The sequence below is a fragment of the Nilaparvata lugens genome, chromosome 13, assembly GCF_014356525.2.
Source record: "Nilaparvata lugens isolate BPH chromosome 13, ASM1435652v1, whole genome shotgun sequence".
Taxonomy (NCBI): Eukaryota; Metazoa; Arthropoda; class Insecta; order Hemiptera; family Delphacidae; genus Nilaparvata; species Nilaparvata lugens.
The window spans coordinates 17,107,624-17,179,712 of record NC_052516.1 but is presented as its reverse complement, the minus strand read 5'-3'; the positions used below and the strand labels follow the sequence as shown (position 1 = coordinate 17,179,712).

Here is a 72,089-nt window from a genome sequence, read left to right as displayed (position 1 = left end):
TTATTATATTATGTATTATTGATTCTTATAATTTATTTATTTATCATTTATAATCAACTTAAGAGCAAAGAAACCGACTACAGTCCAAAACTTCTTTTCATCCCAATTTTATAAAATAAATTGTCCAAATAAAGGTTAAGTGCGACTTTCCAATTCTTCACTAATTTCCACATTGGAACAAAACACAAACACTTGAAACAATTAATTTTGAATTTAGAAAGATTAAGATCCGATTTGATAACAAAATTCCTTCTACTTAGTGCTCAAAACTGTAAAATAAAATTCACTATTTGTTAAAATTCACTCATTGTTTTTATTCATTAGAATATAACATTATTTACATTTAACATCAAAATTTGTCTCAATCAAGTGGTTGAGAAAAACTACTCTTTTGATATAGATTTAGTACTTAGTACTCAAAACTGTGAAATAAAATTCACTATTTACTACTCATTGTTTTTATTCATTAGAATATAACATTATTTACATTTAACATCAAAATTTGTCTCAATCAAGTGGTTGAGAAAAACTACTCTTTTGATATAGATTTAGTACTTAGTACTCAAAACTGTGAAATAAAATTCACTATTTACTACTCATTGTTTTTATTCATTAGAATATAACATTATTTACATTTAAAATCAAAATTTGTCTCAAGTGGTTGAGAAAAACTACTCTTTTGATATAGATTTAGTACTTAGTGCTCAAAACTGTGAAATAAAATTCACTTTTTACTACTCATTGTTTTTATTTATTAGAATATAACATTATTTATATTTAACAGCAAAATTTGTCTCAAGTGGTTGGGAAAAACTACTCTTTTGATATAGATTTAGTACTTAGTACTCAAAAATGTAAAATAAAATTCACTTTTTACTACTCATGGTTTTTATTCATTAGAATATAACATTATTTACATTTAACATCAAACTTTGTCTCAATCAAGTGGTTGAGAAAAACTACTCTTTTGATATAGATTTTCTGATGTGACACATAGATATACACTTTGAATAACTCTTATTAATTCGACTCACAAGGGTTCAGAGCGCTATTCAATACTAGTAATTCCCTAGTAGTAAAATTCCCTTTTATAAACATTATTAGGAGAATGTGGAATTTTTTAATGACTATTTGAAGGGACAAGTTTCGATGAGTTATTCTCGGTTAAACAGACATAATATGTTGGTAGAATTCATATCATTCAGAAGACAAGATAATAATATTATTATTTTTGTCTAGTAGAATTCTACTACTTTGAACTGTGAGTATTCCCCATACCATCAGCTCTTTTGTTTTCAACCAATATTGTCTATTATGAGGATAATATAAAATCTTAAGTAGTTTTCCATTCAATGAAATACCAGGAGGACTCCAGATTAACACTATTTACTCACGTTATCAGTTTATCACAAGATAGCATTTATCTAGAATATACAGAAGTTGGTATTAAACAATACATGGGAAACTCCCCTTGATTGTTCTCATATAGATTTAAACTAACCTGGAATCTATTTTATTCCAAATTCAAACTATTATCAACTTTCAAAAAAACTTTATCGATAGAATGGATTTTATATCGTATCGAATTCAAATATCAAATTAAGCTGAATACAAATCAAGCAAATCAAATAGAAGATGTATTAATTCGCCGAAACTAGTAGTTACGTTAGAATTTATATTATTGTTTTATTAATTTTAAAGGGTACTATAATTCTATTTTACAAATAGAAGATATTTTGGAGTGGCAGACCATCTACAGACCCACATGAAACAAACTATCTGCAGCCAATTAAAGTTAATTGTGGTTTTTATTGTTTTATTGTATAAACTTTGACTTCGTCACTGTTTGGCGACTGCCGGTGATTGACGGAATATACTGAATTACTAACAAATTTAGAAAAAAAATGATACTAACCTTAAAGAAAACTGATGATGCAATCCATTGATAAGGCCGCTATCACTGTATCACTGGTGACTTACTGGAGTTTCAAATTTTCTAGTAGTATTCTTTCAAATTTCCGAAACAGTTTTCTAGTTTTATCTGATCAAGTTTTTAATAAACTTTCCATTTTCCAAGTCTTCACGAGCCACTTATATATGCCGGTCACTTCATAGTAAAGTTTCAGAACTGTTCAAACTCAAATAAAACTTGTCGGAGTAACCTATAAGTATTATCATAAGCGAATAATGTATCCTTACATCAGTTACTTTATAACTACATAGCTCATAGTATATTGTAGTCTTACTGCACTTGATAATGCTTATCTAATACACTTGGAGACTATCACTTTTTCGGAAAAAGTCCGAATTTGTTTTCAAAATTTCCACGTCTTACACTGCTGTTCACCGGCTTCTAGCAAGAATCTTTTCGAACACACAAACTTTTGAAACTTTTAAAAACTTTATAAAGTATCAACCAACTGATCTAAAGATTTTTGTCTTGTTCACAGTTTATTTTAACAATCACTTCTTCAAAAAACTACCTCAAAACTAAATACAAGAAATTTGCTAAGAATCCTAAGAAACTTTGTCTTGTTCACAGTTTATTTTAACAATCACTCCCTCAAACAACTAAATACACTTCTAAGAAATTATACTTACATCAACCACTCCTTCAAAAACTACCAAAGAACTAAATAAAAAATTTATCTGTTTTCAGTTCACAGTTTGTACTTCCATTTCACCGGTAAGATTGTCTATGAAAACTACAAACTTATCTGTGGGAGAAACTATTTTGTCTGCGATTTGACCAACTAACTTCGCACTTCGAAGATTTCCTGACCGACAGTAACATCTCAAACACAAAGCGTTGACACGGAAAAATTGTAGAACACTGGAAATAATAGTCTACCGTCAACTCCTCAGCTTTTTACGACCACGGTTCACGTGTATGCACGAGATCGCGCGTGTGTGAGTGTACGTTGGTTAGAAGCTCACGCAATGAGAAAGGAGAGAAGAAAAGAAGAAAATTCTCTTCTCACTGCAGTGGAGAGCAACGTAACTGAGAAGATATATTCAGTCAGTGGGGAACCCTTGACTTCCAAGTTCCAACTTGAGAGTTGTTCTCTCTATTGGGAGACACACCCCTCTCAGCCGATGGGGGGGTCATTGAACCCCTCCCCCTACACCACAACCCCCCCACCAGAAAGTCAAAACCAGCCAAGGGCGGGTCTGAATATAGGACTATATTAGATAGTACATACATGGCATATATATGTTGTATCATCCACCAGTGCATGCTATGTACACTAGTTGTTGAACACTTGTGTTATACACAGATATAATACACACCAACACTGTTGTATACAAAATGGATGAAGTATATACATACAGTGTTATATATAAATATAGTATATACCATCAGTACACGCAGTGTACTTGGTAAATCGGTACATCCTTTTTTCCCACATGGTATTTTTGTTGGACAACGGGGATGCTCATTTTTGTGCTGGCGTTAACTGTCAGTACACACATGGGAGTGGTTGTGTTGGAGAGAGAATGAGAATGAGTTAGTGGGAAAGAGGAGTGAAGATTTTTTTTGTAGTTTTTAATGTTTAGTGCAGTTGTAGTGGACGTGAGAAAATAATATGTTGGATAATAAAGATCCAGATTTACACGTTTTGTTTAGATTTGATTCATTAATTTAAATTCAATTTTGAATTACAGAGGAGTTTGTTCCTGATTTATTTGTAATCTAATTAGGGTATTTCCAGTATTTTATGGGACTGATATTTTAATCCAGGTATTTCATTTTGGGACTGATAATCATTATTTGCTTTAATGAATTAAGATGAGATCTCGTAATTTTTAAAATAACATTCTAAACAATACTGTTCCATAAAGATTTTGGAGAGGAAAAAATCTTTGATTGAGCCTGAAGTTCCTCTCCCTCTAAGATTTATTCATAATAATTATGCTTAATATACTAGATGAATGAATAAATTAAGATTTTTATTATAAAGTGAGGAACCAATGGAGAGAATTATAGGATAAGGACAGGGATTGAATTGACACAAAAAATGGATATATCCTATAATAGTCTAATAATATCGAGTGACCTGTCTGGCTGAGGTCTGGTGTCAGAGTTTTCAGGTCGCAACTGATCAATTTCAGGGCCTCTGACGTGATATATCCTATAGTCAGAGTATGACTTAGACTGTATAAGTTGGCAGCAAATAGCATGAAATGAGGAATAAATAAATTAAGTAGAAATATCAATAAAATGACAGAATAATCGAGAGAATGACAACAAAATAGCAGAAATTAAATTGACAGAATAAGAAATTATGATATCCTATAGAATAAACAGAGTATAACCTGTATAGCTCAGTAGCAATTGTTTTTGTAAATTTGTGAATTATTCAAGTGCTGAGAAATCGATAAAGACTCCTCTTGTTTAGAGGATAGCACCCCCCGCCCACAATTGAATTTCATGAAATAACTCCACTACAAAATTTCATTTAATTGAACTACAATAAGATTATAGAAAAATGCTGTTCTTCCAACTACAGTAGAACTCCAATTATCCGAATAAAATTGGACCGGACCCAATTCGGTTGATGAAATATTCGGCTTTGATGAAAATTAGGATTATTAATCCATAAGCATTCATAGAGTGATGGTCTGTTATAAAATTGAAAAAAACAAAACAGGTGGAGAAGTATGAATTGATTGATTGATTGAGTACTTTATTTATGTAGATTACAATATATACTGTCTTATACACTTATATACAATAGCTTACAATACAGCAAAATTGTAGATGAATTTACATGATATAGACTAAGAAAATAATTATTGAACTGTATATGATATGAAAAAGCAATTTGTAATATAATAACTATAGATAATAATTATATTGTCATGCATCTACATAAATTGGCGGAGCTTTGGACATATCAATGTCCATTCTTCGGAAAGAATATTAAAAATATCCTCCCCACTAACTCTCTACCAAAATTGAAGAGAGGTGGATAAGAGAAGGAAAAGGAGGAGGTAAAGGAGGACAAGGACGAAGATGACGAGAAAGAGAATGAGGAGAGAAAAGGGGAAGAAAGGGAAGAAAAGAAGAGAGAAGAAAGAAGAAAGAAGAAAGGAGAAAGAATAAAGGAGAAAGATGAAAGAAGAAAGAAGAAAGAAGAAAGAAGAAAGAAGAAAGAAGAAAGAAGAAGAAGAAAGAGGAAAGAAGAAAGAAGAAAGAAGAAAGAAGAAAGAATAAAGAAGAAAGAAGAAAGGAGAAAGAAGAAAGAAGAAAGAAGAAAGAAAAAAGGAGAATAGTAGCTTGAGGAAAAGGAGAGAAACAACAAATATATCAGATAAAATATGATGGGAAAAATGAGACCGGGAAGAAGGGGACTAAAGGAAGAAGGATAGTTACAACGAAGAAGGAAGGCGAAAAATATGATGATATTTCAAGTTTATAGTGCAATATGATATGTCTGAGTTGGCTCAGCATAATCTTGTCTCTGCCGAATGAAAACTGATTCCTAGCTGTTCAAACTCCGCTATCTCTCAGCAACGTGTGAAAGGCAAATAATACGACATCAGAACAGCGTGGGGTTGCTTTATAGATAAATGATGAATTAATCACAATTCACACACACACTCCTCCAGTAAACTTTGAATAATAAAGAATAAATTTTCAATAACAAGAAAGAACAACGTTGGCAAATTCGCCGATGAACACTGGGTTTCTCCAAGAAATCTGAGGAAAAGTCATCAATATTTTATCCACTTATTCGACGAGAATCACGCTCCAACAATGTAGGCTATTTTACTTGGAATCTGAGTTATTATAGAATTTATAAATTGAAAAAATTCTGTAGTAAGATTCACTTCATACTGTCAGAGTTCCTTGTATGTGACATCGATGTTTCCTATCCAACCAATGTTGACAGACGGATGTAGCAGAACAGACTCGGTACAAAATAAGTTGAATGTCTTTAAACTGATTTTATTTTATTTTTTTAATTTTGTTGGACTGTTTTGTTTAGATGGAGAAGAGTTAATTATAGGGAATAACTAGTACCCTTGTTATATCTATACTATAATAAATGAAAGAACTGGCTTATACACGTACGGGATAGAAAAAATATGTTTGCACCATCACGTCTGAACTACTGGACTGATCAACTTGAAATTTTGCATATGGTTTCCTAATTAGCCGAGGATGGTTATAGGCCTATTTTCAATTCTTCAAGATTTCATTACATCAAGTTTTCAGTTTATCAAGTTTCAAAATAGACCCTTGTGCAGCACAGGTTACACGCTAGTTTTTAATAGAAATACAATTAGTTTCGACATTATTTTGTCATTCTCAAGGGTCCTTTTCACGAAACTAGTCGTGTTTAAGTTGAAAATATTACAAGGGTAGGCTACTAGTTTAATAACTAGTGTAATAATTACACATTCGAAAGAGTGGGAAGCTTCAAATATATTGGTTCTATTATCACAGAAGATAACGATGTTGAAGTTGATATAAAAGCAAAAATAGCTACAGGAAATCGATGTTATTATGCACTTAGCCAATACTTGAGATCCAAAACACTGTCAAGGAAAATTAAACAACAAATCTATGAAACTATTATAAAGCCAGTTGTGTTATACGGGGCAGAAACCTGGGTTTTGAAAAAGAAGGATGAAGACCTACTGAGTATATGGGAACGGAAGATTCTGAGAAGAATATACGGTCCAGTATGTATTGATGGAGAATGGAGACTTCGTTCGAATCAAGAGCTGCGTGACCTGTACAGAAAACCATCTATTGTACATGAGATCAAATTGAGACGCTTGAGCTGGTTGGGTCATGTAGAAAGAATGAGCGATGAAAGAGCCGTTAAAAAAGTTTTCAGAGAAAACCCAGGCGGAAGAAGGTTGAAAGGACGTCCACGCAAGCGCTGGCTGGAGGATGTGGAAGATGATCTCCGGAAAATAGGCGTTAGGGGATGGAGACGCAAGACTGCCGACAGAGAGGAGTGGAGAGGCATTCTTGAGGAGGCCAAGGCCCTGGATGGGCTGTAGTGCCATGGAGTAAGTAAGTAAGTAGGTAAGGCTACTAGTTATTTTCTATATTTAAAAATTTAAGTAGCCCTTTTGGAATTCTCTATTTGAATCGAATATATTTTTAATTTTATGTCGTGGTGAAGTGTGGACAGTAATGTCCACTCTACCACTGTACAGTACCACACCATCACCACGAAGAATTTGAGTGGTGGTGATGAGAAGAGAGACTTTTTTAAAGGAAATGGAGGAATGTTCTTTTAATGAGTTTTTAGAGGTTTTCAGGGATAGAATAGAATAGAATAGAATTCATTGAATCACAATAAACACTCTATAATGGAGCATTGCTCAGTAGTATGTGACATGTCAAAAAATTATTTTATTTATTTTCTATTTATTTATTTATTTATTTATTTATTCATTTACCAATTCACTAGAAATTTACAAAATAACACTTATCAACTAATATACATTGGTGTGGCTGGAAAAAGAAGCCTTGAGCTTCAGCCACGAGTTCGAAAATAATATTTAGGCCATATGAGGAAAGAAAATTGATGAAGCAAGTATTTCTAGATAAATAGTGATTTTATGTGGAACGAGGCAGATACATTATTGAAGATTAAACTTTAAACGCGATTTTCATCACACGATTAGCAGTAGAACCAAGTTGCAGTAGACTAAGAGAAAATGTTTTTCAATTGTTTTTATTGGAGGATATTGTACTGCTTTGTTTGGATGGAATAGAATGACTTTTCCATTTTATGATGTGGCGGAGTTTGGACTGTAATGTCCACTCTACCACTCGAAATCCCTACCATCATGAATATCCGACTGGAGTTCATGTGAGTAATTGTTGAAGAGTAAATATTTTAAGAGTAATTGAGTGATGAGTAATTCGTTTTATCGGGGTTCGTTATATCGAAACTCCACACTTCATTGTAGATTGTTATACCATGTAAATGTCTGAATATAATATCATATTATAATGTATAATACCATGGAAATAGTATCCAAATTCATTCTTGTATCTACTTCGGATTTGTAACTTCTTTGAATTTGCATCCTGCTCTTTGAAACTGTATTTTCTCTTTGGTCATACTCAACTTTGCATAAATACGAGTATTATTTCTTTAGTCTGTATAGACGTGAATCTTTCCTTTTCCAACTTTAATTTTACTACTTTTTTATACAATAACTCTAAATCTAGCCACAATTCTACATACAGTTCAACATTAAACTAAAAACTGTCATCCGCCAAACTATAATCTATAATACGAAGGAAATAGAATCTAAATTCATTCTTGTATCCTCTACAAATTTTGTATCTTCTTTTTCATCTTTGAATTTGCATTCTCTTTGATTTTACTCAACTTAGAATAAATATACGTATTATTTCTATAGTCTGTATAGACGTGAATCTTCCCTTTTCCACCTTCAATTTGCTACTTTTTTATACGATAACTTCAAATCCAACCACAATTCTACACACAATTCAACATTAAACTAGAAACTGGCATCCATCAAACTATAATGTATAGTACGAAGGAAATAGAATCTAAATTCATTCTTGTATCCTCTACGAATTTGTATCTTCTTCTTCTTCTTCTTCTTCTCTTCTTCTTCTTCTTCTTCTTCTTCTTCTCTTCTTCTTCTTCTTCTTCTTCTTCTTCTTCTTCTTCTTCTCTCTTCTTCTTCTTCTTCTTCTTCTCTTCTTCTTCTTCTCTTCTTCTCTTCTTCTTCTTCTTCTTCTTCTTCGTCTTCTTCTTCTTCTTCTTCTTCTTCTTCTTCTTCTTCTTCTTCTTCTTCTTCTTCTTCGTCTTCTTCTTCTTCTTCTTCTTCTCTTCTTCTCTTCTTCTTCTTCTTCTTCTCTTCTTCTTCTTCTTCTTCTCTCTTCTTCTTCTTCTTCTTCTTCTTCTTCTTCTCTTCTTCTTCTTCTTCTTCTTCTACTACTACTACTTTGAATTTGCATCCTCTTTGATTATACTCAACTTAATAATAGTGTAATTTGACTTCTGTTACCAACCTTGAACTTACTGTTTTTCGTTGATTATGTATTTCAATGTAAGCCGTTTTGGGTGTAACCCGTGGCTTAATTTTGTATATAAATTGTATTGTAAATATTTTTGATGAATAAATATATAAATATAAACTTAGCATAAATACGCGTATTATTTCTAGTCTGTATAGGCATGAATCCACGGTATTTAGATGAAAACGGTAGGGGCCACGAAATGTGTGCGCAGTGGCCAGCCAGCTAGATTGCGTCATCGCCACCAACCGACGTTTTTACACCTAGTGGCAATTTATGAAACTTATTTATTAAAAACAGATCATTGGATATAAAATGACGTCAGCTACGCCGGAAATTTAGCACAACCATGCTCGAGACACCTACCGTCTTCTTCTATATACCGTGCATGAATCTTCCTTTTTCACCTTTATTTCCAATACAATAACTCTAAATCAATCCATATTCTACATACAGTTCAATACAGATCTAAAACCCGTCATCCAGCTCACCAACCTTCATGCAAATATCGAATACGTCAAACACCCAATTGTTACTTTCCACTAAACGGTACCTGTACCACGGTAACTCGAGAACCTTATCTTTCGCCATTATTTTCCATTATTTCAGACACCGATTCCCGCATCTGAACAAAAAATAGCAGCTACAACTCAAGCTTTAACAATGTTATATACCCGGTTTCCTTTTATCTGTTAGTTGTGTTGCAAGCCCGCATTTGAGGGAGGAAAGAGAGATGGAGAACAGATATGGAGAAAAGGGAGATGGGATGTGTGCAATATCTCATATTGATTTTTACCCGTACATGGTCTTCGAAAAGGGGCGTTTATATGCCCTGTTGTGTCTGGTGGGTGTTTCAGGATGACAGGAGGGTTGCGGGGAAGTTGTTTCTTCGATGTTTCGGAAATATTGATCCCCCAACTGGCATGTCAGGTTGCTAAGGAGGGGTGGTTGAATATATTTACCCCACTGTTCATGAAGAGAGATGTACAACTTCGAGCATTCGATCCAAGAAGTGGCTGCATGTAACTGATCTGTTTTGATCAGAACATTACCGTAATTTTAGAATTTGATTTACTTTATCTAATTTCAATAACGAGGGAAACGTTTCAACACTATTGATGATGATGATGATGATGTAGTTAACAGGCGATGAAATTGAAACAGGATATAAACACTTGGATAATGAGTAATTGTTTTTTTCTAGTGATAGCATCTCATTGACCGATCGAAGTGAGGTCTAAGATTCAAGTCGACGGTTTGGCATTTCTGTTTAAATGTTTATATGTTGCGCATTTACGGCGGAACGCGGTAATAGATTTTCATGAAATTTGACAGGTATGTTCCTTTTTTAATTGCGCGTCGACGTATATACAAGGTTTTTGCAAATTTTGCATTTCAAGGATAATATAAAAGGAAAAAGGAGCCTCCTTCATACGCCAATATTAGAGTAAAAATCAGACTATACAATTATTCATCATAAATCAGCTGTCTAGTGGACTATAATACTACCCATTCAAAAACATCGAACATCTTGAAGATGTATCATTCCATCAACGTTAGTATACAGTTGAATATAATACTACCCGTTCAAAAACATTGAACATTTTGAAAATGTATTTTTCCATCAACGTTGTAGACAGTTGCAGCCAGACCTGATAACAGCGTTCGCACTCACATTCCGGGACGACACGTCACGGTACGATAGAACAGAAAGCTCTATGTTTATTTAGGATTGTTTCTAGACATTTTAAATTGATTAATTATTTATTAATTTTTGAGAAAAAATAACAACAGGTCAATGTAACTTACTGAGCGCGAGGTCTACTGCTCACAGAACTACTAGTATTCTTCTGACTTGTATGCTTGCTTGCTGATACTTCTGTATTCCTAATCTTTCCCATTCGTAATCTAGAAGCTGAGCCTATGAATGCAATATCACGTCCTATCATACTCATACTTTCCTTCAGCCCTGCCTATAGTGAGGTCCACGTTATAATGACAGTATTTGATCAACTTTGGTTTTGCTATCCTTGTCTATCATTCGACAAAGACGGTGGTAATATCCTTTTCTAGGTCCACAACGATGACAATTATGTTTTTGACAGTGTAGAAATATAATTAGTTGATGCAGAGAATCGGCATCGCTATTCTTCTATCTTTATTCACTGTCATTATAACATGGCTTACCTGCCTATTACATGGGAAACCATAGTTGGCAAGGTATTTTCCCCTTTTTGTTCCCAGAATACCACATCATTTTAGCAACTTCGTGTTATTTTTTATTGAGTTATATCATAGAGAAACAATAGCGTGAGTATCCCATGGTATAGGGCGTTTATGTCGCAACTTTTACTGTTATCTCAAGACGATTACTGTAGATTATTGTCGATTTTTACTGTTTTGACCGGGTAAGAGTGTATGAACGGCACAATATGAGAGACTACCAGTGTCAGAAAGCTTCACAGGAAAGAACTACGTGGACTATCAGCTTGAGATGACAGTAAAAGTTGCGACATAAACGCCCTAAACCAAGGGATATCTACTTATGCTATTGTTTCTCTATGGTTATATTTAATGTAACTGTTGTTGTAATTGTCTTATTGTATTTCTTTACTTTGTATTCATTGTGTGATGTGAATAAATTGTATTGGATTGATCTACAGGCGTTTTTATTTGTCAAGAGATGATTGAGCTGTGAGCGAAGTATTTTTTATTCAAGTGTGAAAAAGTATGAATAATTTGTTTCTATTCAAGTATTTTCAAAGGGCTACCGTACTTGGAAGATTAATTAAAAAGAGCTGAAATAAATTTTATAATTTTAAATTATAAAAGATATAATTATAGTCTCAACATGGACAAAAGAGGTAGTCAAACCCTTGACTCCCTCGAAGTCGATCTGTATAATGGTTCATGGTTCATAATTGTTTATTGTTTAATTGTTTATAATTATTGGTAAATTCATGTTGAGAAGCGATTTGATTTCGTATGGTCGCGCTGCTTTCGATAAGTTTTTGATTGTTTTCATCAATCAACCTAAATTTTCAACACATATTCTTATAAACTTTATAATATTATTTCGGAATATTCTTGCTAAAAATGGGTGACTGTGATTCAATTTACAAATTAATTCAGACTACCTCTCCAATTCCTAAGTTTGTAAGTCTACCAGAATGTAATGTATAGCAGTTTAGTGAAATAAACAAGTCATTGTGTGCTTACGTACGTTTCTCTTTTATCCGTGAATTTTATCAGTAAAATCTTGTAGTCTGAAGTCGGATTTGAACAAATACGTTTTACCAGAAACTGAACAACTTGGAAAAAATGAGGAGCTCCTAATTTTTGATAATTAACACACATCCTAAGTCAGCTTACTCTCGACAAGGTGAGAACTCTGTAGGAAAAAGTTGAAATCGGGGAAAAGAAAAAATTGTTAAGGAAGTCGAGTAGGCTGTTTTTTTTTTACTTTCAACACTACCTATGTTCAGGAAAAAAGAACATGTTAAAGATTTTTAAGAGCATTTTGATGTGCAATCATCAAGTCCTATAAATCGCTCTCACTCACACTATCACTCTTTCACACTCGCTCTCCCTCTCACTCGCTCTCTCTTTCTTTCTGTTGCACACACTTCCTTTTACTCAATCCTTTCCTTTCGCTTGATCTACATATTTTATTTTCTGCCATAAACTCTGTTTGGTTGAGTTGAAAAATAAAAACTTTTTGCTACCGTTACAAATAATGGTTTGCCGTTGAACAATTAAATTAATATTGCGGTAAATAAGTGATAGTTAAATTATACATGCTACTGGATATACAATTCTGGAGTGATTGTTTTGCTAAACAATTTTATTATCTAATTGAATGTTTTTTAATCAATATTTATATAACGTATTCTTAAAATAATGCATGAATGAATAAATGTTATATAAACATATTAATTGATTGGATATGTATTTGTTTACTAGAAATGATAGTTCAGTTTGAATGCTACGGGAACCAATCAGAACATATTATTTTTAAAAAAAAGCCTCCATCTCTGGTTCTTTGGTTAGCTGTCAACCCATTTAAACATGGTTATAATTTTAAGGCATCGTGCAAGCGGGCCAGAATGATCTGATACCTAAACTAAATGAAATTTGAATTCAAAATGAATTTCTAATGAGCTACTGCTGTATTAAAACATTGGCTACATTAGCTTTTCACGTTCCGATACCATCCCATTCTGAGGTTTAATGATCTTACATTTTGCAATACACAATTTATAATATTATTCCCAATGTTGATCAGAGGTGTCCACAGAAAAGGGGGGTTCTGACGCAGAATCGTGTCATTGAAATTCAATTTTTGGGGGGTCCCAAAAAAGGTCAGCATAACAGTGTTTAGAATGACCATATTGACATTTTATGGGTTTCTAATAATTATGGCTGAGGTTTTTTCTTATTTGAGGGGGGGTCCATCCTTGGGCTTAGGGAGGGTCCACCCCTGTGTTAGTTACACTTACAGCAATATATATATATATTGAAAAAACCAAATGTGCATCGTGCTATATAGTAGGCTAGATGTAAGATTTATGCCATATAGAAGATGAAGATTCACTTCAAATTGTCAGGATTAATAGAATGGAAAGCATTGATGTTATTCAAAAGAAATTCTGACAGTAGAAAGTAATTCACAGTGGAAGCAGTATAACCATAGTTAATATAAACGAACAATTAAATCTGAGATATAACATTAACAAAAGGAGACTTTTATTGCATATTGCATCATAATTCGTTGGCAGTTGCAAGAGCAATTTATTCTCATTACTTTCATACACAGTAGATGAAGGAGTGGAAACAATAAAAGGAATAAACATATTATTTGTGGAAACATGAGAGGCGTGAAAGTATTAATTCAATAGTAAATTATCACTTTGCTTGCAATAAATTTTGCCTGACAAGGAGCCTGAGAATATTGAAGTTGGGCACACAGCGCTTTCTCTTGAGGAGATTATGAACTAACCTAGCTAGAGCGCGAGAATTTTAAAAAGGTGCAACATGATTATTTTACCACAAATATAAATATGAGATAGAATGTAAAAACCTTGAATAGTGTGAATTGTGAACTCTTGGAATATATTTTCTAAATGATCTTTCCATAGCCTACTATTTCTTATAATTTTAGAAAAAATAGCGAAAACTTACTGAGTGGAGCATTTTACAATGTATTCCCTAAATGAAGCTGTTTTTTGTTGTAACGAATTCTGTTTTATCGAATGAGGACGTTAAATCGTTGATCCCGGCTGATATATAACAGTCGTAAGGCTGATCGAGGCTCATGGATGGCTCAAATTAATAATATATTCATCCTAGGTGGACCTTCCCGTTAGACTCTCGTCCCCATTGAGAGAAAAGTCTACATAAATTTAGTTTTTAAAAGGTGTAAGTCTTAAATTCACATAAAAACTGAAATGTGTTATCATATTCTGTACACATAAATATACTTGAATGTGGGCTTATTGATAGAATAGAAAAAACTTTCTTGAAAATATCAGCCAATTCTTAGTAAAAAAATGTACGGTAACTAAAATATCAACATTTTAAATTCACATCTTCCCAGTTAGGTACCTTGTACATATAGTTTACAATGGATTTTCTTTCAACTCTGACAGTAATTGCAATTGCTGCAGTTGTAATTTTTGAACAACTAGCCTAACAAAAGTCAAATCAAAAGGAAAATCTAGTTTGTCCATGGTTCATTTAGTTGTCAAGTATATATTAATGTGTGAATACTCCCATAACAACCACAAAAGTACAAAGTTAGGTACCCCAATTGACTGCATTTGTTTTGTCTCAGTTCGATATTGTCACAGTAATAAAATTCTATTGAAAATAGAAATTTTGAAATTGGGAAAATATTGGAATAAGTGACTAAATGGAATGATAAAATAATTTTATTGGAACCAATAAAATATTTTCAAACAAATTGAACAATACAACACCTATAGAAACTTCAATCAAACAAACTATATACTAGCTCTTATCCTGGTGAACTGAGCAATATTGTTCTTCATTCTAATCAATGGATTGATAGCAAATTGATTTTATTTGAAACGTACTGAATTGAACTATTCCAGTAAATGCAAAACTCGTTTACAGGCAATAAAATATTACTACAGATGGAAATAAATTGGATACTGCATTTGTTCATTTAGAACTCATTTATTTATTCATAATATACAAATACAATCCAGGTAAAAACAACAGGTTCAAATGCTAATTAATAATTATTATTTACAGCATTTAATTGGGATTTTCGTTTGATAATAACATATTAATGTATTATATTTTCTTAACCAAGTGGATTTTAATAGTATTTATAATAAAATCATCTTGCAATCATCAGTGTTCACAATTTACAGTAGACGAAAAAATTATCACTGACAAAATACTGGTATAATTCAAACAATGTATTTAGATAGGCCTACTTGAGGCTGTATATTGTTTTCTATGATGAAATAAAAACACATTATGTCGTCTTCTCTTCTGGGATTGTGTGTGGACCATTGTGTATTTTTATTATTTCATAAAAGTACTGGAATAAAAACAGCTCATCAGCCAACTGTAGTTGGATAATTTGAATGGATATGTTGTCTTATAGGTCTTATGGGTCTTTCATTATATACTGATTTGAAAAATCTCAAATTAAATGGAGAGTTAAATGTGAATAAGTTGATACCGTACTCATTAACTTCTCACCTAGGATTGAATTGAATGAATTTGAAACTTTAAAATTGGTACCTAAACTAGTCGTGTCTGAGATAAAATAATATAAGTTTACTATAATAAATCTTTGTAATTAAATTCCCCTACAAAAAATACTTTAAAGATAAATCAAATTAATGAATAATTGAAAGTAAATTATTAAATTTTTTGGAAAATTTCATAAAATTTGAACTCAAATTGATGTGTTTCTTTTACTTGCTTCATTATCACATTATTTAATCATATTTTTGGTGAATATACAGTTTTCCTCAACTAATCAATTATAAATTTAAAGGTTCATTGGTTCATACAATTTAAAGATTAACAATAATAAAAGACTACAATGATTGTAGTTTCACAAAGATATCAGCATTCAAACTGGATGGTTTTCCATTGTTATTCAAGTTCTCTTTTTATCTCATTTGAGTGGAGACACCGTTTGCGGAGACATTCTTTTTTACAATACTATTATCTCAAAAATATCAACTGTCATCCCTATCACTGCATATATTTCTAAGATATTGTTAACTGATATTTGAATTTGATTGTTGGGACGTTCATTTCTTGAAAAATGGCTCTACTGGGATGAGTCCGAGGTTTGCCCATAGCTCCTCGGATCAAACAATTCTGTAAAGTGAAAACTTTCTTCAAATGAGTATCATAAATGCACCACCCCACACCTCTAAACAGTCCAAATTTTTTGTTTTAATCGTATCAGAAGCCTGATAATTGAGAATCTAAAATCAAACTTTGCATAGATGGGGCGAAGCTCCTAAAATTTTTACAGTTCTAGGACTTATGACAGTTGATATAACTTATCAATGACTATTCTAGGTATAAATTTGATCAAAATCGTTGGAGCTGTTTTCTAGAAAATCACGAAAACCCCTGTTTTTGACAACATTTTCGCCATTTTAGCCGCCATCTTGAATTGCATTTGATCGAAATTGTTCGTGTCGGATCCTATTGTAAGGACCTCTAGTTCCAAATTTCAATTCATTCCGTTAATTGGGAGATGAGATATCGTGTACACACACACACACACACCCACACACACACATACAGACCAATACCCAAACCCACTTTTTTGAACTCAGGGGATTTTGAAACGTATAGAAATCTAGGGGTACCTTAATTTTTAATTAAGGTACCTTAATTGGGGTACCTTAATTTTTTTCGGAAAGCAATACTCTCCTTACTCATGGTAATAGGGCAAGGAAAGTAAAACACTAGTCAAGGAAAGTAAAACATCAGATAGTCAAATTTATTACAGAGATAGCCTATAGTGTAAGTGCAGTCCATTTCAAATGATCGTCCAACATAATACCAAGCTATTTTATTGATTTTACTTTTTCTATTTCTGGACATATGCAGTTTGAAGTTTCATGACTTTCAGTACTGTGCAATTTCAGTTTTAAATTTGAGTTTGGCTGTCCATTTTCATTTGGAGAGAAGGTGGTGGAGTTGGTTTATTTGTAATTTAAAGATAAAATATGGCGTTAATTCATATAATGTAAATATCATACCGTAAATTCTGAATACCTACTAGATTTCAAACCAGGTAACTCTTCGGAACATGGCTTCTCAATTTCCTTATCAGATATGTTACTTCGGTTATACATATCTATCAACGTGCTGGTCCAATGTCAGTGATCAGTCTACCATGAATCCAAGGAGCGCCCGCCCTACCTGAGGCCCGCCAAAGGAGGCAGACCATGCCTCAGGATGCACAGAACTTTATGTGTTTTCTATTCATTCATGCTCAGTTTTTTGGCTCTAAACCATGAGCTCCCCTCTTCAGCAGACCTCAGCACAGCCATTTGAGCATCTTCATGCTGTGCAATGAGAGTGTTGTATCGTCAGCAAACAGCAGGGCTTTTCCATCCATAAGGTTATTTATGTAAATGAAGAACAGCAGATGACCAAGAATTGCCCCTTCAAGATTGGATAATTATAATAAAGAATATAAAAAAATACTTGCAATATATAGATGAATTTTAATAAAAGTTATAATATAGAGCTGGGCCCATTTGATTTTTTTAAATGAATAAATTAATACTTTACTTTAGGTACTTCTTGTTTTTCTGAATACGGTACCTATGCAACTTTTTAAAAAATCATTATTTTATTATCAAGAGTCAAAATAAATTGAGATAATATTGCATTACACATCATAGTTCTGAAATGTTTTAGTTGAGAAAGTAGAGGTCGATGAAATCACTAATTTTTGAAGATATTTCTTGAAGTTTTAAAAAATCGTATTTTTCCAAATTGCATCAAACTCAAAGAGAAAAATAATCCAGTAATCTATAATGAAAGAATCGACTAGGGGATAGGAGATTCACGAATATCGCATCATCACGTCTGAACTACTGGACTAATTAACTTGTAATTTTCCATTATAGATTACCGAGGATGGTTAAGGCCTATTTTAAATTCTTTAAGATTTTATTACGTCAAGTTTTCAATTGGACCCTTGCGGATCACAGCAGATTATCTATAGGTACTAGTCTATAAATTAATAATCAATTTTTTCAATATGCGATCAATCTAAGAATGATACGAATATCCAATCAATCGAGAGATCGAGACCGTGATAGAGAAAAATGATTTCATTATGAAATAAGTATCTTATTATTAAAACATGATATAGTATGTTGTCTATTTTCAATACAAACATAATACACCTGTATTTTAATTAACATAATTATTACAGTGTCTTGCTCTACCTTGAATCCCATTTCAGAATAGATAAACTAATCTGAAATATGGAGTATCATCTCTCACAACCGTATACGTATTTAGAATAATTTTGAATGTAACCTAGATACATAATTTTTTATACCTTCACTGTGAAATTTGAATTTACCGCTTTCAGACGCCATTTTGAATATTGTCATTCACCAAGCTTCCCATGAGGCAATACTTGAACAAAATAGTATCTTAATGCGTTCCCAATTTTTGTCATTTTGTGGAATATTTGTTTAATAAATTACATTGAAAAATAATGTCAATTTTTATCTGTTCTTTGTTCGTTTACGGTAGCTATTCAATTTGAGATAACCCTTCAAAAAGACTTCAATATTTGACTTAAGCAGTCACCGTGGTGGTGTTCGTAGAAATGTCTGCCGAACAGTGCTGTGTATTTCATGGTAAAAGTTCCAAATTAAAAGCTATTGTTAAATTATTTTACTTATAGTGAACTCATCTTATTATCGTCCTGGACACAATGTCATCTGAAAGGTATGTAAATTACTAAATATATCATCAAATTTCATTGGTTATTTCAGCTAGTTTATGGCACTTTGATCAATACACGAAATTTTGGGGCCTGGCCCTGGAGAGATAGCCTATCTGTTTTGACTTTTCTAGCCCTAGATCTCTCTAATAGTCCATCTGCTATATGTTTCTTCCTTTTATTTCATTAGAAAGCAAATTATAAAATTTGATATTGCTCTATGTTCATATTTGTTTACGACTTGCAGCGTTTCAAATACTTAATATTGTTTACAAATATCATATTTTATAAAATGAACGGTAGCCTAGTCAATTTAAATTTACTTTGACTACGGTCTTTTATGATGTTATTGTTGGATATTCCTTGTAAATATTAACGGCAGAAATACTGTAGGTTAACTATATGTGATACTGTAGTTGCTCAATCTTATTGTAACAAAACTGCTTACAATATAAAGAAAAATGAAAGCTGCACTAGCCATATACCCATAGTTCACATTTTATCATTTCATTTCAATTAATGGATAGCTGATAACCATAGATTATAACCTTAAAATTCTTATTCAGCCATATCATTAAAAGTTGAGTAGGCTAATTGTTGGAGGCTCAATTCATTTTTGAAAATTATGTTGGTTTTTGAACTCATTCAAAAGTGACCTGTCTTATTCATGAATCCCAATGTTATTTCATGTATTTTTTCTAAAATAAGGTTATAATCGGCTGTACTAACTTGTCTAGCAACTAGGCTAGTCTACAAATTATCACAATACTAACTTGACCTAAAACTATTATTCCCATAGGACTGTAGCTAGTTGAGTTGGGTTTATTCTTAGTACAAACTAAGTACGGTACAGAATGATTACAAATTAAATCACTGTATTAGTTTATAGGTAACAAAAACACTTTGTTGTAGCCTATTGTAAAATGTTTGAATAATTGATCTTACTTAATTATTGCAATCTTTGATAGGTATTAGATCATTCACATCTATATTTTTCTAGGATAGACCAGGTTAGCTTTGATGGCATTGTATAAAAGCTTGTAACTTTAGATTGCTATAGCTTGTGTGATCAAGTCTCTTTTTTGTAGACTTTTTTCCGGCAATAACTAACATATAATTTGCTTATTATATTCTTTTAGATTGTTTATTTGAACATCATGTATTGTGTACGGTATTAATAACAATTAGTTACTGTTATCCAGTTTGATTGTTCAAAGACTAAAGACTAAGACTAATAACAAAATGTTAATAACTCAATTCTTATAGATTCTATTAGATTGAACATAACTTATCATACACATGATGAACAAATTTGTTTGTCAAGTTCCGTTCAATCTAATAGAATCTATAAGGATTAAGTTATTTATAATAACTTTGATGTAAACCCAGCTCAAGATTATAGTCACTTATATACTAGTATGGATCCTATTTTATTAAAAAGTTGATTGTATCTCTTAAACCTACATCTAAATTAAAATATGCTCATCACACTTCTATATATTACATTCAAAACGTATGATGATTCATCAGCAACTTTTGAAATTAAAGTATAATGTAGTTTTAGGCCGTTGATAATTTCTGTAAAATGTTGGGTTACTTTATTCCTTAAAAACGTGAGTCAACATCAACCAGAGAATAGAGACCCTTAAATTAATGGTAAGATACCTCTCAATATGGTATGAATCACATTAAGAAGATAATTTTTAGACAAAACCAATAAAGTGAGAAGAGTAGAGAGTCCTAATTGAATATTTACTTATTGATAATAAAATTGATGATACTCCAAAACAATACTGTAAGCTATAATTTATTGATATAATTGAAATAGGTATTGAATGGTGAAATATGATAGACAAGCATTGTTCTATAATATAATAGGATTTCTGAGTCAACTGGTTATGGCATTGTAAGTTACATCTTACTATGAGAATGTCTCTATAATCTCCTATAATAAGTCTGTAGTATCCGTAAACTTGTAAAATAAATTAATATTTTTTGAAATACTCTCTTGTGTGTTCTACGCTTAAAATTATCACTAGCTTAGTCGATACAATTTTATTCATCTTAAATTAAAAAAAAAATTATTTATAATTGAAAATATTACAGGATTAATTTGTCCAAGTAGAAATGTTTGAGAATAATGAATAATTAATTTGTTAAAAGTCATTGAGCAAGCGAAGGACAAGTATAGTGAAAGCTAATAACTGGAAAACGTGCAGCGTAAATCTTTCAATTTGAAGTTGAAGAAATATTTTTGCTTGAGTGTAACTTTAACCTTCAGTTTCAATAAAAAAATATATAAGGTATATATATACATTGATAGGCTTACAATATATTTCCCTAATTTTAATTAATTAAGAAATTGGTCATAGAACACAAAACCTAATTAATTCGTTTATGGTAATGGATCTGAGAGACTTTGTAAGGCTATTTTACTAAGATAAATAATAATATTTTGCTTCAAAATAATCCTCTTTCAGATTCCACTGTTCAACATGAATGATTATTGATTGAATAAATACAATTATTCAAGATTGATCCCAAAAAGTGATGCACCTTGAACCGGAACCTTAGTTTTACATACAAACAAAATTTCCCATTTTTCACAATGTGGGCTAATGGCTTATAAAATGTAATTACTCAAGATTATTGTTACAGTTGTGTTGTGTGTGATATGTATTTTTCATCAAGATTATTGATTGAGAATGAAGCTATTAGTGTCAATCTTCTATATCAAGATACGATAATACTATTATTGTCAATCATGAATAATTTTATTTAATCCAATCAATTTTGGTACCAATCTTGAATAATTATATTTATTCAATAAATAATCATTCATTTTGAACAGTGGAGTCTAAAAGAGAATGATTTCTAACTGAAATATTATTATTTATTGTACTGAAATATCCCCACAAAGTATTTTATATCCATTACCATAAACGTATTATTAATTAGGTTTTGTTAACTATGATCAATATTTCTTCATTAATTAAATTAAGTAATTTGAATAAGAGTCTCTGCAGTATAAAATACGCAATATATTGTAGGCCTATCAATATATATTTTTTTATTATCTATTATACTGAAATATCCTTACAAAGTCTCTTGAAATCATTAAACGAATGGTTAATCTCTCAATGTTTAGTCTCTCAATTACCATAAACGAATTAATTAGGTTTTGTAAACTATGACCAATTTCCTTAAAATAGATTAATTATAATTAAATAGGTCTAATTGATAATCAAAACACATCACACAACTGTAGCCTATTGTTAACATTAATTTAATTGGAGATTTTCTCGGGACGATAAAATTCCATGAAGCCTATCTCTTGCTTGATAAAAAATCATAAACGCCAGTTTCCTACTCAATTTGGAATAAGAAAAAAAAAAAAAAAAAAAAATGGAAAGAATGCAGAAAGCAGAAGCAAATTGTGCCATATTAAGTAGAGGAGTCATGCCACATATACATGCATGTGGACAGAAGGCCAATTGTATTACCAACTTGGTTTTAGTCGTATTGCTGTAGTAAATAGAGACTGGCCTGTGGTCGCAATTCAAAATTATAGTTTTAACGGAAGCTGCGAAGCATCTCTATAGTGATGAGATGTAGAGGTCTCTATAGAGATACAGTGTCAGCATTCCTTATGAACGCCTAGCATTCGACCAATGCTGACAGATTGCAGTGAATGATCTCACTATAGTTGAGAACTGAGAGATTACATCATGCCCCATAATAATTAATAATTCTGTCACACTTCTAGTTTTAACGGCACAAATTTCACTTGGTTTCTGTTATGCTAACGAATGCCACGTTTTAGTGCGCTATTATTTTTGCTGGCTATTTATTGTTTTCTTGATCTTGTTGCTTTATCATATCATGTCATTTGTTGGTAATATGATTGAAGTGTGGACGGAAACAAAATGCATTTGCCCAGAAGTAGATTTAATTGATTAATATCGGGGCACCGAGCTTCGCTCGTTATTTTTATTTATTGATAAACAGAACACAATCCTCTAAAATGATCGTGTTTATATTTTACAGCTGTCAGCTTATGAATTTCAGGGATGCGATATTTTGATTTTCCACAGAATCACTCGCTCACTTTTTACTATCCACGAAAGTCTCAGCTGTTTCAGCCAAGGATGAATTATCCTTTTAATGTCGTTCAGCGAGTTTTCCCAAGGATGAGTCCTAGTGCAATCGAATTTTTATTTCATAAACCTACTATGTTCCAAATTTCGTGAAAATCGTTAGAGCCGTTTTCGAGATCCATTGAACATAAATAACCAGATATAAAAATATAAACAGATATACAGAAATTGCTCGCTTAATATAATAGGATTCATTCATTTATTTACACAATTACGAATCATATAGCTGAAAGAGAGGAACACACTCAGCCTAAAATGCTCCTCTCCAGAATGTTGACATAATTAACAGTAATGATTAACATTTTTCATTTATTGCTGTCTTACATTCATCTAGGGGAATTGGTTATAAGTTTGAATGAAGTGATAATAACATAATTAAATAGGTGGGGATTCTCCCTCATAAATAGGATTTTGAATAAAGTACAGAAATAAACACCTACACAAAAATTAACAAAAAAAAAAAATTTGACTCGGGAATCACTTCTTCAATAGGGCTAGCTCAATGTTGGGCAAGAATAGTTAATTGTTGAATACAATGTGTAAATAATTGTATATTATTGACATATTTTATATGTCAACCCTACAACAAGGACCAAGTCAGGTCCACTTCCTGACACAGTCAATCCAGATATCTGGTCATGACTAGGGAGAGAAGTATGAAGTATGTTAATTGGTTGAATCTCCCAGTTTTAAATTTGTTTAGATTCAAATTAAAGTAGGCTATTATTTTCTATTTGACCGATTGCTGATTTGTGAATAATTGTTAGAGCTTGTAGAACACTCCCGGTTCATTGTTAATGGTAAGAATATTAATTAATCATAAAAATATACCCCTACAGCCTACACAGTCGGATACAAAAATGATAAAAATGGAATTAATTTTTTACTTGGGAATTACTTAGTCTAAAGGAAGAATGTCATTTTTTGGTTTTAAACTATCAATGTTTGTAACACAATACTATATGATCATTGTCAAATTGCATTCCGGCTTCATATCTTTCAATAACTAATCAGTTAATTCTCTAAAACTGTTCAATAAATACTTGATAAAAATGGCAAAGCATACTTGTGTAAATTATTTCTTAATCAAATTAAATTATCATCTATTATGTCTGTATTATTCCTTTGTAAAATGCTATCAACTTCTTATTATATTTTTCATTGAATTATGAGGTGATTGATGATTAAATTTTGTTTGTAGGATGGAGTGGATAGAGATAATCGAGCCTCGGACGAAGGAGCACATGTATGCCAACCTAACCACCGGAGAATGTGTCTGGGATGCACCGATCGGTGTACCTGTGTAAGTACTGCCAACATTCACTAATTAATTTCAGAACTTGTATACTCACCAAATCGTACATATTGAAAATTTCAAATCAAAATAGAACTATAGAAAATTTGGATAAGATAGGTTAGATTGTAATAGACTTGTCTAAAGGTCCAATTCCTCAACGAATGTTGTAGCCGCCACCACTGCATTAGTTACTATTGATTCTATATTAACATAATAGACATATAGTCATACAGACATGTAGACTATACAGTAATAGACTATTGGACCATAACCTACGTTTAACTCTAATCTACAATTCCGTGAAGGCATGTATTTTAATGTGTTTTATCCTGGGTGTGAAAGAACAGCTGATCTATCTCAGTTTGAACGAACAGCTTATCTATTGTCAGTTTCAACCGATTTGGTGCATTTTGGCCAACCTTTTGATTCCTTCAAAAAGTATTTTTCAATTTATATAATAAATTAAATAGCTATTCACCTTATGTTTCACCATATTATAGGCTAGTTGGTTGATTTGTAACTTTGCTCAACTCAACTCAACCACTTAGTGCCGGTTGCACAAAAGCCGTTTAAATTTTAATCGTGATTAATTCCACGAGAATCAATCAGAGAAGCCGTCTTTTCAAAAACGCCTTCTCTGATTGGTTGTTGTGAAATTAATCACGGTTAAAATGTAACCGGCTTTTGTGCAACCGAGCCTCAACTTGATATTTTGCGTGAGTGATCGTACATAAAATACTATCTCAAACAGTATTATCTGGTCTACAAACTCCTGGAATTTTAAAGACATGCTCTCGGTCGCTGTATCTTTAGCTCCATCCAACTTGTGCTTTAATGGCCCTTACTATATAACTACTATTTCATGACAACTGTATAATGTGTTGTAATTTGTGTTGTTGATTTAGGAAAAAGACGGACAACAACCAGTGGTGGGAGCTGTTCGACCAAAACACGTCCCGCTTCTACTACTACAACGCGACGTCGCAGAAGACGGTGTGGCATCGGCCGACCAACTGCGACATCATCCCTCTGGCCAAGCTGCAGACGCTCAAGCAGAACACTGAGCCACTCGACTCGGCCACACAGGCCACGCAAACGCCCACCGCCCCTAATGCTAAGGTAAGAGTCCTCTAATGCCGCATCCACATGTTAGCCCAGTCGCTGGTTCAGCCTGGTGAGCTTGGCTGCGTTGGTCTTGCAATGAGACAAGTACCCAATCAAGGCCAGCGGTAGCCAGCGACATATTCGTGATAAAAACTGGAAGGGAACGCGACTAGGTGCCACCCCGACTACTTGACACCCCGACTACTTGACACCCCGACTACTTGTCCCCTTTTAAAACCGGTTTTTAGGGGACAAGTTGACGTGAGCCATCCCCGTCTACTTGTCTCCTTTCTAAGGAGGTGACAACTAGTCGGGGGGACACCCTGACGCGAGGGTGCGAGGTGTCAAGTTGTCGTTTACGGTCCAGTAGGTGACAAGTAGTCGGGATGACAACTTGACGGCAATGGTATATTTTTACCAGGTTACAGGTAGTCGTCTACGGTCACGACAACCTATCACCTCGATTCCACTCCTCAAGAAATCACCATTCCGGCTGGCTCTTTATTTGAAAGTTGGAAAATGAAGCCAAACTATCAAGTTTTATATGAAAAGGCATTAAGATTCCTAATTTTGTATTTTCAACATCTTGTCTTTGTGAGTTAGCCTTTTCAACTATGGTGCAATCAAGAATAAGTATAGAAACAGACTGGATGTTGAAAGAGCCTCAACATATTTGTCTAGCATTAGTGAAAGTTATTTGTGCTCTGTAGGTGACAAGTAGGCAGGGCGACACCTTGACGCCAGCATGCAGGGTGTCATGTTGACGTGAGCCTTCCCCGTCTACTTGTCTCCTTTCTAAGGAGGTGACTAGTCGGGAGGACAACCTGACGCGAGGGTACGAGGTGTCAAGTTGTCGTTTACGGTCATGACTAGTTGGGACCTTTGGTCCAGTAGGTGTCAAGTAGTCGGGGGGACAACTTGACGGCAATGGTATATTTTTACGAGGGTACAAGTAGTCGCCTATGGCCAAAATGACCAGGTGTCAAGTAGTCGGGGTGACACCTAGACGGCGACCCAATTGGAAATATTAACTAAAATGGTCACAAAAAAGTAATATAAAAACATCAAAATAACGTAATAACAATTAACTTATAGCAACTGGCCTGCAGCAAATCAATTACACAGAAAACCCAGTAGAGCAGACGACTAAACAGGAAGCAGCACGCATTGGTTGACGAGTGTGGATGAGTGTTTGCCAGCGTTGGACTTCACTGGCCTTTGTTGGCCTTCGCTGGGCTGGCCACCGTTTAACAGAAATCGGAACGAAGACAAACCACCCATCCACACATTGGCACTAGCCGACGTTGGCCCTTGTCGGGTCAAAATGTAGATGCGGCATAATACAGAGAAACTGTAATACAGGTTAACTGTATTTAACCTGAGAAACAGGTTTATGAACTCGTGCAACACTTTCATGTCAAGTGCACATGTTGGCCCAGTTGGGGGAAGATACTTCCAAGAGGAAATACTAGACCTGTTCCATTACTTTTTTTATGAAAAATTGATGTCTAATTTTGTCTAACCGAGCTTCGCTCGTTATTTATTTATAAACTATTTAAAACAACACAATTCTTCAAAATGATTGGGGAAGGACTAACAGGCACAGCCCAAAACTGTTTTTCCCCAAATTTTGATTTATACACTATAATAGTCCAGAAAGTAGGTTATGTTCCATACACTTGAATTCAGGTTCTATTTTCAGTCCAAACATTTAAAAACAAAAACATAGTTGCCTGTAAAGTTGGTATACGGGCGAAAGTTTTACGTGACAACGACTTTGAGTGGTAAAATAATTTTAATGTGAATATTCATTCCTATAGTAGGAAGAAGGATGAAATAATAGTAACAATTTAAAACATTTATTTATACAAAGAATCTCGCACTGAATTTCATATTAACAAAAATTATTTTTACCTTCACACATCCTCAACAAAATCACTCTGTCTCTCTCGCTCTTAGGCGGGCTAACTGTGCTCGATTCAATTTTTTACATAGCAAGTCGCGCTCATTTTTTCAAGTTAAACAAATTATTATTGGCTGAGGAACGATGTATACTACTTTTGTGATTGAAAACTACCACAACATTGTGATTACTACAACATAACCTATTCACTTATACCTATTATACTTACACTTATACCTATTCACTTATACTTATTCACATAGCCTATTCACTAAGTAGTGGCGCAGTCGCAGGAGATTGCTCCGTTTCACTCTCTCTCCAGGTGAATGCCTTCGGGTTGCTGCTGCGTTGCTCGCCACTGCTCCTATTCGTGCTCTTTCCAGACGACCGTGAACCGAAACGAACGCTCTCACTCGCTCTCATTGTGAGCGCATAACGTGGGAACGTAACGCAGTTTCTTGAAGTGTCACCCGGCAAACCAATTTATAAGACGTTGTCACGTCAAAAGTTCTTATTTAGATTATTAATTTACAAACCAAATTGAATAACAAAATAACACTCACTAATCACTTTAAAAATTGTCAAAAATAATGAATAACTTTAAAAATTACGATATACTCTAGTTTAGAATGATTATCATGTCATGTCAACAAATCAGATTATTTTGATCAAGTCGATTAAAATTTCTCGATAATATTTCTCGCTGATTGATTACACAGCTGGAAATAATTCTGTCTCCCTCCCTTAGACCAGTTATAGAATAGACACGCTGGGAAGTGTAGCCTCTGAAGCCAAAATCTACTGCCATATCGCCATATCGTGACGTCATCATCGGATAGAAAACTTTTCAGTAGTTTGTTTACAATGTTTTCCATAGCAGATTGTGTCTATATCAGATGGAAGTAGATTATTATTCATGAAAATGGTCATAATCTGCTATGGAAAACAATGTAAACAAACTCTACAGAAAAGTTTTCTATCCGATGTTGACGTACCGATATGGCGATATGGCAGCAGATGTTGGCTTCATCGACTTTCAGTACGAATATACAATGGGGCGTGTCTATTCTATAACTGGTCTAAGCTCCCTCCCACACACGCATCTTCTGTTTAGACAGACGACGAAATTATCATCTGTTTTTCCAAGGATTAATAATTGTTATCCTTTTCATGTCCTTCAGCGATGATTTTTCCCAGGGATGAGACCTAGTGCAATCGAATTTTTATATCATAAACCAACTATGTTCCAAATTTCGTGAAAATCGTTAGAGCCGTTTTCGAGATCCGTTGAACATAAATAACCAGATAAAAAAAATATAAACTGATATACAGAAATGGCTTGCTTAATATATTTTGTCTAATAAGTATTAGGTTATGCAATCACATACCACTGCTTCGCCACTTGATTTTCTGTTCAGGAATAGTTCTTTGAAAATGTTAAATTTTTTTGCACAGGATGTAGTTAGTGGTGGCACAGAGCTGTTTATTATTATTCATAAATAATGGATTGTGTGTTTGTTTGTCATGATGGAGTCAGTGGTGGTACACAGCTCTTTGTCATTATTCATAAATGATGGATTGTGAGTTTGTTGTTTGTTTGACAGGATGTAGTGATTGATTTTGTGTTTGTTTGTTTGTCAGGATGTGAGTGGTGGCACAGAGTGTGTACCTTCGTCGCCGATTTCGACACACAGTCTGGGCAGTAGTAGGGGTGGCGGGGGCGGAAGCAGTGGCAAGGCTGCCAAGGCGGGTGGAGTGCAACGGCTGGCCACCAGTGAGACACAGACGTCGCCGCTCTCCTCGCCACGGCCCACCCGGCGCTCGCATCACCATCACCATCATCATCATCACAAGTCAGTCGATAATCTTTCAAATTGAAATTCATTTATTTGCTATAGAAGTAATTACAAATTAAACTCCTCAGACCCAGTGTGCAGTATAGTGTAGCCTACACATGGATTCCACACTTATTAAGTCGAACCGCTCTCTCTCTCTCTCTCTCTCTCTCTCTCTCTCTCTCTCTCTCTCTCTCTCTCTCTCTCTCTCTCTCTCTCTCTCTCTCAAAATATAAGCTTTCAAGAACTCCACAGCTGAATTGTGACCACTTCCACCTGTATAGCTGGTGTTATATCGATAGCTGACAATGTACACTTCAGTGTATATTCGTCTCAACCGAAAAAGTAAGAATCCATTCCACCATAGCCACTATCAGCTCAGAAAGGAAATGTACAGTATAGTGTACAAATCAAACAAAGTATATACATGAGTAGGTGGAGGAAGCCAGGTCTGGAGAGGTTAATAAAATAAATATTATCATAAATATTACAATATGGCACTACAATATGGAACAACTTGTGCGCCGGCAGTGAGTTCGAACCACTATGATGTACATATCAAAAAGGAAAGAGAAAAATTGCTTATTATAAACAACTAAACTAGATAAAACTACGGAAAACTGGTCACATGGGCTACGAATCATTGCACTTTTCAGTAAATAAATAAATCTTTATTACCTAGCTACCTCAGAGGAATGCTCTCTTATGTTAAGGCTGTGCAAAGGCTAAAAATAAAATTTCTACTCGAGATATTTTTCAAAGTTTTTCGATTTATATATCATCAAGCTATCAAAATGAAAAAGTTTTGTCAGGAAAACATTTTTTTTCTGATCATTACTTTTTGAGATATGAGCGCCTAAAGTTTAAATTTTTGGGACAGAACATTTCAAATTCAGAAAGAGAATCCATGAGATTTATAGGATAGATTCTTCATGGTATTGTTGATTTATTAAAACAAAAATTTTCTGAAAATATCAATCTTTAATAGTTATTCAATTTACTAAAAATAACCAAAAATAACTCTCAGTTGAGTAAATTGAATAACTTTTTCAAAAATTGATATTTTCAGAAAATTTTGTTTTACTAAATCAACAATACCAATGAAGAATTCATCCTCTAAATCTCATGGATTTATATCTTACCGAATTTGAAATGTTCTGTCCCAAAAATTCAAACTTCAGGCGCTCATATCTCAAAAAGTAATGATTGGAAAAAATGTTTTCCTGACAAAACTTTTTTATTTTGATAGCTTGCTGATATACAAATCGAAAAACTTTGAAAAATAGCTCGAGTGGAAAGTTTATTTTTAGCCTTTGCACAGCCTCAAGTCTATTTTACAAATACAGTATAAACTATTTCAAGTATAGTCTTGAAGCCGGTGAATCTACGGCACGAGGTTTCACGTGTTCTTATTGGCTGCTGCCCTTGAGATTATCATTTGCAGTGATGTGAATGGTCAAGTAAAATATCAAGTAATACGGATTATTGTCAAGTTGTATTCGTCAATCCAGTTCTCATCTGGAACTTGACTTACTGAAGTTCCCACCTGACTAATTTCAAACTTGAAATAGTTTCGAATCTGGGACTTGATTCGTTTTAAATACGGGCCTTGATTTGTTTTGAATACCGGCCTTGATTCGTTTTGAATATGGACCTTAGTTTTGAATATGCGTCTTGATTAGTTTTGAATATGCGTCTTGATTAGTTTTGAATATGGGCCTTGAATCGCTATAAATACGGGCCATGATTCGTTTTGAATACGGGCCTTGAATCGCTCTAAATACGGGCCATGATTCGTTTTGAATACGGGCCTTGAATCGCTCTAAATACGGGCCATGATTCGTTTTGAATACGGGCCTTGAATCGCTCTAAATACGGGCCATGATTCGTTTTGAATACGGCCTTGAATCGCTCTAAATACGGGCCATGATTCGTTTTGAATACGGGCCTTGAATCGCTCTAAATACGGGCCATGATTCGTTTTGAATACGGGCCTTGAATCGCTCTAAATACGGGCCATGATTCGTTTTGAATACGGGCATTGAATCGTTTCAAATACGGGCCTTAATGTTTGTCAATCTAATCGACTTGTATTGATTTGCAGACATCAGCAAGAGCAGAATCAGCAGCAGTCATCACAGCAGCAGCAGCCAAAACAGCAGCAGAAATCAGCAAGTCAACAGGCCAAGGATGAGAAGGCGCGGAGTCAGAGTATGGAAGGAGAACTGGGCAGACCTAGGAGAGGCAGTCAAGGGTCATGGTACTCTCACACCGCTCGCAACCAGGTTGGAAAACTTATTTATTTGTTAAAATAATAGAATTAGTTTCTATAATCGACAATAGAGCATGTAGCTGCCGAAAACGGTTGACGAAGCTCACTTGTTGACAGGCCAAATTTTTTCAAACTCAAACTTTATTCAATCCAATTCACAATTACAAATTATAAGAAAAAACGATCGTACAGCTTAACACGATTAGAGTAATAAACTGATAATTATAAAGTACATCATAATTGTCTGCTAAGTATCAAACAACTTCAAGGATTCGATCATGCTAAACCAGGACTAATTTGTGAATTTGGATAGAAAAATACTGCTTGCTGAGAGTACAATACCTACTCTACGTCTGCGAGCAGAAATGAATATCTGACAATTTATGAATTTATAGAGAAGTAGAAAAAGAAGAAAAAAAGAAAAATTAGCAAACAATCACTCACACATTCACACTCACCATGCTCACTTTCCTAATCCAGTTCATTTTCTCAATGCATAACCACCATTATCAGATTATTTTAGCTATGAAATCAAATTGAATAAGGTCTCTAGATAGTCAGGCATAAGACCTCTAAGAACTTTTATTTTAAAAACAAGTCGATTTTGTGTTCTCAAGAGGAATATTTTTGAAAAACTTAGGGCCAAGAAGTACAAACGATTACTGGAAACAAGTGGTATACGATTTAGGAGGAAGTCTTAGTGCCGGTTGCACAAAAGCCGGTTAAATTTTAATCGTGATCAATTCCACAAGAAGCAATCAGAAAAGCCGTCTTTTCAAAAAAGCCTTCTCTGATTGGTTCTCGTAAAGTTAATCACGGTTAAAATTTTACCGGATTTTGTGCAACCGGGCCTTAGTAAATCAGATGTCACTCTCCTAGTTAGACCAACTAACAGACTGTCAGACTTGAAAAAATGACAAATGACAGTAAACTATTAGTGCTGTAATATTTATCATGCACGTTTGAAGCTGATGTCTACAATCAACAAAAGAGCATGTAGCTGACGAAAATATTTCATGTAGTCCATTTGTTGACAAACTTGAACTAACCGTTTGATGACTGACAGTTAACTATTAGGTCCATATGCACCAACTACGTTTAAAGCTAATCCACGATTATGTGTAGGTATAGTAGCATTTATTATGTTGTGTTTCATTCGGGGTTCAAACCAACTGCTAGTCAATCTCTTTTTGAGTGGAACTTAGTTTGATCCACCAGGACCCTGTCAAAAATGTTGTCACAATTTCATGCTCGAAATAATTATGAAATGTAGCCAACAAGATTTCGTTATTATCAAGACTGATCGCAATATGTAGAACCAATCCGGTATTCACAAATAGTGGCTTATTGAACGAGAGTAGCAGAAACCTCTTGTGAGTGAACCAATCAACCAATTCAATTTTTCAATTTTATAAAACCATATATAATAGTGAGTGACAGGCAATATGAAGCTTTGTACAGACTAATGTGCCACGAACTTACGCCTATGGCTCAATTCACAGTCGTGTATGGCACGGACGTGGCTCTGACTTTTGTGCATATACAGATACCGTTATAATTCAAGGATCCAAAGGTTAAAAATACCTCACACGTCAACCGAAGCTTATTGTGTGTTTAAATAATAATACCCTTATAATAATCATAGCATATGAATCGCTCTAAATACGGGCCATGATTCGTTTTGAATACGGGCCTTGAATCGCTCTAAATACGGGCCATGATTCGTTTTGAATACGGGCCTTGAATCGTTTCAAATACGGGCCTTAATGTTTGTCAATCTAATCGACTTGTATTGATTTGCAGACATCAGCAAGAGCAGAATCAGCAGCAGTCATCACAGCAGCAGCAGCCAAAACAGCAGCAGAAATCAGCAAGTCAACAGGCCAAGGATGAGAAGGCGCGGAGTCAAAGCATGGAGGGAGAGTTGGGCCGACCTAGGAGAGGCAGTCAGGGCTCTTGGTACTCTCACACCACTCGCAACCAGGTTCGAAAACTTATCTCTATTTGTTACAATTATCGAATTTCTTAAAAAATTAATAAAAACAATATAAAATCTCTTTATTATTGAAAACTTTAAAATATTTCAACGACTAGCTTCGACCATAACTTTAATAAAGGGTACTACAAGTTTTTATTAATCTGTACAAAAGTAGCCCATATAAGTAAAGTGTTTTTTCGAATTAGTTTCTATAATCGACAATAGAGCATGTAGCTGCTGAAAACGGTTGACGAAGTTCACTTGTTGACATACTTAATAAACTAACAGACTGTTAGACTTGAAAGACTGACAAATGTCAGTAAACTATTAAGGTTATAATTTTTATCATGCACGTTTGAAGCTGATGTCTACAATCAACAATAGAGCATACGTAGCAGACGAAAATAGTTCATGTAGTTCATTCGTTGACAGACTTGAACTAACCGATTGACGATTGACAGCTGACTTCTTCTTCTTCTTCTTCTTCTTCTTCTTCTCTTCTTCTTCTTCTTCTTCTTCTTCTCTTCTTCTTCTTCTTCTTCGATGGCGTACAGCCCAAATCGAGCCCTAGCCTCCTCAATACTGCGCCTCCATCCATCACGATCTCTTGCCTTCATTCTCCAATTCCTGATGCGAAGAAGTTCTGCAGCATCCTCTGAGATGCCATCCACCTCTCAGTCTTGGCTTTCCCACCGGTCTTCTGCCTCCTGGTTGTCCCATATATATTTTTCTGGGAGACCGAGGAGTGTCTGGCATCCGCTCCACATGCCCTGCCCCTCTTAAGCGGTTTAGTCTGACATATACAGACAGGGGTGGCTCTTTATAAAGTGCAGCTAATTCATTGTTGTTTCTTATTCGCCAGACACCCTCATCACATACAGGTCAGTATATTCTACGCAGCATTTTCCTTTCCCAGCGGTCTAGATTTGCTGCAGCCTTGGATGATAATATCCACACTTCACTTCCATACGTGACCACTGTGAGTCTGACAGCTGACTATTAAGTCAATATGCACCAATATTACGTTTAAAGCTAATCCACGATTATGTGTAGGTATAGTAGCATTTCAAAAGTGACCTGTCTTATTCATGAATCCCAATGTTATTTCATCTATATTTCTAAAATAAGGTTATAATCGGCTGTACAAACTTGTCTACCAGCTAGGCTAGTTTACAAATAATTATCACAATACTAACTTGACCTAAAACTATTATTCCCCTAGGACTGTAGCTAGTTGAGTTGGGTTTCATTCGGGTTCAAATCAACTGCTGGTCAATCTCCGTTTGAATGGAACTTAGTTTGATCCACGAGGACCCTCAACAAACATGTTTGCCGAACATGTATAACGAACATTTGTTCAGTGTGGACATGGCTTAAGGCTCACTTCACAGTGGTGTATGGCACGGACATGGCTCTGACTTCTGTGTGTGTACAGATACAGTTATAATAATCATAGAAACAGCTGATAAAAATCATAAAGCATTTATATCGCCCAAGTTTGTAAACAGCTCAACAATACAAGTATACAGCAAGTCTTTTTATACTGTAATTCAATATTTTCTTTGTAATAATTAATTGTTTGTGAATGTTTCACAGGATAGCCACACGAGCGACTCGGGCTGCGTGTCAATGAGCCGCACCTCGCTAGATTCGCCCAATCACGGCCAACTGCCTAACTTAGCTCAGCCCACCGGTCAGGCGGCGACCAATCACAGCACTTTGTCCTCCACTTCGACCAATCACAGCACGCTGTCCACCTCCACCTCCACCCCGCAGCTAAAGAAGAAGCCACTGTCCGACGCTAACCACCAGATGGCTCCGGTTACTGGCACGCAAGCTACTGGCTTGCCGGCTGGCAAGGGTGGGGCGGCAGTGCTTGTGCATAGGAGTGCATCGAATGCGTCTGCGCATCACCCCGCACCTCCATCCAAGCAGAAGAGTTTTGATGTGGATATCAGTGAGTGCTTCTCTACATTTTCAATAATTGATTCTAAAAATGATGAAATCGAAGTCTTGACAATAGATTTGACAGGTACCGACTTGATAGTGAAAGCATATAGAAAAGAGCATAAGAAGATATCCCATGGTATAGGGCGTTTATTTTCTACATTTCAATGGTTAACTCAAGCCGATAGTTCTAGTAGTTCTTTTTCGTGAAGCTATGTGACGTTGGAAGTCTCTCTCACTGCGCCATTCTTAAGGTGCGTACAGACTTTCGCTCTGCTCCGCAACCGAACGTCACTCGAGCAGAGCGATTGATGATCGACCGGGGAGCAAGAGTGGAACGCGAGAAGAGCTAACATCTTCCGTAACGTTCATGATCGGTTCGAATGCAGAGCGGGGGCGGAGCGATTGCGGAACGAGGGCGGAGCGTGCGCGGAGCGGGCTGGAGGCGCGTATATCTGTACGCAGCTTTACACTATCACCCGGCCAAAACAGTAATAATATACAGTAGTCCAAAGAAAACGGCTTGAATTGACTAAAAATCGTCTTGTAATTCGGGGAACATAAACGTCCTATATACCATGGGATTTCTTCTTATGCTATCTTTTCTCTTTGGTAAAAATTACTATACACTATAAATCTCACTATATAGCCTACTTAATATTATGAATAAAACAAATTGAGACTTGAACAAGCCATCCTTGTTGACAAATTGTCCGGTATGTCAATATTTTCATGCAAGCCTGTATCCAGTCATATAAGTGCGCATTAGAAGATTGAAATTTCTCACAGTTTGGCAACACAAATATTTTGTTCAAGTCTCAACTTGTTTAGTTTCAGAGTATAGTTTAGTTAATTAGAAACACTACAAAGTCAAGCAATGCTTGGTAGTAAATGACGTTTGAAGATCGAATTGAAACTCTTGAGTACAATACTAAAAAAATCAGAACATACAATACATGCTTAAGGTATTCAAGAACTATTGACAACACAATCATAAGCAACCATGGATAGTTCATTCACTTCAATAGCTAAAACTTCCCTAAAGATTGAGAGATACTTCCCTAAGATAAGTTGATATCATCAACTCATGAAACAAAGATATCATGGAAATGAACTACAGTAGAACAGAAAATGCAGGGGAATATTCTGATTGTGTGCGGGGTTAACTAAGGGTGAAGCCACATGGAGTGTTTTTCAGGCGTTTATTCAATAGCGGCGGACGTGTTGACAGGACAGGAAGCTCTCCGATTGGCTGATTATCAGCTGATTCCCGAACGCCAAACCAATCGGAGAGCTTCCTCCCTGCCGACTAGTCAGCCGCCAGTGCAAAAACCACTTAAAACGCTTCATTAGGCCAAGCCAGGCCCTAAGAGTTGAACATCGGATTTGTTCGTTTGCATTCGGCAGTTTCCGTTGATTGTTTCCAAATCAGCAATGAAGTTTGAATTCATATCAGTGGTCTGGTATTGACATAAAATAAGGATCACCCAATATCTCTTTTAATATATTTAGTAAAAAATTATGATATCTTGTGACCTGGCTGGCTCAGGTCTGGTGTCAGAGTTTTCAGGTCGCAACTGATCAAATTTCACTGATTATTTCTATATTTCGTTTATATATATTTTGGACTCAAAATTGGACAAAAATAATGAAGTGTAAACATAACCTTTTTTTGAACAATAATTTCTATCTAAATTTGGGAAAGGAACAGTTTTGGGCTTCAAGCCTGTTGTTCCTTTCCCAATCATTCATAGTTGAGGATGATATTGTATCTATCAATGTATAAATAAATATTTTATTAATGCATAACATGTTGCATGAGACCCATTTTCAAATGCAAACCAAATGAGTGCCCGATATTTTATTCTTATACAATATTTATTTGTCTATCTTTATTCATTTATCGGTATATATTTATTGATTTATTCACTTGATTATTGCTAATTTTGTAGGTGTAGGAGGGGGCTACAGCCTGGGTCACGAGAACCGCAGCAGTGGCGGGGGTGGTGGGGCGGGAGGGAGAGCGGGGGGTCGCTCCTTGCTGCCCTCCTCTCTCTCCAACAATCAGCTGTCTCTGTCGCGCAGTCAGAGCTTTGCTCAGCGCACTGCAGCTCAACAACAGGCACAACAACAAGCGGCACAACAACAGCAGAACAACACCAGCCAACAACAGCCGGCGGTTGGCGAACAGGCTGCCTCCACGGTGAGTACTCTCTGTGTAATTCACTCATTTATTAATTCATAATAATTACAAAATTCGGGATAAACAAATAAGCATTCACCCAAATTTCGTCTATTGAATTTACGTCAAGTACCTCTTGCTTTCAGAAAGTCCAGTGGATGCATGCAGTATCATCTATTTAATTTGAAAAATTACACAATGCCAGCATATTGTCATTTAAAAGCAAAAACCTGACCCCTAAGGCTAGGGCCACACGAGCGCACATAGTGCGTCCGTTTCAACTTACTTTTTGCGGCCGCCGCCAATGACACCACACGAGCGTTGAGTGTGGTGCGTCAACGTCAGACGAAGCAATAACTTTTACATGTCTCGACGTGCGTTTTAGCATTTCTGCGCAGTTCAAAAATCACCGTCCCTTACGACTTCCGTTACTTGGTACGCACGCACCTCGTGTGTTGTCACTAATTCACTTCTATGTATTTCTACAACGGACGTCAAAAAGTAAGTTGCAACGGACGCACTTTGTGCGCTCGTGTGGCCCTAGCCTTAGGCCTAACCTTCAACTAACTTCTCCTTTGTTGACTGGCTGACTGTGTATCACCTTGCAACGAAAAATTGATGCCTTGAAATTAGAACTGAATGGCTTAACGCATTTATTTCAGTATTTCAAGGAATGATCGAAATACCTACATGTTGAAGTGAGAACTTGACAAACTGATACCATAGGGAAATGATAGCATAAAGTCATTATAAAGATAGAGGAAAAATAGCATAATCATTATATGATGCTATCTTTCCTCTTTGTTGAGACGCTCCCAATAGAATTACATGCAACCGGGAGCAAATATTATTTTGTACTGAGATTTGTATTTCTATTTATATTACAAGTAGCCCTAAACAGAAAAGAGACTATATTCATCTTTGCTATTCACCTCTATTCACTTTACATCTTTAGGTAGAGAGTTAGTGGGAAGGATATTTTGAATATTCTTTCCGAAGAATTGACATTGATATTTACAAAGCTCCGCCAATTTATGTAGATGCATAACAATATTATCTATAGTTATTCCATTTTTTTCATATATACAGTTCAATAATTATTTTCTTAGTTTATATTATGTGAATTCATCTAAAACTTTGCTGTTTTAAGCTATTGTATATAAGTGTATAAGCCAGTATATATTGTAATCTACATAATAAAAGTAATCAACCAATCTAATGCGTTTATAAAATTTCTTGATTATGATGAATATGTTGTGGTTGTTTTGTAGATGCCTTTGACGTCGACCCTGTCCTTGGACCAGGAGGAGGAGGACTCGATGCACGAGAAGTACTTTGCAGTGGGCGGCCATCTTGCCGCGTCGTCGACCGGCCGGCGCTCCGTCGAGTCCACGCCGCAGCCACGCCGCAAGCACCATCACCACCACCATCATCATCACCATCATCACAGGTCACCATCATTTACACATCAGACTATAGTCATAGATGAAATATAGCATAAGAAGATGTCTCATGGTGTAGGGCGCTTGATGCTCTATCTAAACTGATGTTCGAAATTCCACTGTTACACCAAGCCGATTATTATAGACCATTTTTGATTATTACTGTAATGAAAACACTGGTTTGTTGGCAAAAATATCACTTATTAATGGTAAAAATCACAAGCTTGTTTCAACACCAATGGTGTCATCTTCAGTCTATGTGTTTATTTATTCAATCATACAGAATTACACAATTTAAAGAAAAGTACCACAGGCATTCCTGTTGAAACATGTTTGTGATTTTTACAATAAATTAGTAATATTTCTGACAACATCCCAGTGTTTTCATTATGAATAGAATAGAATAGAATAGAATTTTATTAGTCATTCAATATTTACAAAAAATACATCGACTTCGTCAAAATACATCTTTTTTAAATCACTATTATTCATTAGTCAGTCTTAAAAATAAATTAACAAGTAATGTAAAGCATAGATCACAAGTTACTCATTATGTCATAAGAGAAATGGTACCCAGTTTATAGAAAAGAAATCATTTACTGTGTACAAACATTCATTAACTAATACATATTTAATTTTATTTTTAAATTGAGTGAATGCTAGTAACTTCAATTTGTCTGGTGTTGAGTTATATAATTTTATTGACATGTAGTGCCAGTTTCTCTGAGATTTGGAATGGCTATATTGCGGAATTTTAAGTCTATGTCTATTTCGTGTATTTAAATTATGATGTTGGTTTGTATCATATTTATCCAAATTTTTTTGTACATGACATAACATATTAAAAACATACAGTGATGGCAATGTCAGCAATCCAAGTTCTATGAAATGTGGTCTACAATGAGCATTGAAAGGCAAATCACATATGATTCTAATAGCCTTCTTCTGAAGGACAAAAGATTGAATTGGCTTTAACACTATGGATAGATATCACAACATCTCACCAGCAACAGTATCTGAAGATTATTACTGTATTGGCCATTGGGAGTGTAGGCCTATAAAGAGAGTACCAGCATCACATGGCTTCATAATAAATGACGTTTTTTGGGTGCAAATTTCAATTAGAAATTCTATATTTGGATTGCTTTTATGTGATAAAATTACAATTTTAAGCAATTTTGTATATTTGTAATGGTAAAGATAATTTTGATGTTTTTTCCTGTGAAAATTTGAGTTCAACCTTCTTTAACCTCAAAATTGTTCCAGCAATCAGTTTTTTGATTAAATATGTGTAACGCTAGTTCGCCTCCATAACGCTAAATGGACTAGCATTATAATGGCGGTCAGTCAACTTATGCTCTCCTGGCCAAAAACTACACAACATCTTGGAGAATTTGAAAAAATATAGACATTTAAAATATGTAGACATTTGAGACTCATGAGCTTTATATGTGTTGTGTATCTGCCATATTCTTAATAAATAAATAAATAAATATTTGGATCATCGTATTGGCGATACAGTAACATTTGAAACATAATCACCCTTTACCATGAATAACATTTTCTTATGTTATCTTCACTGATTACTATAAAAATATACTGCAATACAGTGTTACCGGTACCACAAATCAACTCGAAGATCATGGAAGAAATAATCAGAGGAAGAGAAATGGCATCCTTCAGATGTTTAGACAAGTGAGACAAAAACTTGGTGATTGGCACCAACCAATTTTCTTTAGTAAGATAGAAATTTACGTTATAAATTTAGTGGAAATTTTAGGAAGGCATTGTCGCTACTTTACTATTACCGCCGTCTTCTAAAATGGATGGTTCAAGCTATTCTGGCAAATCTGATATTGATTTTTGATTCATGTTATAATAATTATCAGTTAGTTACATCTCAAATATTATATGTCAACCATTATCAATAATGACATGACATACTAAGTACTTTGTAAAGTACTTCAAAGTACATTGACACGACATGACATGACAATATTGTAATAATGACATATATTATATTAATAATTAATATTAATATGTCAACATGATTTAATAATGGATTTTCATGATTGAGATGAAGTATTTTGGTAGTTTGATGGAATGGAATAGAATCTTAAACGCGTAGGTAAAAAACAGCAGTTTAACGCTTCCTGTGCTGAGTTGTAGGGAGTTGCGACGCAGCCAGGCAACGCGCCTTGATCCACCAATGGTCTGCGAGTCACGGTTCATCATATTTCTACATCGTCTCAATAATAATTGTGTATTATTGAATCAATAAAAGTCAAGTCTTTAAACAATTTGGGAACGGTGCGGAGTTTGAAAAAGATGGAACTATCTGATTTTTCAAAATGACAAGGATATTAAACCAAAAAATTCTCTATAACATGAATCTAATATGTAGGATAGTTTAGAGTGATTATTCATGATTGATTGAATTGTTTCCGTTTGTAGATGTCCGAAACTGAGTCCCGACTATGCAAACCTGGTCCCCCCACCCCCCACACGATCGTCATCCTCGAACTCATCTACCCTGGCGCCGCGGGATGGAGGAGGAGGAAGCAGGGAGGGGAGGAGAGGCCCGGGAAGTGGTGGGGGAAGCAGCAGCGGGAGAGAGCAGCGAGCTATCAGCAAAGCTGGGAGTCGGTGAGGAATTGATTTCGAATTGAAAAATTGTCAACAATTCATAAATCAAAACATACCTTTCTTAATAAGCACAAGACGATTATACCCAAATCTGTTATTTTTCCAAATTAGGGGGGTGGGTTTCACCATTATAACGCTTACGCTGCGTTTAATAGTATCCAATTAACACCAATCATCTAACCAAAGATTAGAACATTTTATTTCACCAGCGGATATATGTCAAAACTAACGCTGGGCTACTAAACGAGAGATTAGAGTAAATAAAAATGGCAGTGAGCTATAACAATGGGCTTACAGTATGTAAACAGGAAAATATAACTTATAAAATATTCAATGTTTGGGAATAAATTTTTTTTCTTTTTTTCATACTAGTTTATTTTTATTTAAGTTGATAATGTTTTTACCTTGTTAATTATACTTTGATTATCTGATCACACAACTGGATACGTGATCAGTGTAATTTCCAAGATCTATTTAATTTCTACTTTTGTAATTTGTAATTTGAGGAGGAAATAAATTCATTTATTCATACAGAGAAATTGTCAGAAAAGGATACCTAGCTTTTTTAAATATAGCGGCTCTAACGGAACGTTTAGTTGAACGAGAAATCCACTGTAAATATGAGAACGTTCAAACGTCCAGTGCTGATTGACAGTTTAAAGTTTTTTGTTCTATCGTATTTTCGGAAGTTGATTAATTTTTGTTGTATTTTCCAGGGATGACGGCTTGTCGAGCAGTGAGAACGAACCTCCAGCAGATGATGATGACGTCAGCTCCAGTTTGTCTTCCTCTCCTCCAGTGACCACCAATCCACCTGCGTCCCATCCGCCGTTACCACTTCCACTTCCCCTCCCCCTCGACAACGAGTCAGGTCAGTAATTCAAGTGATGCATTCAAGTAGTCGATTGATTCTAGTGTCATTTTCATCAGTCAGCAGTTAAAAAAAGTAAATTCGTATGGCTTTTGTTGGTGGGGAGTCCCTTGCGGGAAGGTCCCACCGCCTGAATATATAATTTAAGCCGTCAATGGGCCTTACGACTGTCATACTTCAGCCGGGACCGACAGTTTAACGTGCCCATCCGATAACACGGGAGTGATCTGGTTAAAAAACTTTTGGTTATGAGAGGGATTGAACCCGGGATCTATGTGCTGCTACGCAAGCACTCTATCCACTAGACCACGGATCACTCCAGTCAGCAGTTGACTAAAGTCGTTGATTTAAGTGTTTGATTAAGTAGTTGATTCAAGTAGCTGATTGATTCTAGTGTCATTTTCATCAGTTGACTAAAGTCGTTGATTCAAGTGTTTGATTAAGTAGTTGATTCAAGTGATTGGTGAATTTTCAACAGATTTAAGTGATTATTTCAATTAGTTGATTAAAGTTTCATTATTAACAGACAGCTGTTGATTCAAGTGATTGATTCGATTGTTATGTTCATCAGATAGCAGTTGTTATCAATATAATTAGTCTTGAAAAATTTGGTGTGGTGCACTCACACAACTTTCCTTGCCATTATAAAAATTGATTAACTGACACTAGTTTTCCCGCGCATCTCAAGTCTACTTTTCTAAGATCTGAGCCAGCTTGTGACAGGACAATAACGCTGCAGACACACGAAATCTGCTATCTCTTCATAGTGAATGATTTAATAGAATCAACAGTTGCCAACAGTTTGCAATTGAATAATCTTATTTTCTCTAATTTTGAGCTTATTTCCAATTTTAGGTGAAAATGCTACTGTACATTAATTGTAGATAATTTTATGCTCAATCTTTTCCACTTGAAATGTTTTGTTCAAATTGTATCTGAAGCCTGATAATTGGGAATCTAAAATCAAACTTTGCATAGATGGTGCAGTGCTCCTGAAATTTTTACAGATACTTGTGGCAGTTGATAGAGCTTATTAATGAATTTTCTAGGTATGAATTTGATCAAAATCGTTGGAGCCGTTTTCGAGAAAATCGCAAAAAACCCTGTTTTTGACATTTTCTCCATTTTAGCCGCCATTTTGAATTGCATTTGATCGAAATTGTTCGTGTCGGATCCTTATATTGTAAGGACCTTAAGTTCCAAATTCCAAGTCATTCCATTGATTGGGAGATGAGATATCGTGTACACAGACGCACATACACTCATATATTTATTCACACCCACATACTCACACACACATACAGACCAATACCCAAAAACCACTTTTTTGGACTCAGGGGACCTTGAAACGTATAGGAATTTAGAAATTGGGGTACCTTAATTTTTTTCGGAAAGCAATACTTTCCTTTATGGTAATAGGGCAAGGAAAGTAAAAATATATAAAGCCTTAGTCAGCTAGCTCCTTGTAAACTGAAATCATGGAGTTCACAATTGACATAATAAAACTTGTTATCGTTAACAAAACAATTGTTTGGTAGACTGATTGGTAGACTGATTAGAAATCACTTTATATTATACATGTTTTGCAACGGGTGTACTATGGAACAAAAAATTATTGTTCATTATTTATTTTTCATGTTTGTCATCTAACACACAACTTGCTGAGCTAAGGATTACCAAAAGAAAGTTTAATTAGGATTGAAATTTGAAGTTTTTTCAAGTTTGTATGGAAGGTTTTCACGACGTATAGCCCCAAGTTCTAGATAATGATTTTATGTGAAATTTAGAGTAATACAATAGTCAGAGTTTGTTAACTAAACACAAACTAACCTAGATGAGATTGGACATCTAAAACTATGAAAACTAGACGAATTCGAACCTAATGTTTTCTTTGTCCTAATCGTTAATACTGTTTTATCATTCAGTTTTGCTACTCTCCTATAGAATTTCGAAAATAAAATGGAGTAAGTAGGTCGACTCATTTGTTGATCACAAACTATATATACTCAGACGATCAGGGACTCCCCTTCAATGAATGTCATAGGAATATTATAATTTAAGTTTTAGCCTACTTGGTTATTTTTGAAGGAAATTTGCGCAAATGTTAGCTGAGCTTTAGTGTTTACAAGTTTGTGTTTCTTGAATGGTTCTAAATTTTATTAAATAACTAAAATTTTAATCCTAATAATAATTATTTTAACATGTTTAGAATTTTAACATGAGTATAATTTGTGGATTTAAGTGAAATTTCTAATACTTTTGTGATAGTGAAGGAAGATTTTGGTTTGGTTTTTTATTTTGAAATTAATCGATGTGATAAATCCAAAATTATTGTAGTAAAATTATTGTACTATTTTTTGGACTCAAAATAGTGTGTGAATTAAATTATCATTTACATAACCTCTAGACCGTGTATTCCAAATTAAGGTTTAAAGCAGTTTTGGGCGAATGCCTGTTGTTTTTATCTGCATTGTATCTATTGTCTATGAATAAATAAAATAAAATAAATATTATTCGTTACAAGTGGCAATTGAGTAGAATATTTCTAATCAATTTATTAATTAAAGCCATCTAAATTCAAAATGTATAGTTTTAATGTTTATTTTGGACTAAAATTTTATAAAAATTGTACATGTGAAATTATAACCTTATCTTGGACTTTGTCTCCTATAAATTTGAAAGAAAAATAGCACAAGGACTACCTTATTATATTTCATCTTTCAATGTTATTACATTAGTGTCATTTGCATTGTAAATAAATAAAATAAAATAAATAAATATATATTATGTTTTATCTCTGTCAGGTGCAGTTGTATCGAAGAGGATAGCGAATCATCACCAGCAGAAGAGTGTACCAGCTTCATCACCCATTTACTCCAATCAGCCTTCTTTCATCCCAGATTCTCACATATTACCATTGCAGCAGTACATTCTGGAGCAGGCCAAACTATCAGGCAAGTCTATTATTGATTTTATTTATTATTAAAAACTTTTTGTGTAGTTGAGAAGTTGATATTGTGGTAATTATTCATATTGAATAAAAAAGACTGAGAAATTTTCAAAAAACCACTGATTTATTGATAATTAGAAAGACCGGTTTCGGTTATTACACCATTGTCAATCTCTGATAAACTCCATTGTTTATCAGAGATTGACAATGGTGTAATAACCGAAACCGGTATTTCTAATTATCAATAAATCAGTGTTTTTTTGAAAATTTCTCAGTCTTTTTCATTCAATATTATTAAAAACTCTAGAAAGAAACGCATTAAAACACAAACAGTGATTTATCAAGTAGTACAATATTATTAAATAAAAATACTAAGAAATTGTCAAAACCACGGATTTATTGATACTTAGAAAGACTGGTTTCGGTTGTTACACCATTGTCAATCTGATAAACGAAAACTAAATACAAGAGAAGCAGAATTTATACTACTGTAGTAGGCGAGTACTGCTATTGGTCAAGGGCATGAACGCCTGCCAATGGCCCAGTCTCCTCCAACTTAACAGTGTCACAAAATGGCGGCTTAAGCAACAGACTCGCCTTGATAACAAAGTTTACTTTCAGTACAAAATAAGAACCAATTTTGGTATCAAGGCGAGTCTGTTGCTTAAGCCGCCACTTTGTGACACTGTTAAGTTGGAGGAGACTGTCTAGCTGGGCCAATGGCAGGCGTTCATGCCCTTGACCAATAGCAGTACTCGCCTACTAGTATAAATTCTGCTTCTCTTGTATTTTTAGTTTTAGTTTATCAGAGATTGACAAAGTTCTAACAACCGAAACCGGTCTTTCTAAGTATCAATAAATGTGTGGTTTTGACAATTTCTTAGTATTTTTATTTAATATGAATAATTACCACAATATCAACTTCTATACAAAAAGTACAATATTAGTATCTAATTCAGTGCTTCATCCTTCCCAATTGAAAATTTGTAGTTTCTTGATTTTTGACACAATGGACTTAAATTCTTAAAGGTGAAAATATAACTTTTAGGAATTTTACCATTTATAAAATTTGGGAGCTGAGTAGTTTTGGGGAAGGCCTGTTGTTCTCGCCTGTCATATTTATGTTATGATTTGTAATTCTATTGATGAATAAATTGAATGAAAATGGTGGGAGCGTTACATGCTGCTTATTTATAAGTTGCGTTTCCAGTAATTAATTGAGATTTACTTCAAACTGTCAGCATACCTTTTATAAAATAACATCAATATTGAGTGCCGGTTGCACAAAAGCCGGTTAAATTTTTATCGTGATTAATTCCACGAGAACCAATCAGAGATGACGTCTTTTTAAAAACGCCTTCTCTGATTGGTTAGAATACAGTGACTATACGATAAGGTCTATAAATACAGGTCATGACACTCGTGTTCCTAATGGAGCGGCCATTATGTGCGGTCTTTATGGCGGTCCATTTGAAATATTCCAATCTGCTCATAACAAAATCATGCATTATGCTTTTAAAAACAATATTCTGGTTCAGATAATATGTAAATTCAGGTTTTCGATTTTTTAATAATGAAATTTCAATAATAAATGGTTCAATGATTCACTTTCTTATTATTAAAAATTGTTCTTATTCTTGTAACTTGTTAAGATTCATAAGGCATTGGGACAAAAGGCTAACCTTGAAAAGAGTTTGAAGTTCCCAATCTAAAAATCAACAATTCAGTTCCTAGTTGGAATCTAGATATTATTATTATTGTGTGGGAAAAATTTATTTTACAATTCAAAGCCAAGCAATATTCAAATTCAAATTCATTTATTTGCCATAAAATAATACAGATTGATAAAATAAATATTTTAACTTACAAAATGGCACTACCGGCAAAGAAAACTCCTTGAACAATATAACAAAATAACACATCATGTTGTCCAATCTATAATGATAACAGCTGATAAATTTGAAAATTGGTGAACTAGAACCCCATAAAATGGCTATTTTGCAATGCATCACGGGATTGTGCCATGTTCTGTATTAAATTATAGACCTTGCTTTACGAATATACAGTATTTTACTATAGGGATTGTTTTGAATTTAATTCGATCTTGCTGAGTAAGTTTTTCGTTTTGTTTGCGCAGGTTGCTACAGGTTCGGCGACAGTCTCGCTGAGGAGGCAGACAGCTCACTGCAGTCTGATGAGGAGGACGGAGGAGGCACCAATGGTGGAGGAGGGGGAAGAGGAGGCGGTGGAGGAGGCAGAGGAGGAGGTGGCCTGGAGTATGACAGTGATGAGTTTGCCGATGACGAAGCGATGTCCAACCAGGATGACAGCAGTTCACAGGAGTATCTGCACGACGAGCCTTCCTATCTGGATCAGATCGAAGAGCACTACTCACAGGCCCAGGCGCGGTTGACCTATATACCAGGTGAGTGGCTAGGTTAGGTTAAGATTAGGTACTAGAGGCTACAAATCCAAATACAAGTTATATAGAAAGTACTTACTCCTTGGCGCTACAGCTCATTCAGAGCCTTGACCTTCTTCAAAAAGCCTCTCCATTGGTCTCTGTCGGCAGCCTTACTTCTCCATTCCCCGACACCCAGCTTCCTAATGTCGTCCTCACATCCTCCAGCCAACGCTTTCTCGGACGTCCTCTCAGCCTTCTCCGTCCTGGGTTTTTTCTGAAGACCTTTCCTACAACTCTTGAGTCACTCATCCTCTCAACATGTCCCAACCTACTCAAACGTCTCATTTATGTCATCAACAACTTGACATTTCTGATAAAGATCACGCAGCTCTTGATTCGATCGTATTCTTCATTAACATATACTGGGCCAAATATCCATCTCAAACCCTTTCGCTCCCAAATATTTAATAGATCTTCATCTATAGAAAGTAATATAATATAATTATAGTGCAGTATTTAGGAGTATTACCACGGTGTATTCTCGAACCAGTAATATGAAGTGTGTTACCTTTAGACATAACTTTTGGGACTTTATTACCATTAAAATTTAAAATAGGAGTATTACAAGCTAAGCGTATAATTAGCTATATATTTAATTATATCTGTTATTAAAGATCATTTTAATAATTGCATTGATATTTTGATTTAATGATATATTATGGAATAGACTTGTTGAATCTCGCTCTAAAATTAACATTGGTGTCGACCTCTATCTATGGATCTTGTCCAAATAGGATCAACTTTTAATCGCTCCAGTGAAGCGAGTAAAATAATCATTGAGTAAATACTCATTGAGTAAATAATCATTGAGTAAATACTCATTGAGTAAATAATCATTGAGTAAATACTCATTGAGTAAATAATCATTGAGTAAATACTCATTGAGTAAATACTCATTGAGTAAATACTCAATTACATTGACAAAATTCTTTATACGGAAAAATAATGCCCGTTTCACCAAGCCTGGTCATGACACCAATGTTAATTTTAGAGCGAGATTCAATAAGTCTATTCCATAATATATTATGAAATCAAAATATCAATGCAATTATTAAAATGATCTTTAATAACAGATATAATTAAATATATAGCTAATTATACACTTAGCTTGTAATATTCCTCTTTTAAATTTTAATGGTTATAAAGTCCCAAAAGTATTTGCACAAGATCAAACTGGGAAAGCTAATGGAGTTGTCGATAGAAGCTATCCCCATAGAAATCGTATGTTCAGTGCATTCGTTTTAAAGCATGGGCGATTTGACCATGTTCAAATGTCTTAACCGAGCTTGGTGAAACCGAGCATAAATTTATCAAATAATTCTGAATTATACTAGCATGATTCCATTTTAAAGCAAAATATTTGTCATTGACGAATATTTTTAATAGTTTCTCAACGATTCTACTTTCAGACTTTTTTCTGTTGGCAATATTGTTTGCAGTATCAAAAGTCTTCACATTTTAATTTATTAACTTGATTTAACCGATAATTAATACATACCTACATCATCCTGATTGCCTTTACATTGTAAATTTCATGTTTGCACTTGGGGGTAACTCATGAAACTCATTCGTTGATATTCGTTATTTCAGCATTAAAAAGTTGATTTTTTCCATCTAGCTAGAGTTGTATTTCAAGAGATGTAAATTTAGTGTATTTTTATAAACCTGTCCTATTACTTGATGTACTTCATTTCAATGAAATGGTTATTTATTTCAAAATTCTTATTTATTTTTACATTTATTTTGGTAACCATAATTTATTTATTTTGTATTATACACAAAATTGGAACTGCTTGTAATAACACTATTTAATAGCTTGTTATAATCACAATACTGTATTTACAAACAATGTGAATGTACATTAATAACATGAACAGCTTTTGAGTTGCTAATGCTTTTTTCAAATAAGTGCCATCATCATCATCATCATCATCATCATTATTATCTTTGCAGTTTTCTTTCAAATTTTAACACATTTATCGTCTATTAACTCTTTTACATAAGTACATTCTTGTTTTTCATCTTTTTCTCCCACTAATCAATCAATCAATTCTTTATTGTCAAAGTTTAAAAACGTAACAAACCAAAGGTTAATAAATCAAACACTTATCAAAAGAAAATAAAATGAAATTAACTACCCAAAACTAAAAAACTAATATTTCCCAACTCAGCTCCTCTAATTATTAATACTTGAATACTTCCTGAGAATATAATAGTTATTTCCAACACTTCACTTTCTGCTTTGTTAACCGATCTAGTAATTCCAGCACTAGGAATTTATACTATCTGCTTCACTACGGACTATATTAATATTCACACAATACGTACTTTATACTTTTTACTTTCATCTTAATAGTATATACTTGATTTAATACTTCCTGAGACTGTGTACTTACTGGTTTACTATTTTAATTTGTACTTGTATACAATTTAAACAATCAGCTTTTTGCAGACGATATTGTTACTCATTTTAATTACTCAGTTTAAACCAATATATTCAGTTTATTTATTTATTTATTTATTACAACAGTTTATGTATTATTTATTACGACAGTATATGTATTTATTTGATAATGTCTGAGAATATATTTTGTTCTTCATACTTTCTGGTTTATATTGTTCACTAATTTTAACAATTAGCTTTCTTGCATTTGATATTAATACTCGATCACTCTCACTCAGTATACACCAATATATTCAATACCTATACGGATGTACTTGATACTTCCTGAGTTTATATCTTGATCTTCATACTTTCTGGCTTACATAGTTCACTCATTTAAACAAACATCTTTCTTACATTTGATATTATCACTGGATCGTTTTTTCACTTATCTCGGTATACAATAATATATTCAGTACTTACGGATGATATTATATTTCATACTTTTTGTGCTCGATCATATATCTGGTACACTTTATGCTGACCTGCTTTATATCGGATGATATTTCATACTTTCCGTGCTCGATCATATATTTCATATACTTTATGCTGACCTGCTTTATATAACCGTTGCGTTGGTGAGCGTGCATGCGTTGCTTGTTGCTTCTACATTGGTGAGTGGTTTGCTTTGGTTTGTTGAATGCGGCTGGCATCACACATCACACATCAGATGGCAGAGTAAGCGATTATGTGGTTGATTCTCTAGAGTCTCGGATGGCGGCCTCCAGTGGATACAACAGCAACCTCGCTTCGCTCACCTCTCACCACCGCACCAACAACCATCTGCCACCCACTCCAGGTAAATTGTTGTGTCCTGGATATTTGAAAGTAGTTTTTAAGCTTTATACAAGCCTGTGCAACACGTACAGTTTTGGAAACTTTTTGGTGGCATTTTACAAAGTTCTAGGATCGTGCCAGAATTGAGTTCTACTACTTTTATTATAATCCTGTACATGAAATACATGAAATTTACATGGAACTTTCTTTATTTTTTACAGTTTTTATTATAATTCTTTACATGACAGGAAAAGGCTGGAAAGGCTTTCAAGTTTAAAGGAAGATTACTATTAACCTTCCGGCAGTCGCGCTGTTGTAAAATGTACTACAGTGTCAGTTTTTTTGCTGCACAAAACTATTGAATGGGGTGGTGTCAGTGAATGAGTCACCTATGCATTCCGAAACTTTCCCCCCATCACTCCACTGAGTTGCAGTATTAACCGAGCAATGGTTCAGTCTTTAGGTGCCATCTAGAGCCTGTTCACATGACAGCGATTTACGTTCGGTTGTCGCGCGGTTGACAAACCGAGCGGTTGCCAGGTATAGGGAAACACATGGTGCCGTACACATGCATCGCTCGGTTTCAGTAGTCGCCGGCGAATCGCGGCGGTTGTAGTCTCAGACTACAACCGCTCGGTTGTCGCTCGGTTGCCGGGCGGCTCGATATACTAGAGCAGGCATGAGAGCGTACACATGTCTTCAGTCATCCGAGCGGTTTCGATCAGAGCAGTAATATATGTTGAAGAGTAATATTGTGATAAAGATTGAGTACATAGATGTTGTACCTAGTAAATTATTTATCATAACCGAGCGCAAACCGCTCATGATCGCTGTCATGTGTTCGAGGCTGGCAAACCGAGCGATTTGCCAATCGAGCGACAACCGAGCGTAAATCGCTGTCATGTGAACAAGCTCTTAGTCTCGACAGTGCATAAGATAGGGAAAGACTGTATACGGGGACTGTAAACGAACCAATAGCACAGAATTGATGGCTTTGCTTTATGTACCTTATTGGGCTATAAAATGGTAATCATCCAAATGTTCATAAGTGTAAAATAATCCAAGAAGATGGAAAAAGTAATTATACAATTAATTAATATGTTTTGACAGTAAACAGAGTACATAACACTTGGAAAATTGGATGTTGTACAAAATGCAACACGCAACTGCTCGTGTGATTGAGTAGGGCGCGACTACCGGAAGGTTGAGATGAAACTTGTCTCATTTACAATTGAATCGCTTAAAAATTATTTTGGTCACTAAGAAGTATTGATCACAATTTTTATTCCTATCCAAATCCAATACCAATATTATATTTACTGTATTCAAGAACAGTTTGAAATTAAATTAAAAATTTATATCTACTAAATTCCAGCCTTGTTGTAAATGTCAAGTCATACTTTATTACTACTGAGTATATTTCAAAAAATAGTATTTCCATTATGTTATTGTTTTCAAAATTACCTTCTCAAATTATATAATTGTTTGATAGTAATATTGTTTGAGGTCTTACTGGTATAGGTCACAAAAGTATTCTACAGGAAGAGTGTCTATACAGTGACCGACTTTTATGCAATTCACATTCAAAGTTATTAAAAAAAGATTGATAGTTCGATTTATTGTTCTGTGTAACCAATTTCTATTTTCAAACCTTTCTGAATGTTTCAACTTTTATATTGTTTTGACGTTGACCATACATTGTAAAAATAATTTATTAATTAATGAATACATGATTTTATTTATATTTTATATTTTTTTATAATATCATCATCATCATCTTCTTACAAGGATTAGGCTCTGTTGGCCTGTACCGGCATCCTTACCTTCCTTGGTTTTCTCATGCCTCGCTTTCCTTCGGGTTTGTACTTCCATGCTAATATTGGGAGCCTATGGGATGGCATTCTGAATAAATGAGTAGACCAATTTTTCCTATATTTCTTCAGAATATCCAATAGCGGTTCTACATTCAATTCAGCTCTTATGTTGTCATTCCTTATTTTATCCAGTCTACTACAACCTTTAACCGTTCTTAAAAATCTCATTTCAGCAGCTTGTATACGAGATTCAGTTTGTCTGTTTAAAACCCATGCCTCGCTACCGTTTGTTATTAACGGTACGCCATTGTTCTGTAAAACTTCAGCTGGGTATCTTGTCTCGTTCGCCTTGCTATAGCTCGTCTTATAGTGCCACAGACCGCACTGAATCTCGCCACTTTTTCACCAACATCTTCATCCTTATCGAATGAAATGCGGCATCCCAAGTAGCTGAAGTCTCTCACTTGATCTAATGCTTGATTGTCTATCACGATTTTTGATCTGACTTCCATTTTCCCCTGAATGCCATTATCTTGGATTTTTGAGGTGAGGTTTTCATGCCAAAGTCCGACCCAATTTCGTCTAACTTGAAAAGAGCATATTGTAGTTTATCTTCTGTGTTGAAAATAATTACAGTGTCGTCTGCATATAGTAGAGAATTCATAAAGACATTATTGCAGAGCTCCATCCCTGCGTCAACATATCGATTCCAAATTTCCAGAATCTCGTCAGTGTATATTATATTGAAGAGAGTAGGGGACATTGGGCACCCTTGACTTACACCTCTATTTATTTTGATTTTTCCCGTTTTTCTATTATTGCCGGACGTGATAACGATATCTGTATTGGTGTATGCACCCGCAATTGCAGCAACAATATGTTTGGGATATTCTTTTACGAGCCTTATAATATTTTAGCATAATATTTTGATAATATTATTGTTGAATTTTAGGTTCTCACTGTCTGGGCAGCTCAACGGTTCCATTAGAAACTCAGCATGCTTCGCTGAAGCGGAAAAAAGATCCACCAGCTATTCCGCCAGTCCTCTATTCACCCATCATGGAAAGGGCCGAGGTAAGTTATACCCTCTTAATTTTAATTGAATTCCTACATTAAGGACTCAACAAAATTTGATAAGTATATTATTATTATGTCTTCAATTAATCTGGATTATTTTATAGTAAATCCAAATACAAAGAATGCACTTGCACCATTATACTATTTAATTTCAGACTAGATACGAGCAGTTACGAATAAAATTACCTATTTAATTCATTCAGTCTGTCAAAATAGTAACTTATTTATTAAGTTACTATTGGCTTAAACTCTTGCTCGCTGTTGCATAAAGGTATTTTGCCTTTAATCAAGATTGAATGTCACGAGAACCAATCAGAGAAGCTTTCTTCTCAGGAAAACCTTCTCTTATTGGCTCTCGTGGAATTGAATCATGATTAAAATTTACTAGTAGTTCTGCGAACAATAGACCTCGCTCATGAATAAAACTTTCAAACAAATGAGAAGGGTCATTAAGAAAGTACAGTATATTGTGCAGATTTAGCCAGGTCATCTATTATTTTCTTCTTTGAAAGTGCTAGAGACATTGTTTCCAGGGACACCGGACTTATAAATGTCTCTCAAGCAGGTACCTTTATATCTTCCCCATATTTGACTATACGTCAATTATACATAAAAACCGTAATTGAGTACTTAATAAAATATAGATCCGATTTTCCTCTCACAATAAACTCTACTCTTAATTATTATAATCTAAGGGCCACTGCTAACAAATATGTAACCTATAACACTAATATTGAATGTATAAGGAGGCAATTAATTTACATAGGTACTAAAAATAATAAACCTAATTCCAAATCACTTTCTCATGAACAATAAGATCAGCGGAAAAATTAAACTGGATATAAAAAACTGGACATACAGTAATTTCTTCTTCCATTTAGATATATGACTCGAGATTTCTGCTCCAGCATTTTTTTTTCATTAGTTTTTTTCATTTTTCAGTGGACTCGCTTACCTTTATTTTGAGTACATATTCCTCTGTTTTCTTCCTTCCCCCCATTTCTCCCTTCCTTTTTTCCTCATTACTTCTCTTCTCTTCTTTGCCTGCCTATTACATGGGAAACCATAGTTGGCTAGGTATCTTCCTCTCTTTTTTTTCTCTTCTCCAACACACCCAAACACTAAGCCCATGGTTTTTATATTTGTAACATTTTATTGTGTTTTATTTGTTTCGTAAATCTTTGTAATTTTGTTTTGTCTTGTTTTGTGTGTTTTTAATAAATTGAAATTGAAAATTGAAATTGAAATTTACAATATTAACATGTTTTACAACTTTTCTAATAATTGATTATAAGAAATCGGTTTATTATACTTCTGTGCAACTGGGTCTTATTTTTTGCTCTTGGTTTATGCTTTGTTTTATGCTTTGTTTTATTCCTCGCATTAAATATAGTACCTTCCAATTATTTCTAAATAATTCTACTAATACCAATTCCATAATTATTTTTCTATTCTTTGTTCTTTTACTTTCATTACTTTTTAAATAAGTTCTATTTTTCCGTTTTGTTTATTTAATTTTATTTTCATTTATGTTTTGGTTTTGTTTGACAGAGGTTTCTGGGGTTGTCTTCTCGTCGTACTACTCCGTCCCCTCCCCTCATCTATCGAACTCCCTCCAATCCCCACTCTCTCCCCTCTTCCCCTTCACCAATGTCAGCCACTGTTCAATTAGATCAGGTATGTTTCTGTCTTTTATGTTTATCTTGTTTTATGTTTAGTTTTACTAACATTCTAATTTTATTTTATAATTTTTGTTCACTTTTGACTTAGCAAACCTAACCCAACCTAACCAAAATCATCCCTTTTACATAAACTGTCCCAAGTTGATATTACTGGTCTTTAAGAAGCAGTGATGTGCGATTTCATAAGCGAATAATACCTTGGAAAAATATTAACTTTGTATCAAAATTTTGGAGAGAAATGATACAGGTTCAGTCTGTGAGATATTACTTTTAACATGAAGAGGAAAAACCCATATCTCATTCCACAGTTTGTAGCATAGACAGAGACGGTCATCCTGTGTACAATTGGATGCGCCATGTCATTTTGTTCCACGTTCTCGTGATGAACACATCTCCGTAACATACACAAACCAATATACCTGCTGACCAGTAAACGACTTGGAACATTGCCAGCAATAGCTGGAGGGGAGTGTTGTCTCTCACACAGACACAAAAGAAGGAGAATGCTGCTAGGTTGTGGGAGTGATTAGTGAAGGATAGAGCATCGGACCTCTCAGTCTTCGAGAAAGAGCTGTGTTAAAAGTAATTTCTCACGGACTTTAGTTTTTCCTCCAAGGTCGTAATAATTATATTATGATTAAAGTGTTTTGTACAATAAATGAAATAAAATTTCTCATTTATTTCCATCTATTACTGGTCTTTTATAAATATTCTCAATCTTTATTTGATTCTGTGTTATTCTTTTAGGGATAATGTTGTGTCTTCAATTGATTTTGTTCATCTCACACAATATACGAGTACATTTTTGATTATATTATTTATGGTTATTGTGATGTGTTGCAGCTTTCGCGCGTTGTACTGAACAGAGAGAAGAAGCTGCCGTCGGAGAGTGACATCGAGAAATACGCTCAGGACAATCTCAACATCCATAAAAAGGGCATTTTTAGGAAAAAGTTCTCAGTCAGAGATATGCTGTCATGGTCTAAGGTGAGTTTTTTTCGATATTTATAATCAGTTGAGTCCACATTTGACAAATCTGAATCGTATTGCTACTACGAATATTTTTTTGAAAATACAAGCATGCACTTTTTGTTGGTTTGAAAATCCTAATTTGAACTCATTTACGCTGCTTGAACGATATCTCTATCTGAAGCATCTGTTCTTATTTTTCCATTATTTTGTATTGTGTCATTGAAGAAGAAATAGATTGAAATTGACTTCAATTGAGTAGTTTTGTCGCTGAATCCAATCCGTAAACATTTTTTCTTTTTCACGTATTTCAAAAATCTTAAGGTGCGTACAGACTTTCGCTCTGCTCCGCAATCGAACGTCACTCGAGCAGATCGATTGATGATCGACCGGGGAGCAAGAGTGGAACGCGAGAAGAGCTAACATCTCCCGTAACGTTCATGATCGGAGCGATTGCGGAGCGTGCGTGGAGCGTGTTGGAGGCGCGTATATCTGTACGCACCTCTATGTACTGTATCATTCTCTGAAGAGGAAATGAATAAATCGGAATTTAATTGAATATTTTTTTCGTAGGATACAATTCGTTAGCCGTTTTCTCTTTTTCTACATATTTTTGAAATCCATCTATTGTTGTATCACAGAAGAGGAAATAGCCGAATTAAATTGGAATTGAATAGAATATTTTTGCTTTCAGGATTCAATCCGTAAACCATTTTTCCTCTCTACATGCTTTAAAAACATTTATAATTTAAAAAATCTTTCTGTCATGGAAGAGGAAATTGATAAATTTATTCATTCATTCATAAAATAGGTACATCATCAAAATGATAGGGAGAGGAAAAATAAGGTAACATTGTGCTATTTCTCTCCCAAATTTAGATAAGGTTACACATGGGCCTAGTCCAAAACAGGTTAAGTCTTGTTGTTCTTCACTCCATAAAATTTCCAATCCTTAGATATTTTCACAAAGCAGATTTTCAAATTTAGATTCTTTAAAGCCAAACATAGAAGAAATACTTTACATTATTATCACTAAAATATAAAATATTTACATATTGAAGGACCGAAAAAACTTGGAATTGAATAATAATTTATTTTGTTGTCAGGATCCAATCCGCAAACCAATGCTGGTACACCTGGACAAAGCGCTGAAGAAGGACGCAACTGAGCTGTTCAAATTGGTGCAGACCTACATGAGTGACCGCAAGGCCAAGGTGGGCATGACCTTGAACTCGGTTGCCCTTGAGATCTGCTCCTACGGCTACGCCAAGCCCGCGCTTCGCGACGAGATCTACATTCAAATTTGCCGCCAAACCACGGAGAATCCACGGCGTGAGAGTTTGCGGCGCGGCTGGGAGCTGTTGGCGATCTGTTTGTCGTTCTTTCCGCCGTCGCCCAAGTTTCAGGCGTATTTGGACGGGTACATGAATAGGTGAGTGATTCTAAACTAATTGTACAGTATTTCAATATTTTTTACATTATAATGTAAACTTTTTTCACTAATTGCTCTCACATTTCACAAATCCTCCACAGAAACATTACTATTTACTTGAAAAACATAAATAGCTATGAAAAGGTTTCTGAGTGGCTGATTTTCCTGGGAAAGACTTGACAGAAGCAATCATAACGTCTACTTAAAGATGACAAATTAATAAACATCAAGCTTCAATAATGGATTAACTGACAATACTAAAATAACTATCTATTCGGATCACTGCGGTATGATTGTACTACTTTAAGGTGCTGGGGATCTGAGGTCATGCCTATTTATACAAAGTCATAACATATTTAGTTTGCGTACTTCATTTTTTTATTATTTTATTTCACGCTAATATTTTCTATATACGGCTTTCTTTGTATAGTTAGTTTACAAAATTGATAGAATAATTCGCTTCTTAATGAAAAGTAGTTCTTTTTTTTCTCAAAGTTGTGCAGCAACTCGTGCCCACGCAAAGGTTTAATACCTATGTAGGCACATTTCCACCAAAAATTTAATTATTTTTCAGTCTGTTACATTGTAGTAAATCATTGGGTATGATATAATATTATAGAATAACTCATTATTTGGATTTTTTTGTATATCTTTTATATTCTATGAAGCATTGTAACATTCAAAATCTTGTAAAGATTGGAAATGAACACATTTTTTTTACTTTTTCTTGACTTTGACTTTCAAAGTTTACATTAGTAGGTTGTTTGGACGGAACTATTTAAATCCTAGTCAATTATTTTGATGATGTACTTATTGTATGAATGAATTTTCTATTCGCTTTAGATTTATTTGAAACTTCAATTGAGCATTTTTATACAGGATTGGTGGAAGTTATTGAAACAACTTGATATTTCTAAATATATTTTTTATATTTCTTAATATTTTTGGTAAGTTACTAACTCTTGACTGTTTGTTGCCAGGCATCGAGATCCGAGCTTTGACTTCCCAGAGATCGGAAAGTGGCCTATACACGTGCAGGTGAGCCACTATGCAAGTGTGTCATGCAAGCGGCTGGAGCGGGGAGGAGTGGGTGGAAAGCGGCCACCTCGCAAACCGACGCTGGACGAGATCGATCAGGCCAGGGTCAGTTTAATAGATAAATAGCCACTTTAATAAATTAATATTGATATTTCAGGAAGTTTATGGCTTGAAACTCATCATTGGTTTTTGTTCATTCATTCTTTTATTTATCAATCAATACAATTAAAAATCATTATATAGATATGACTTGACAAGAAGAACAGGCCTAGCCCAAAACTGCTCAAGGGAACGCGCCAACTAAGCTCCCCGACAGTAAAGCTCATTTTAAAACCACTTTCGAGGGGATTTACTGACAACGTCAACTGCGCTCCTGAGAGAGGAGCTTTACTGACGGGGAGACTAGTTGTCGTCTACGGTCCCGACAACTAGTCCCCTCTGAAACAGTTGGGGATTTACTGTCTGGGAGACTAGTTGATGCTAGCGTGCAAGGAGCTTAGTTATCGTCACCGAACCCGACTTTATTAAGATTGAAATTAGGACTCGCTGCCACACAACCCTTTACATTTCATATTAGTAAAAAATACCATATTAAAAAAATGAAGATTAACTTTGATCAATCATAATTAATCAAAAGATAATAGTTACAAATTAATGAATAGTTATTCAAAAGAGAACAGTGACAAATCAATGTAGAATTATTCCTAAAATTCACATTACATGGAAAAACAAAAATATAACAGTATAAAGTTTCAATCTAAAGTTTTGAGTGCCATAAGTTGAAGACTAAACAGTAGATCAGAGTTTTGCTTGATGATATATGTTATATTCTATACATACATGCAGGAATCACTTGCGAAACGTACAAACTCATTCTGAAAATGCTTGCCAATTCAATAAGGAACATTTCCAAGTCAGTTGAATTCGGAAAGAGAAATAGTTTATTTTTTCATTTTATGTTTGCAGTGATAGAAGTGACAACATCAATAAGCTTTTCTTCTAATAATCGAATTCATAGAATGTGTGAAACAGTGTCTGTGATTGTACTACTTCCCCGCCTGCTTCAAGCTGGTTTCAATGTTTAATAGGGTATCAGCTGTCGGGGAGCTTAGTTGTCGGGTACGATCATGACAACCTGACCCCTCATAGGCCTATCCAGAAGGGGATTTACTGTCGGGGAGACTAGTTGTCGTGAGCGTGTGAGGAGCTTAGTTGTCGCCGACAACTGAGCTCCTTCGTTCTAGTAGGGGATTTACTGTCGGGGAGACTAGTTGACGGCAATGGTGTATTTTGCCAGGTGATTTACTGTCGTCTGTGATCAAAATAGCGAGGAGATTAGTTGTCGGGGAGATAGGTTGGCGGCGTCCCCTGCTTAACTCTCAACTCAAATTTTATAAATATTAGAATTTCCAAAAAAATAGGATATATTACATTCCTTAATCACAACATCAAATTAATGATTGGGAGAGAATCAACAGGATAAACCCAAAACTGTTCCTCTCCCTAATTTTGATAAAAATAGTTCAAATGAGGTTATGAAAACACTTTTATAAAGATCACAAAAAATTTACAGTCCAAATATACATTATACTAAAAAATTTCCACTTCCAAAAAGTTCAGTCCAATTACAATCATAACAAACGGAAATCAATATTTACTTTGTAAAACATTATGATTATAAAATCTCTCACAATCCAGTCTTATCGTCTATATGGTCTTATTCACTGAACTTATTATAGAAGAGCAACAATTACTAGTAATAAAGGACAATTTTCTTTATAAATATTTTTGATCGAGTGTGAATAATGGTATAGTGAGGTCCACGTTATAATGGAAGTGTTTAATTAACATTGGTGTTGTTAACCTTGTCTATCACTCGACAAAGCAGATAGCGCTAAACTTTTCTAGTTCCGCTGCTCCGCAAAATTTTAGAGGTATAATTAATTAATAAAATATTTCATCTCAATTATGAAAATTATCATTATCATTGATGAATGAAACATGAACGTTGTGACGGATGAAATATCATTTATTATTTTAAACAAGAATGAACAGTTAATATTACATCACATATACCGGTATTAGCTATCCTCTATAGAAGACAGTGACATGACAAGACATTGAATCGTTAACGCTGCTATCCTATATTTCAATATAACTTGGTTAATGTAACGTGGACCTAACTGTAGGCAATAAGATAGTACTTATTAATTTCCTGTATAAAGTAGTAATGTAGAGTTTTCCATTTTGATTTCAGATTCAGATCTTCAGACCGAGCATGTTTGGTTCTACGCTGGAGGAGGTGATGGCGATGCAACGGGAGAGGTTTCCGCACTGCAAGCTGCCCTGGATTCAGACCACTCTGTCCGAGGAGGTGTTGAGGCTGCAGGGGGCTCAGACCGAGGGCATTTTCAGGTATACATCCACTTTCAACTGTCAGCATCATCCCATTCAATCAATACTGACACTTGAAACAGTCAGCATTTCTCATGAATGACATCAGCACTAGCTTCCCTTGGAAGGAAATGTGATTTCATGGGTCATATCATTATTTATAAGAGATAATATAATCATGATTATCATTTAAAATATGAAAATGACACATAACCTACCTAAATTTGGACTGTCATAAATTATAAATGGAACCGTTTTGGGCCTGAGCCAGTGGTACTTTTCTAGAATTTGTGTTTTGTAAAATCATTAAATAAATATAGAGAACGTTCTGGGAAGTCGATAAGTGGTGGATTGTTCCAATACTGGTAAACCCACAGACTTTTTTAGTCTATGTGGGTAATTACTATTTCATGATCAGGGTATTGGTATGCTGCACTTTCACCGTATAATACATTTTCGTATAATATTAATAGATCTATAATTTATAATAATAATATCAATAATAATAGTATTTAGTAATAGTAATAATGGTTTTATCAAAGTAATGGGGATAATTCCCACTATTATGTATTGCGTTATTTAATTAATTTGAATTTTTTGTAGTTACTATACCCTGTGTATGTATTATATTCTATAATATGTTGTATTATTTTATGGAAATAAATAAATTCAATTCAATTCAGATTGTTCCATGTCACGTGACTACCGATCATGTTATTGGTGTAAAACTACTTGCTCCCATGGAACGCCACTTCAAAATCTTTGATTCAAGCTTTAGGCGCAAACTTTTCAGGTATACATCCACTTTCAACTGTCAGCATCATCCCATTCAATCAATACTGACACTTGAAACAGTCAGCATTCCTCATGTATGACATCAACACTAGCTTCTCTTGGAAGGAAATGTGATTTCATGGGTTATCTCATTATTTATAAGAGATATAAGGAACGTTCTGGGAACACGGTAAGTTGTAAATTGTTCCAGTTATAGTGGTAGATGGAACACTAGAGCACAGTTCCTTTGTTCTGTGTCACGTGACTACCGATCATGTGACTGGTGCAAAACTACTTTTTCCCATTGACGCTACTTCAAAATCTTTGATTCAAGCGATCCACCAATGAGAGCTCTTCGATGTGGTAAATTGTGAATACACCGCGGTCACAACTTACCATAGGACTTATTTAACGGTAACTGGATTTTGGAACATTACTGTCAAAATGGTTCCATGGGACACGACACTTTTCACCGGTAAATTGTGACTGGAATAATTTACCGTGTTTCCAGAATATACACTTGGTTTTTATCTTCCATAAGAGAAGAGAACCTGTATAAAAAATTGAACCCGAGAAAGTGTGACGTCACGCCAAATAAAATCGACGATAAAAGCTCTGAACGGCTGACAAGCGTACACAGTTCCATTCACTGTACTTTCTCCAAACGGTGTTAGGGTCAAGTGGGGTAATTGTAAACACATTTGGCATGTTCCATAATTTGACCTTATATAAAAGACTTATTATTCAGCAAAGGTTGAATAATTTTGTGTCTTTAGGTAGTTTAATATTTACATTTCAAGTAACAATTGTAGGTTTTATTTTATGGTGTTCAAACATTATATATAATATATATATATATATATATATTATATATATATATATTATATATATATATATATATTTATTTATTTATGATAGTCTGCATATTTACAATTACCCCAACGTTTTCGGGTTAATTGTATTATAATTATAAAGAAAATATTGGTCAAGAAGATATCCCATGGTAAAGGGCGTTTATATTCCAAATTCCACTTCAAGCTCAAGTCTATAGTCCTTGTAGTTATTTTTCCGTGAAGCTATGTGACGCTTGTAGTCTCTCATACTGTGCTCTTACACTCTCACTTGGTCAAACAGTAATAATAGACAGTTATCGTCTCAAGTTAACTAAAAATCGGCTTAAAATTTTGAACATAAACTATGTATACCATGGAATTTCTACTGATGCTATATTTTCTCTGTGATTTTAGTGAATGGTTTGTGTTTTATCACAGGGTGTCAGCTGATGTGGACGAGGTAGTGAGCCTGAAGCAGGCAGTGGACCGGTGGGAGCGACCGACCGAATGCACCGACGCACATACACCCGCATCCCTGTTGAAGCTGTGGTACCGTGAGCTGTACGAGCCTCTCATCCCCGACTCGGTCTATGCCGACTGCATCCAGTTCCACGATGACCCCCAGCGGGTGCTGCTCATCGTCGAAACACTGCCCGAGATCAACCGACTGGTTTTGTCCTATCTGGTGCGGTTTCTACAGGTTAGACCAGTTCAAACTCAGATTTAATTATAATAAGTTACAAGTTATTTATTTTAGAAAAAATGATACAAACAAAACAACTTGTACAAGTAATAGAAACAATAGAATAGTAATTATACTATTCCTTAAGAATAATATGTAAGAAGGCCCCTCTCACTCCACGCAGAGATTTATTTGTAAGTATGGGACTGTTGACAGTGCCATCATTGTATTAAGGTGCGTACAGATTTACGCACCGCGAACATGAGCAATTCACTTTTAATTAGCTGATGCCAAGCTTTTTATATCTATATCTTATACCGTTTCTGTAAAAATACAGATATAGTCAGCTGATTAAAAGTGAATTGTTCATGTTCGCGGCGCGTATATCTGTACGCACCTTTATACTGGCATGCCTAGCACCAATGAAAAAAATAAATAGTGAATATGTGATGAACAGTAATATACATAGTTATGAAACTAGGCATAGAAATAATATTAGAGTCAATATTATTGTCAGTATGCAGGATCTCAAAAGAATTGGCAATACATGTCTATAAAACTTTCAATGTTCTCTCCCTAATGAGATAAGAGAAATTGACTTTGAGAATTTTAAACGATTTTTAAAAATTTACTTGTTGGAAAATGTTTATATAAAGTAGATGTGTTTTTCTAAATACAATTTTGAAATTCATTTGTGTGAATTCTTGTTTCTGGACTTGAGAGTGCTATGCAATTGAATTAGAAAAAAGATTATAATAATGAAAATAAAATGTGATATTACTGTAAGCTTGAACTGACGTTATGACATTTTTATGTTTTTGACAATAAATGATTTATTTATTTATTATTACACTACCTACATAATAATCAAGAATGCTAAAATAACATAGATTAACACATCGGCGTATGTGAATATAATAAATAATAGTAATGATAATTATGATGATAAATTTCCCCTCAAATACCTACATTGAAGAGTCATCTATAAACGCGAAATAAATTATCATGCAAGTAAATAAATGGCGTCCGCATGATGGATTACCAGAGAGAAAACTATAGTTTGTGTAGAATAAGTTGAGACTTGGCCATCCATCCGAAAAGATAACAGCGTTGCAAAATCGTGTAAAATTGCAATATTCTCAAATTTTTAATTTAACTACAGAATTGTATGTAGAATATCATCCCCGATATTCCAGTATTGTTCAAAAAGTTTCAGGGTTGAAGGAATGAAAGGAAATCTAATTTTTTGATTAAATTGAAAATATGGCAAAAATTTGTTCTTCTTCATGACACTTCTATCAGAATTATGAAGTGTCGTAATTAGTATGAATTTCATAACAAAATATCGGGGAGAATTTCTCCTTTTAATTGGTGTCTGGATCATTTTTATCCAACCTCTAGTTGTTTTTTTTAATTGATGATTAAGTTCTTCAATCTCGAGACATTTTGAGCAGAAAACATGAAATTATTGTCATGCTCTAGTGAGGTCCACGCTATAATGGCAGTGTTTGATTAGCAATGGTATTGCTATCCTTGTCTGTCATTCAACAAAGCGGATAGCGCTATCTCTTTCTCGCTTTGCTCTACTGCCAGGTCGTCTTTTACCAATGTAGAAACAATGTAGAATTAACAAAATATTTCATCTTAATCTATATAAATAAAAACCGAGCCTCAAATTTTGACATTCAATAACTTTTTTATGTGTCCACCGAATTTGATGTTTTTTTTTAGTTGTGCTCGTTAAGTTCAGGACCAGGTTTATGGTCTATCAAATTTATAGTCCGACTTCAGGACTCTTTACTCTCCTACAGTCCTTCAAAATTTACATGTAATCCTTATGGGAGAAGATTTTTGAGCTGGTCACACACAGATATAAAAATTAGCTGTTTTAATCATTGCGTCACACAACAGCCGTCGGTAGATAGTAGACAAGAGTGTGTGCTGCTCCATAACCGCCCATCTATTTTATTCTAAACTCCCCAACTAAAAGCAAAATGACTGTTCTGTGTGTAACCATCCAGCAGTACGGCCTCAGGTTAAAGACTTGCATGCTCTAAAGACATTGCTTTGTTTCGAATAATTGTGCTGTCTTCGGTGTTCAGAATTAATTGATTTTTAGTAAATTATTTATTTTGCAGTTGGAGAATTATCTATATAAATAAAATGCCGCATCGCACCTCCTCAGGTTTGCATCCAGCTAAATTTTGGCAAGAGTTGCATTAAACTATTTGGCGGTACTAAGTTCGCCGGGCCAGCTAGTTATGAATTTTTACTATGAAATGATTGAAAAACATAATTTCTTGCTTAATAGAATATAATTGATTATTTTAAACGAAAATGAACAGTTAATATTACATCAATAAACCTACCAGTATCAGCTACCGTCTTTAGTAGGCATTGATAAGACAGAGGATCGGTAACGTTTTTCTCCTATATTTCTCCACTGTCATTATAACGTGGACTTCATTATAGAAACATTTTTTTCAAAAGATAAGTGGGTGGTGAAAGCAAGAAAGCTTCTCAGAAATAATTGAAATTATTTTTCCAATAGTCGAAAAATAGTAATTTGGTATTTCAAGTACGGTACACATTAATTAAAATGTGATGGCTAATGAGAGTTTTTGATCTTTTTGTAGATTTCCGCGTGGCCGGAGGTCAAAAGTAGTCGAAAAATAGTAATTTGGTATTTTAGGTACGGTACACATTAGTTTAAATTTGATGTCTAATGAGAGTTTTGGATATTTTTGTAGATTTTCGCGCGGCCGGACGTGGTGGCTCAAACGAAGATGGACGCCTCTAATCTGGCAATGGTGATGGCTCCTAACTGCCTGCGCTGCACGTCGCACGATCCACGTGTCATATTCGACAATGCGCGCAAAGAGATGGCTTTCATGCACACACTCATTCAGTGCCTCGACACCTCTTTCATGGACAACATGGTATGTCTATCATTAACTAACTATAAACAGAACTAGATTATGAACTTGAAATCGATTGACAATTCACACACTCATTCAGAGGTGCCTCGTCACCTCTCTTTCATGGACAACATGGTATGATTGAACTACATTATTTACAACTAATTAATTCAAAACTTGCTGATGATCTTATAGTGTTACAAGAGAATGAGGATGACCTTCAGGTCAAGTGCTTTTTTCAAGTATAATGAATTATGCTGCAACTACAAATTAACATTCTCCAGTGGGAAAACAAGAGTAATTGCTTTTAATGACAAAGATCCGATAAGAAGAAAAAATAGTAATATACAGGGTGATTCAACGGGAAATTTTGAAAGTTGTGTTGGTAGCCGTGGGCGATTGCTACCACTGAATAACGTATGCCAGCATGTCAACGAAACCTTGCCATTCAATTATCATGGATGTACTTCGTCATACACTGTACGAATATCGATAGCAGCTGTACACCAATTGTTTGGGGAACGTGTAATTTCGAGAAATTGTAACATTCCATGGCCTCCCAGATCCCCTGATTTGACAACTTTTGATTTATTTTTGTGGGGTCACCTTCAAAGCAAAGTGTTCCTTAATCGACTTGTAACAACGGAAGAATTGTAAGCCAAGATTCGAGAAGCGATTTCAGAAATTCCAGTTGTTATGTTACATCAAACCATGGACAATATGACAAAGAGACTACAGGAATGTTTGCGTAGAAAAGGAACACACCTGCAACAAGATGCCATCTTCAAAAAATAAATATTACGGTATTTATTTTAAAATGGCATTATTTTTAATATTAAATTATATGAAAACTTCATTATAAGATTTGTTTTTCTTGAAACTATTTAACTTTAAAAATTTCCCTTTTCTCTGAAACACTCTGTATAATATGTCTATGTAATCTTTATGAATGTCCATCTTTGAACAGGAATAACAAATTATATACTTTCCATCGAGACACCTTCTAATAGAGTGATTGATACGTAATCTATATTATAGTAAAGGAAAGAATTGGCTTATATAAAATTCACGAATGACGCATCATCACGTCTACTGAAGTGATCAACTTGAAATATTTTGCATACAGATTCTCAATTTACCGAGGATGGTTATAGGCCTATTTGAAATTCTTCAAGATATCAGTAGGTCAAGTTTTCAATTAGACCTTTGCGGAGCACTGGTTACCTGCTAGTTAACAATAACATTTTAGAGCAAGTTTCCTTTTTCAAATATCTTGGCTGTGATACTCGTATAACCATGATGAAGATGCATAGGTTCCAACACATATAAAAATCCATCGAAGTCTATGGAATAGTACATCCAAGAAAACAAGGATTAAGTTTTACCATAGAGAAACAATAGCGTAAGTAGATATCCCATGGTATAGGGAGTTTATGTCGTAGCTTTTACTGTTATCTCAAGCCGATTACTGTCGATTATTGTCAATTTTTACTGTTTTGTTGGGGTGATAGTGTATGAACGGCACAATTTGAGAGACTACCAGCGTCACACAGCTGCATAGGAAAGAACTACGTGAACTATCGGCTTGGGATAACAGTAAAAGTTGCGACATAAACGCCCTATACCATGGGATATCTACTGAGGCACCTGCACTATTGTATTGAAGCGAAACATGGGTACTTTTCAAGCGTGATGAGAAGAGGTCACAAGCATCAGAGATGAAATTCCTCCGTAGAACAGAAAAATTATGGATGTAGCAGAGAAGGTCGCTACAGGAAAAACCGATCTCGAATAACTGAGACCCTCTCCTCAATATTTTAAAAAATCAACTAATCACTGAGATAGTTGATAGCTATCAGCAGCTTCAAGATCACTTTCCTACGATTTGGGCTTGAGCAGTTAAAACATTTGTATTGATGAAGTAGTTATTAAAAAGTCAAGAAATTAGATACTGTAATAATAACTACTGTGCGTGTTCTTTATACTATTTGTTCTTGTTCTTCCATGCTAACACTTGTTATTTTCTTTTGCATGTCATCCTATAGAAGAGGATACACGAAAGGGATTAACGAGAACTGGAGGAAGCAAATGAGAAGATTAGGACGAAGTTGGGACGCAGCCAACGTGCAAATCACGTCACGTCACGAGTCATTTGATACCAAAGCAAATAGTTTCTATTTATTTACTATGTAAACAATTATTGTTAATATAGTAGTTAAGAGGTTAGCCTAATACTAGTTGAGAGTGAGAGTACTTGGTACTGCCTAATCGAGTATAAATGTAAGCGCTTATGTATATAGTATAAGCTCAGGTATGAGTGATATCTGTTTTATGTATGCTTTTTGTATACATACTTTTACAAGCTTAGCGTGGGAGTGTGATAAAAACATTGCATAACTATTTACATCCATGTAAATATTATAGGCAGCTTTCAATTCTATCAAATAGTTCAAGATTTGTAGTTTTGAACTTACAATTCAGTACAATCCATTCATAAATCCTAAAGTTATTTGTTTCAAATATTACTTCATGATTTGTAAGTTTCTAACTAGAATTTATAACGTAGTCTTGTTAGGTCCCGAAAAAACTACTGTAGATGATTTTCTACAAAAATCTATTGATTCGAATTCAAAATATAGTAATTCGAATTTACAATTTTTCATTAGCCCATTGTTTTTTGAAATATTTGATTATAATTTCTAATTGGAGTTTACAATGTTTGTTTGTATCTGAGAAACATTCTGCAAATCATTTTTCACTGAAAATGATGTGTTTAATTTGTATTTTGTTACAAAAATTTTTGTTTTAATATTTGAGTGGAAAGCCGAAGATTTCCAGCTTAAAGTTGAATTGGCACATACATTTCCCAAATATTTTGATAATTTAATTTATTCCTTCTGATTCATTTTCTCTGTATTTTAGTTACAGATCCAAGTTTTTCTTAAGAGGTTCTTTTGAAATCTCAAATTCTTGAATATCAATTACATGATCTGAATTCACCATCTCATAATGTCAGTTACATGATCTGAATTCACCATCTCATAATGTCAGTTGAAAGAAAATTATTGAAAACAAGATGGTAAATATTTATCGAGGTAACGCCCGATTATTTCCTATCAATTTCCTCATAATTTTGATATTTTTATAATTTTGTTTATAATACCTGTCAAGGTTTATTTCATCGTTAATATTAAAAACAGTCGGAAGATCAATACAGTAATTGACCTAAACATGCAATAAAATCTAAAAGAAAATGAAAAGTGAAGTTTTCTCAATAATATCATCAAAATATGTTGAAAAGACTTATATTCTCATTTCACATTGGTAATATCTCTGCCCAACTTGCCAAAAATTACAAATTGTTTGTGTTCAGTGTAAGAGTATTTTTATGTGAACTATTTTCTGAAAATCATCTTTCTCAATTGATAGCTGATTTTCCAATCAGAAAGGAGTGTGAATTTTCACTTTATTAATGACATATTGAATTCTCTGTGATGTTTGACATACAGAATGTTCATAAATCCATGTTTTTCAAGTTGAATAGCATCTGTATTTCCATTTCAAAAGTTGAAGATTGATAATTTCTGTATTTGCAAAATATTCTAAGTTGATTTTCCTTGCTCACTGCTACAAATATCAGTCAACTTCTACCAATTATTATTATTTATGCATGATATTTGGAGCATTAATTTTGTATTCTTTGAGAAATGTGGTGAGAATAATTCACAAAATTGAATGAATTGTCGAATTTCTGAATTTCATTTTCTTGCCTACAAGAATGTGTTTAGAGTTTTCCTTTTCTCCGAATTGATAAGGCTTGATCATATAATATATTTATTACAAAACTCTTGAAAACCTATCGAAAAACTTGTATTTCCTATCTTCAATCAAACTACTAATAAAATTGTTATTCATAGGTAGTTGTATATTTGTAAAATTTCCTATACTAGAAACTCCAATACCAATATCAAACATGATTCTCAATAATAGTTGAAGAAAGTGGTAGACTTGTCAATAATAAATTACGGAAACATCTTTGCAAACAATAATACTATAAAATTAGTGCAGCAATTAGAATTATTATATAGTAATAATTATATTTTTGTCTATTTTTTGTGATTGTAATAGTTGAAAAAGAGATGGGAAAATTGTTGTTAGAAAATTGTATGTGTATTTCGCTCAGGGCTGAGTTGTACGTACTTTATACTTAACAATATTTATGATTCGTAATCATAATAAAAATTAGTACAGTAATTTGAAAAGACACAATCAAAAAATATTATAATTATTAAATCTCCATCAAAATAGTGGATTACGGTTAAAGTTTTTTATAATTTCTAATTTCTGTTCAATTTTTACATAAAAAAATAATGATAATAACTTCATTATCTTACTGTTGAACGTTTCTAATAATTTAACTTTCTTTATAAGTCTTCTACTAATAGTTTTGTATTTAGAAAGATGATAAAATAATTCTATTGACAAGTAATTAGTTTTTTGTGTAATATTTTGAAATAACTTATACAATTTTTGAGAAGTCTGATATAATTTTGAGATTTCTTCTGAGCAGCTTATTTATTTATGTAATAATAGAATAACTGGCCTAATTTAATGTAGTTACTAATTGATCTCATTAATCAATTGCAAAAACCCCTTGTAATATTAGAGTCTGTTATTTTAATTAAACCCCTAATCAAGACTTAATTTATATTGTAAAACATTTTGTTCATGTTCAAAGCTATTCATTCCTTGTCAAATAGTTAAGTTTGAATAAAAAAATGTGAATTCTAAAATTTACAGCGACATTCATGTCGCTATTCATTTCTTGTCAAATAGTTAAATTTAAATAAACAAATGTAAATTCTAAAATTTACAGCGACAAATTTAGTATTTTACAAAACCTACAACTTTCAACAAACAGTGTTTTGTTGTAAAAAATATATTTTTCATTTATAGGCCTACTAGATGACCTGTCATTCACAAGTAATCTCTTTCAAGTGTATTCTTTCAATTTATCTCAGTTGACTTGAAAAAAAAACTTCTAAACTGAAAGTAAGCTGAACAATCATTATTTTTAATATGATGTCCAGTCATGCCTGTCAGGTGTTCAATAATTTAAAACTTGAATAAACACAGCTAGTTGATTATGTCCATTTTTATAGCTTAAACAACTTGTGACATCTTAAACATTGATGATTTCG

General features: G+C 34.2%; 2 protein-coding genes across 4 annotated transcripts in view; one reads left to right on the top strand and one right to left on the bottom strand.

Annotated features, from left to right (window-relative positions):
• The window catches only part of LOC111045554 (protein tramtrack, alpha isoform), a 106,790-nt gene extending 104,749 nt beyond the window's left edge, over positions 1 to 2,041 (bottom strand). Inside the window, exon 1 of the mRNA XM_039439947.1 lies at positions 1,916 to 2,041. The gene's annotated coding sequence lies outside the window, so the exon portion shown is untranslated. The remainder of the gene's footprint in view (positions 1 to 1,915) is intronic.
• Positions 2,042 to 18,752: 16,711 nt separating this feature from the next.
• Positions 18,753 to 70,900, top strand: LOC111045555 (AT-rich interactive domain-containing protein 1B). 3 transcript variants are annotated; one of them, XM_039439941.1, is made up of 22 exons: positions 18,756 to 19,012; positions 24,366 to 24,467; positions 25,367 to 25,580; positions 29,110 to 29,321; positions 31,408 to 31,588; positions 35,150 to 35,510; positions 37,453 to 37,703; positions 38,954 to 39,132; positions 41,579 to 41,770; positions 42,487 to 42,641; positions 45,446 to 45,595; positions 47,729 to 48,016; positions 51,169 to 51,297; positions 54,042 to 54,163; positions 55,718 to 55,843; positions 56,692 to 56,835; positions 57,924 to 58,249; positions 59,230 to 59,392; positions 61,545 to 61,702; positions 63,727 to 63,988; positions 66,721 to 66,909; positions 68,934 to 70,900. In XM_039439941.1, exons 1-22 carry the CDS (start codon positions 18,999 to 19,001, stop codon positions 68,955 to 68,957), a joined length of 3,942 nt encoding a protein of 1,313 aa, XP_039295875.1. In that variant the 5' UTR covers positions 18,756 to 18,998; the 3' UTR covers positions 68,958 to 70,900. The 3 variants fall into 3 exon arrangements, with proteins under 3 accessions (XP_039295877.1, XP_039295875.1, XP_039295876.1); XM_039439942.1 differs by having other exon boundaries at positions 18,757 to 19,012; positions 51,205 to 51,297; XM_039439943.1 differs by lacking the exon at positions 55,718 to 55,843 and having other exon boundaries at positions 18,753 to 19,012.
• Positions 70,901 to 72,089: the final 1,189 nt, after the last annotated feature.

Coding starts and splice junctions, on each gene's coding strand:
- LOC111045555 (XM_039439941.1), top strand. Junction 24,468..25,366: donor GCACCGATCGGTGTACCTGT/GTAAGTACTGCC, acceptor TTGTTGATTTAG/GAAAAAGACGGACAACAACC. Junction 58,250..59,229: donor TTGGACGGGTACATGAATAG/GTGAGTGATTCT, acceptor GTTTGTTGCCAG/GCATCGAGATCCGAGCTTTG.